Here is a 52165-nt window from a genome sequence, read left to right as displayed (position 1 = left end):
GGCCGGTTTGTCTAGATGCAGACTCTTATGAGAAGTTCATACAGTACCGCGCAAGTGTTTGTGTTTGACTATTAATTCCCAATGACAGATCAGGGTACACGTGTCCAGCAAGGACCTGACCTTTGCTTCTGAAGCTGGAGAATGATATGGCTTGCTTTACCATCAACAATTAATCCCATTACTATCCATTATGAAAATGTGTTCATGGCCATACTATTATTTAACTCCGAAGCAAATGGTGTGTGGAGCTGATAGGTCCGTCAGAGCTCTATATTATTACTTCAGCAACTCAGGAATGTTAATCTTGTGACGATAAGATTGTTCTGACATAATTTTTTGGTTTTCCAAGATTGCCTCTATCCAGTGTATTCGGGGCTTTATTTCTAATTTATCAATTGTTTAGTCAAATCATTGGTATGACTTGCAGCCGGCAGTTGTGAGGCTACGATTGGTCTTCTGTACCGAGGTGTCCGAAATAGAAAACCACTCTCCCTTGCAGCATGGTGCACTGAAGCTTCCTTTAATTAGAGTTAATACATTTAGAAAGTTAATGACTATGAGCCTATGAGGTGATGTACTAAAACATCGTATACGTCAACCAAAATACGTTCGAATTTTATTTAAGCCTCTATGAATTTCAGCCATCTGAACTATGCGCAGAAAATAGAACAATAATTTGCAGAAAACTAACCATGAATAGAAATTTCTTCGCTCAAATGATTAAATTATGTACAACAAAAACCATGTCATTTGTAAAACAAATAGGCAGACTTTCATAAGTAGAAATTGCAAACACCTAGTACAAGTTCAGTCAAAATACTGGATAAGCAATTTTTTTTTTTTTTGCAAATACTTTGGGTTAACCATGTTCCAGCTCATTCAGCAAACTCTGAAGCATGGAGGACCACCGTTTCTATCCAACGGACCACCACATCTTGACACGGTAAACTAACTTCCTGGAAATTTCACTCATGCTATGCACCATTAATTGGTGATAAGTCATGGAGATTAGATACCTTTATCTTGGAGGAACTAAACAATCTACATAATCCTTAGAAACCATAATCAAACATGTGGTAGACTACATGTAATGGGCATGAATGAAACATGCTACCAATAAGACGATAACAACGGGTGTAGAACGATGTGTGTTACATACATTTTTGAGCATATAACTTGCATAATTCAAGGAGCTTTACATATAATTTAGAGAAAATTCTATATTTGACACCGGTAAAGTTGAGTACTACTTAGTTGACACTAAACATTTTCAACAGCATTTCCATCAAACAATCCTTAGTTTGGAGAACTCACCTTGTGTCGTCGGAGAGGAGGTGGCACAACAGCACCGGGTCAGGGTGGAGGCACCGTGGCATTGCCAGGCCAGTGGGGGAGGATGCATCATGGTGGCAGTCAGGGAGGAGGTGGCGCGGGTGCACATGGGAGATAGGGTTAGGAAAGAAATGAAATGGTTCTCATCAATTTCGAAATGGGTGACCAGTTTATAAGATGGGGCAAGCATGTACGTACGTAACTGGCGAAAAATAAGACTGCTGTTACCTTTGTCTAATTAAAGGTAATGGCCATCTACAAAATCTCTTACATATATTTGTATGTAACAAACATCGTCAACACCCATTACTGTAGAGTCCTTAAAGGTAATGGCTCTTCGTCTGTTTGGTGACGGGTACCCTTTTATTATGTAGCAGTCTTTGGTGATGCCCGTTTCATCTTTGTAACGAGTTCTATTAGCCCATTACCTTTCCGATGTCACCTATTACGCGTTTCATATAGTGTCATCTAAACCATCTGGGAAGAAAATAAAACAACAATGTACAGAAAAGTAACTATGAATTGTATTTTTGTGTACTGCAAGTTATTAAAATATGTAGAACAAAAACCATGTCATTTGAAAAATAAATAGGCAGGCCTTCTTAAGAAAACAATTGCAAGCATCAAGAACCAACTCAGTCTAAATACTATAGGTAAATTTGCCATTGGGCACTGGGTAAGCATTTCTCATTACAAGTACCTTGAGCTAACTGTATATTTTTTTTTAGAAAAATTGTGCTAACTATATGTCAGAGCTGATTCAGATCTCAAGGAGAGGGCCAGCATTCTGTCCAATGGGACAACCACACGGTGATAGGGTAAACTAACTTCCTGGAAATTTCACCCGCACAGCACCATTGATGAGAAGTCATCGAGATTAGACACCTTTATCTTGAAGGAACTAAACAATCTACAGGCATGCATGCGCGTTAACTTTGATGCATGGATGATGGCCAGCTGTCCACTCTATCTTGTCCTGATTCACCACTGTAATTCTCTATTAGTGGTGGCGGCCGCCCGTGGCTTCAGCAAGTTCATTGCCATCTCCAAAAGCAATTTCCCAATAGAAAAAGGGTAAGACGATGTACTCTGTCAGGGGGGGGGTGCCCCCTAGCCCACGAACAGACTTCTTACATGTGGGGGTATGATGGTCTCGTGAGATATCATATCTTCCATCACTACTGCAAAAAGGCCCTTAGGCACCGGTTGAATAGGGCCTTAGGTACCGGTTTTTCCAACCGGTACTCCGCAACCGAGACCAAAGGCTCTTGGCTTTAGCACCGGGTAACACAACCGGTACCAATGGCATTCATTTTTGTCAAAAATATGCATGCAGTGGTGGTTGGGATTCAAACTTGTGACTTCTTGCGTCACGTGCACCTTTCTTACCATCTCACCTACACATCACTTGTGATGGGAAGAGAGATATTTTTCTTTTGAAGTAACCCTTGGATGAACCTTAGGTAACACCAACCGGTACCTAAGGCTCATACATAGGTACCGGTTGATGGTATCACCCGGTACTAATGTAAAAGTTACCACCCGGTACCTATGGTGAGCCTTAGGTACCGGTTGGTGTTACCAACCGGTACCTAAGGCTCATCCATAAATTCCATCAACCCCAAAAGTACCGGTATGAAGATGAACCGGTACCTATGCTAGCATAGGTACCGGTTCATCTTCATACCGGTACTTTTAGAGTTGACCTTTGGCTTGTTTTCTACTAGTGCATGTACATTTCCCCATCCCGTCTCCAATCTGCCTCTATATAAAGGCCTCTCTATCTCTCTTCCCTAACACTTAGCTAGGGCTGCTACCAACAATCCACAAAAACATACACCACACACTGTAAGAGCCAAACCATAGTTTGGTCTCCACACGCCACATTCTTTTTTTGGTAGCTATCTAGCAGCTACGATGAAGGTTGCAAGCCAGATGAAGCAGATGGGGAAGCTGAACAAATCTCTCAGGGACAAGAGGGCCAAGCTCTACATCATCCGCCGCTGCGTCGTCATGCTTCTCCGCTGGAGTGATTGATCGATATGCCATGTACAACATGGCAGATCGATCAATCGTCTATCCTTGTTTGTTCTTTCAATCCTTCGGTCCCTCCGTTTTTTGGATCTTTTTTGGCCCTGCCGTTGTGGTAGGGCTTCGGATCCTGCGGCATGGTTGCTGTTTTACATGCATTGAGCATTGCACATGTTCATCTATGTGATGCTTCAATGCTAGCATTTTAGGAGGGGCCGGTGGTTGATTGATCTTTTCCTCCACATTTGTTTTTCCCCAACACCTCTTTCATAGAGGCAAAGGGTGCGAGGGATGTATTCAACTGCACGGTTGGTACATTCCTCTCCAACAAATGGTGAAGGTTGCTCCAACACACCACCGCATGATTCCATTGCCTGAAGCATCAAATTAAAATCCATTTGGCCTGGTTGATCGAGATAAGAAGTGTCGAGACTAGCCCATGGTGTTCTCTTGAATCTTATGATGAGATGTTCTCGTCGTGTTTTCAAGTGTAGCAACAAGGGAGAGTGTATGGTGTGCAAACTGTTTTGTTACAGTTTATAATGGAGGGTCATTGACTGGCCATCCACTACTAGTTTAAATAAGGCTTGAATGTATTTGAAATATATATGAAAAAATTATGCAAGTTCAGTTCGGAGAAACATATTTCTTGGTGCTACATTTGTCATGCACTCTAAGACATCTCGATTTCTAGATCTACCACAGTCGAATGGATTGTGAAGAGACAATCTCTACAGATCGATCAATCTGACTTCAGCGAGAAAATTAACATAGGACTTATCATATTTTTAAAGATAGAATAGTACCGTCAATTCCTCGATCTCATTGTCCTTGGAGAAAGGAACCTAGGCATCCTCAAAGCGAAAGCAACCTAGGCAACGTACGGAGACTAGCAGTACGTGTCATTTAGGCACACAAGAGACGGATTAAAATATGCATGTGACTCAAACTTTGAGGTATGCGGAAACAAAAAGGGAATCCATCATTTTTCATCAACATTTAATCGTACAGACTGGTGAAATTTTGCGTGAATGTGAAGCCATCCAAAAAAATTAAGTGATCTGTTTTAACTGTAATTTTTATAATCTTGGTCAAAGTAGTGATGCATGCATGTGCAACCTCTCTCCGTGCTAGCTTGCACTTTTGAACTAGTGCATCGCTCTCGCTCCACACAAAAAACAGCATGTCGGCTGGCATAATTCTGATATGATGGAGTTAGCGAAACTTAGGATTAATCTGCACAAACTGTACTGATGGTACAGTAGACCAGCAGCGATAATACTCTTTGTTCAATTCCATATGCTAATACACATTATCAGAAGGTTAAGTTCACGATGATACACAATTTATCCGAGCTATACGTCGTGCACAGAAATTTTTAGAATGGCAGTCAAATTCTTAGACCTTCATGCTTAATTATAAAAAAAGAGGGAAGGATTGATAAAAACGCTCAGCTTGGGCCAACATGATATCCTCTATCTCGAAAGCCCCCTTGGCCGGGCCAGACCTTAACTATGGCCTCACATTAAAACATGGCCTGGCCCAGAGTGATTACCGGCAAAGCTATACATCGCGTACGCGATGATTCCGCATCCTATCACTTGGAAGGTTTGTACGGTTTCATTTTTCAATTCGGTCAAATAGCTAATTCAGCCTAATATGTAAAAGAAAGAGAAATGATTGACACTAATGCTTCCGCTCCGCCTACATTCACTACACGTACCAGTAGTAATTTTTTTATTCTTTTATTTTTATTCCTTTATTTATCAATTGTTTAAATTTTCATTTTATATATTCCTTCTTTTCTCCTTCTATTTTTTCTATAATATTTTTTTTATTTTTCTTTCTCCCATCTTTTATTTATTTTTCCTTTTATTTCCTTTCTTCATATTTTTATTTTTTTCTTTATGATATCCTGAATAGGTTTGCAACTTATTTTGTTTTCATCAGTTGCCTTATTCATCTTTCTTATAGCTACATTTTTGCAAATATATAATTTAATGGGTTGTCCTTTTTAATAATACTTTTTTTCAATGTATACCAATTTGTTCGTACATTATTTTTTTTGGCTATGTAGACAATGTTATTCACATGTAAGAATAATTTGTTCATATGTCGAGCTATTTGTTCACTTCGTAGATTAATTTGTCGTGGTATTAAACAGTTTTCTCACCCTGCTTAATTTTTGGTTTATAGAAAATAATTATTTGTTCATTTTATGTAAGTATTTGTTCGGAATAGTGAAAAAAGTTGAGACTTTATAAAAATTGTTTCTAATAAAAATAGATAATAACAACGGTAAAACACAGTACATGTGTCGTGCGTAATGGGGGGGAGTGTAGGGAAACGGGTAGGCTACGCTAGCATCACTACCGCATATACCCAAGATACTTGCGAGTAGGAGATCATAGATCGTTACCACTAGACGCGCAGCGCAGCGGAAGAAAGTCGCGCGTCGATGTAGAGGAAGTAGTCGATCACGTCCCACGAACCGAGCTCCTCGTACTTGATCCCAGCAGCCGATCAGCGCAGCAGCTCCTCCACGGAGTCCACACGTACGGGGATGAAACGCCGGGCGTCGGTGTGCTAGCACCGCACGAACGGCAAGGGCGGCGGCCGAGAGAGGGGGGCGGCGGCTAGGGAGGTGGTGCGGCTCACAGGGTTGTCGCCCCCTAGCCCCTCCCTCGTATATATAGGGCGTACTAATGAGCTTCTATCTCATAGGCCCATTAGTAACCCTAATCCCTCTTGGATCAATATCCTCTTGGGTCTTTAACCGTATTGTTATGACGGGCTCTTGGGCATATCACCAACAATCTCCCACTTGCACTAGAGACAATCATACAGGCAAGCTTTCCAACATTCCAAACCCCTTAAGTGTGTGACCCGTTAGGTTCATGTGTAGGTGGTCGTGATCGGAAATCATTTCCGAATCACAAGTCAATAGCGGCACCTAGCAGGGCACAGTGACTCACAAATACACATAAAGATCATATCGGCCGAACCTTAGATATACTCATACACCGATCCCTTTGCCACACGATATTAGTCAAGCTCAAAGCGAGATGCGTGCCACCTTTGTGATAGCTCGACCGTTCTCTCGATCTAATAGTGGATTCTATTAATAACTAACATTTAGTCATAATGATTAACTCTTTAATCACTTTGGCATGGCCATGCACTTTCAAATCCAACTATCTCGAGGGGCTCAGAGATATCTCTCCCGTTATCTAGGAGGGGCAAATTCCATCTTGATCCGCTCACATCCCATTCCATGTTTCATGATACACCTGTAAGCTACTTTTGTAACTACCCAGTCACGGAGTAGCGTTTAGCAGCCCCAAGATGCACCACTACACACAGTGAGAAATAATGGCGATCTCAGGTCTAAGGATCCAGTAGGTATAACACTCAAGAACAACTGATGGCACATACAAAATAACAATCCCAATATTGTCTTGGAGTGGGTCAATCCAACACCATGTTCACCAACATGTGTCCACATCATTAATCCGATATCTCCATATCCATGATCCGTGAAACATGATCATCAATTAATGCATGTGCTAGTCTCAACGTCGTTGTTGTCCCACATAACGACATAAACTAGGAATAATTTAGAATCATATCATTGTTAACAAAGAGTTTAACGAATAAGTCACATACTTGATAATCAATGTAAAAAATAATAATCCATGGAACAAATAACAATTATTCATCATTACATAAACATACTCATGACACAAAAATCTCCCATGCACACTAGAATTACTGATGTAAGTATCTAATACCCATAGATCTCATGTGCGCCTCATGCTTTGGTTGTGGGAGAGGCTTCGTCAACGGATCAGCAACGTTTGAATCCGTGTGCACCTTGCAAACCTTCACATCACCTCTCTCAACAAAGTTACGGATGAGGTGATACTTCCGCAGTATATGTCTGGACTTCTTAGTTGTTCTAGGCTCCTTTGCTAGTGCAACGGCACCACTATTATCACAATAGAGGTCCACTGGACTGGACGCACTAGAAACAACACCCAAGTCAGAAACAAACTTTCTGATCCAAACAGCTTCTTTTGCAGCTTCGGAAGCTGCAATATACTCGGCCTCTGTCATCGAATCAGCCACCATATCTTGCTTGGAACTCTTCCAGCTCAATGCCCCACCATTGAGGCAGAAAACAAAACCAGATTGCGATTTGGAGTCATCTTTGTCTGTTTGAAAACTAGCATCGGAGTAACCCTTTACAAGGAGCTCATCTTCGCCTACAAATATTAGGAACATATCCTTAGTTCTTCTAAAGTACTAAAGGATACTCTTTACAATTGTCCAGTGAGCTTCACCGAAATCTGACTGATACCTGCTCGTAACACTTAGAGCAAAGGAAACATCTGGGCGCGTGCAAAACATAGCATACATGATTGACCCTATGGCTGAAGCATAAGGAATCGTACTCATCCTCTTTTGCTCATCAGGTGTCGTAGCACACTGACTCTTGCTTAGAGTAATGCCATGTGACATTGGCAAGAAACCTTTCTTGGAATCTTGCATATTGAACCGATTCAATATCTTGTCAATGTACGTGTCTTGGCTTAATCCAATTAGCCTTTTTGATCTATCACTATAGATCCTAATACCCAGAATGTAAGCCGCCTCTCCTAAATCCTTCATCGAAAAACTCTTTTTCAATGAGGTTTTAACGGCTTCAAGCATTGGAATATCATTTCCGATCAGTAATATGCCATCCACATATAGGACCAGAAACACAAGTGCGCTCCCACTAGCCTTTTTTAAACACAAGGCTCATCTTCATTCTTGATGAAGCCAAACCCTTTGACCACTTCATCAAAATGAATATTCCAACTCCGAGATGCTTGCTTCAATCCATAGATGGACCTCTGAAGCTTACATATTTTCCCAGCATTTTTAGGATCGACAAAACCTTCAGGCTGTGTCATATACACATCCTCACTTAGATGTCCATTAAGGAAAGCGTTTTTGACATCCATTTGCCATATCTCATAGTCATAATATGCGGCAATTGCTAGGAGAATCCGAACAGACTTTAGCATTGCGACGGGCGAAAAGGTTTCTTCATAGTCAACACCTTGAATTTGTCGGAAACCTTTCGCCACTAATCGTGCCTTATAGATGTGAACATTTCCATCCATGTCTAATTTTTTTTCTTAAAAATCCACTTACACTCGACAGGTCTTACACTGTCAATTTGATCGACCAAGTTCCAAACTTGATTATCATGCATGGATTTTAACTCGGATTCCATGGCTTCAAGCCATATGTCGGAGTCGGGTCCCATCATTGCTTCTTTGTAGGTCAAGGGCTCATCATTTTCCATCAATAATATGTGGCGCTCCTCCATAATAAGGAGGTTGAGCTTGTTAGTAGCGCGACGTGCCCTTATAGACCTTCGTGGGGCTGGTGCCTCAACTACGGGTTGTGCAACATCTTGCACATCCCGTGGATCTTCAGTAGGTGCTGAAACAGTTTCGGGTGTTTCCTGAATTTCTTCAAGTTGCACCTTGCTCCCACTAAATCCTTTTGAGAGAAACTCATTTTCTAAGAAAACACCATTGCGAGCGACAAACACTTTGCCTTCCGCCTTATTGTAAAAATAATATCCTTTGGTTTCCCTAGGATACCCCACAAAGAAGCATTTGTCTGACTTTGGAGTGAGCTTATCTGACATCAAATGTTTGACATAAGCCTCACATCCCCAAACTTCGAGAAAAGATAATCTGGGACGTTTCCCAGTCCATATCTCATATGGTGTCTTCTCAACAGACTTACTTGGAACCCTATTCAGTGTGAACGCAGCAGTTTCAAGAGCATAACCCCAAAATGACAATGGAAGATTAGCTTGGCTCATCATGGACCTAACCATGTCCAACAAGGTTTGGTTCCTCCGTTCGGATACCCCATTCCATTGAGGCGTTCCAGGTGGAGTTAGCTGCGAAATAATTCCACATTGCTTCAAATGATCACCAAATTCAAGGCTCAAATATTCTCCTCCACGATCAGATCGCAGAAATTTAATTGTCTTGCCTAATTGATTTTGTACTTCATTCTGAAATTCTTTGAACTTTTCAAACGATTCAGACTTGTGTCTCATTAAGTAGATATAGCCATATCTGCTAAAGTCATCGGTGAAATTAATGAAGTACTGAAAACCACCTCTGGCTATTGAGCTCATTGGTCCATATACATCGGTATGTACAAGTCCCAATAAATCACTCGCCCTCTCACTATGACCAGTGAAAGGTGCTTTGGTCATCTTTCCAAGCAAACAAGACTCACATGTGTCAAATGATTTAAAATCAAATGAGCTTAACAATCCATCTTTATGGAGTTGTTCAATGCGCTTCTCATTTATATGACCTAAGCGACAATGCCAAATAAAAGTGGGATTCAAATCATTTGGTCTAAGACTCTTAGTATTAATGTTACAGACAGATTTATCCTCAAGATCAAGAACATATAATCCATTCACCAATGGACAATGAGCATAAAAAATACCATTGCAAAAAATTGAACAACGTTTGTTCTCTATTACAATCTTAAAATCATCAACTTCTTCCAAACATGAAGAAGAAATAATGTTCTTGCTCAAAGCAGGAATGCAATAATAATTATTTAATTCCAAAACTAATCCGGAGGGTAGAGACAAGTGGTAGGTGCCGACCGCCAACACCGCAAACTTTGCGCCATCGCCAACACGAACGTCCTACTCGCCTCTTGCAAATCTTCTAGTCTCACTTAGACCCTGCAACGATTTGCAAGTGTGAATCATCGATCCAGTATCAAATACCCATGATTCATTGGAAGATAATGCAATATTAATTTCTATAACATCTATACCTGAAGTGGAAGTCTTACTTCCCTTCTTCTTCTTCTTTTCTTCCAAGTACTTCTTGCAGTTCCTAGACCAATGTCCCTTTTCATGACAGTGAAAGCATTCATCCTTAGAAGTAGGGCCAGATTTGGCCTTAGGTGCTGGCTTTAACTTAGAGCCCGAGGACTCACCACTGGAACTCTTTTCCTTGCCTTTACCTTTGGGATTAGGAGGCGTCCAACGCTTCCTCTTTTTGTTCCCCTTCTGAATCATCATCACATGATTGGGATTCTTCTTAATGCTCTCCTCTGTTGTCTTTAGCATCCCATGCAACTCACTCAATGTTTTATCCAAGCCATTCATCTGAAAGTTCGTGATAAAAGGCTCATAGCTCGCCGGGAGCGACTGGAGAATAACATCAGTAGCCAAGTCTTGGTGAAGTTCAGAACCAAGTCTGTTCAATGTCTCAATGTAACCAATCATTTTGATCACATGAGGACTGACTGGGCTACCTTCTGGCAGCTTGCACGCAAACAAGGACTTTGAGATATTGAACCTCTCAGTCCTGGCTTGGTTCTGAAACATCCCACGCAGCCCCTCGATCATAGTGTGAGCATCCGTATGCTCATACTGCTTCTGCAGATCAGGGGACATGGTGGCGAGCATTAGACAACTGACATCAAGTGAGTCATTGCAGTGCTTCTCATAAGCTCTGCGATCAGCAGCAGTTGCATTGTCAGGGAGATCATCAGGATATGGATGCTCAAGAACATACTCCTTTTTCTCTTACATGAGAACAATTCTTATGTTGCGGTACCAATCAATAAAGTTTGTTCCATTCAACTTTTCTTTCTCAAGAATAGAACGCAAATTGAAAGCAAAATTGTTACTGGCAGACATGATCTACAACATTAAAGTAAAGCAAGATTTTAGCACTAAGTTTATGTAAAGACTTTCATTAACTGATTTAACGAAAGACAACCTACTATATCAAAGTCATCTTCCCTCTAATGGCATATAGTGGTTCAAGATCCATAATCACTAAAATCCTAGTGAGCTTTAGCATCACGGCTAGAAAAGTAGCGATACAGGTAAGCAACAAATTACTAATCACATCTCTATGCGACTCTTGTTTGTTGGGTGGCATCCAATGCCCCGGCCCCAACCCTATGTCTTAAAGCCCAAAACTGTTTTGATAGCTTTGTTGAGTAAACCAATACTATGCTTGTGAATGTCCGACATCCACCCTATACAAAAGTGATAGCTGAGGGTACTCTACTTTGGTAAACCTACCACACAACGATCAAAATTTATAGGTGCAGCTATTGGTAAAAGGCATAAAAAACTCAACCTTTTCTGAGGGAAGCTATTCTATCATGATTAAAACATCCACCATATGTAAAAGTATGAAAGAATAGTATGACAGGAAAATAAACATCACAGACATATAATCATATTATATTGTGAATAGTATGGCCTCTTGCATCACAATGGGCTCCATCACCATGGCTCCAAGGTGACCTCCATTGCCATCCGTCCTGTCTTGTGGTGATCATCATCGCCATCATGATTGAAGCCTCCATGAAAAGATACTAAGCTACTACATCTAATAGCTAGTGAAATAATTACATGAGGATTCAAACATCACAAGTCGACACGCAGGTCGTTATACAATAATGGTGCAACCTCAACCCGGTTGTGTTAACTTGCGACACGCAGGCCGCACAAATCATCACATACATCATCACATGACATTGAGGCCATACCGTTCACATCACACCCTGCAAAAACAAGTTAGGCGTACGACGTGTTCTACCAAAGTAGCGCTTAGGAAGCCGCTATAGCGAGAAAGCAATGGCGCTTAGGAAGCCGCTATAGCGAGAAACCTCACGGAATTACACAGATCGCATCTATGGAATCCCTATGAAAATCTCATCAGAGTGATCACATCACCTCAAATCCGAGCCATTCATAATGCCTCAATTTTCACTAGGTCAATCACATTGATCGTGCAAACTTTGCACTTGAGAAGACTGCATCTACACATGACCTCGATCTGTTGGTTCAATCTGCTGACTATGCACACAGTTAGTCCCTGATGGTTATTCCAGCCGGTAGGGACATGTCGTATGCATAACAGAGAAAGAACACGAACTAATCTTTTTGTCACATGCCGCGCAATCAACTCGCTCTAGTTTTAACCCCTTATGACCAATTGATCTAATCAAACCGTGCAAAAGTAATAGATCCAATCTACTACAACAACATATCACCTATATGCTAATGATCCAGACCAAAAACTACGCAAGATGGCTCTGGTACCACTGTAGGGAAACGGGTAGGCTACGCTAGCATCACTACTGCATATACCCAAGATACTTGCGAGTAGGAGATCATAGATCGTTACCACTAGACGCGCAGCGCAGCGGAAGAAGTCGCACGTCGATGTAGAGGAAGTAGTCGATCACGTCCCACGAACCGAGCTCCTCGTACTTGATTCCAGCTGCCGATCAGCGCAGTAGTCGCAGCAGCGCCTCCACGGAGTCCACACGTACGGGGATGAAACGCCGGGCGTCGGTGTGCTAGCACCGCACGCATGGCAAGGGTGGCGGCCGAGAGAGGGGGGGCGGCGGCTAGGGAGGTGGTGCAGCTCACAGGGTTGTCGCCCCCTAGCCCCTCCCTCGTATATATAGGGTGTACTAATGCGCTTCTATCTCATAGGCCCATTAGTAACCCTAATTCCTCTTGGATCAATATCCTCTTGGGCTTTTAACCGTATTGTGATGATGGGCTCTTGGGCATATCACCAACATGGAGTTGATTATATATCGCTGAAGGTGATGATTTCACAACTCATTACCTGGAGAGATTGCAAAATAAACAAGCACACTCTCTTCGTAAGGTCACTAACTATTAATTTCCGCGAGGCCAGTCAGTTATACGGAGGAGAGAAGCCTGGGCATGCATCCAAAAAGTGACAAGATTGGTGACCTCAACACACATGCAAATGAGTTCCAAACAAAAAAACCCATGAACAAAAATGAGGCATGATAATTAAATTGTGATGGAAAAAGTATATATCACCCCCTCAACTATGGAGGGTGGAACACATAACCCCCAACCTATGAAATGGTTTATATCACCCCCTGAACTTTCCAAAACCGGTCAAATTAGCCCCTAAAGTAATTTTGAAAATTATAGTAAATCACAAAAAATCATAAAATAGAAAATCTAATTGTGTTAGACTTGAAATGAGTAGATGTACACAGTGAATATATAATATGGTATGCTTTATTATATTTTTTTGCTATAGCTTTAGATCTATGCTTTTCTTCATAACTGTAAAAAAATGTACTAAAGCATATCATATTATATGTTCACTGTGTAGATCTACTCATTTGGAGTCTAACACAATTGAATTTTTCAGTGATTTACTATGATTTTTCAAAACTACTTTAAGGGGGTAATTTGACCGGTTTTGGAAAGTTCAGAGGGTGATATAGACCGTTTCATAGGTTCGGGGATTATATACTCCAACCCAATAGGTGAGGGGGTGATATAGACTATGTTTTTCACATAAAATTTATAATCCAATAGAAAATTGGGAAGGTCTACTTGCGTAATTACAATGTATATATTTATATGCCAATATATGTGGTAATAGTTCTGTCACATTTCTATTAAAAAAATCACATGCATGATTTGGAAACCTGATAGCGTTGCTACACTGTCCAGCTTTTAGGGTTCAGAGATTCGACTTAGGACCATTCTGTACACAGAAGATGTGGCAATTGTTCTACGAAATCTCGAGCACACGATGCTCAAGAGTTCTAGAAGATCCTGTAAAGTTTGAAGCGTCTGGACTACAAGAGCTCGGTGTCTCCGATCGATTCAGTGTTCGAGGAAGATCAGCATTCTATTCCATATGCATGTCCGGTAGTCAGTGTTCTATCAGATCAGTCAAAAAGGTTACAAGGAGGATTTGCAGATGCACGAGGCCCGATTCTTCGGCATGGATAGATTTGAGTAGAGTAGCGCATCACGCTGTGCCCCCTACGTTCCCCGCACCAAGGGAGGCGTGTGGGCGCGGCTCTGCGGCGACGGATCGACCGGGTCCCGGTGATGCCGCAACGAGTCCTCCGGCGATTGGCGTCGACAACTCCACGAGGCAGCTGCCGGTGCCCCCACGTGAGATCGCACAAGCCCCCGGCGCTTGTGCACTGTGCACCCGTGATGCTCTCCTGCTGCGCGCCAGGACGTATCATTGATGGATTATTGTCGCCTGTCGGCAGGCCTAGCCTCTCACTAGTCATGGTCCCGTTTGATTTGCGCTACAATATCTATAGTGCTATAAGAAAATTTTACATGCATGAAGTATTAAATAAAATCTATTTGCAAAATCTCTTCACAAATTGGTGTAACTTTACGTGACGAATCTAATGACTATAAGTAATTCATGATTGGCTACAGTAGTGTTACAGTAATCATCTCTAATCGTACAATCAAAAGCCTCATTAGATTCGTCTCATGAAGTAGCACATGGGTTGTGAAGTTAATTTTATAAACTGATTTTCTTTAATACCTCTAATTAACGATCAAAGTTGTGCTAATGACTAGCGTAACACAAACCAAACAGGATCCATGATACTGCTGCTTGTTATCCTGGGACCTGTAGAGACCACCTGGTGATTCGTTGTCACCATCATGTACTCCCTCCGTTTTAAATTATAGGTTGTTTAACTTTTTAGCCTTAAATTTCACCACTCGTCTTATTCAAAATATTTATGTAAATATAATTAAATTTAAATTATTTCAAAGAACTTGTATTGATAAATTAAGTCATAATAAAAGAAGTGATATTTTGCATAAATTTCTTAATAAGATGAGTTGTAAATTTATAGTTAAAAAAATCAAACGACCTAAAATTAGAAATGAAGTGATAGAGTGGTAGCGATCATAAGTGGGTTCTTCACAATCCAACTTATTTCTTATATATTTTTATGTTGAAATTATGTAGAATTCAACTTTTTTAGGATACTATTTTTAAATTATCTAAATTAAATTTTAAAGTTCTTTACCATGCCTACCCGTAGATACGCGCGTGCTTCGTGCGCGGGCAGGGGCCTCGTCAACCGCTAGAGATGGCGCCGCTCCAGGAAACACGACGCTTGTGTCCGGCGGCAGCCATGCTGGCAGCAAGCTCTTGCGTTCCATGATTCGCGTGTATTTTGATCTGGCTGTGCGTGCGCAGCAGGCTTTGATTGGTCAAGGGATCGCCGAAGTTGATGCTCTTGTCTCGTCGAATGAGGAGACCTCATGTACGCTGCCGGCGGATTGGTGTTGTCATGTACGCTGCTCTTGTCTCGTCGAATGAGGAGACCTCTTACAAGTATTTTTCTCAGCCAATAAACCACTTTGTTCATCTCAGCCAGCCAGCAAACAATATTTTTCTCTCAAATCAACATAGCATCAGCCACCAGTCAGTTGGCATTTCTCTTATAACAAGTCAGCACCAGCTGCTAGCCACAACCAGCCGAACAGAACAGAATCGTCATCGTGTCGTTTTGATTTTTAATGGAATAGCATCCCTTGAAATAGCTTCAATCTTGGAGTTCACGATCAAACATATGCGATGAACATGGGTGGCGGCAGGGGTACGCCCCTATATGCCAAGGCATACCCATGATTTGAGATCAAATGTTAATAGATATATATATTATACATGTTATGTACATTCAGTTTATGAAGGAACAATATCCACTAGCTCAGCAAGGGAGATACACGTTAGAGGGGATGTTTGGTTACTTGAAGCTCATAATAAGCACATCCCAATAAACCCCAAATAAGTATCATCCCATATAAACACCTAGACTTAAAGGTGAGGATTTATTATAAATCTTTGCATAAGTCCATAAGCTCCTCTAAAGGGTGCTTATGGTGATTATTTCCTATGAGCCCCACTAAGAAAACAATACTTTCCGATCCATACCCCTCCACAACTCTATTCATTCAGCCCCTACAAAGCACATTAATGAGGGGCACAAAGGTTATTCGATACTAAAGAGGCTTAAGCACATACAACCTTTTTGGACTTATTGTACGTCTCTCCATGTGAGTGACTTATGGGTTTATAATAATCCTCAAGTAACCAAACAGGCTCAGACTCGCATATTTGCGTCTCGCGAGCGGTGAGTCGCATCATATCGCCCTTTTCCCCACTCACCTCGCGTCCTCATCTCTTCGACCAATGCTCGCGGGCCGCGGTTACATTCGCTAGGTGGTTACATTTATTGAGAGAGAATTCCTCACTCAAGTGAAAGATGAGAATATCCTAACCTCTTCCAACAAAGGATTGTATGGTTATATTGTAGTAGCCATTAATGTTTTATAATATTTTTTAATTATTCATGCCTAGAACTTGTACTTTGGTTATTGTTATAGATTTATGATGGTATTATAACTCATCGTTCATTATATTGCATATTTGCTTTGGAATTTTTTTTACATGTGGCATACCCAGCCGCAAATTCCTGGCTCTGCCACTGGCGATGAATGGAGGGCTCCATTATAGTAACTATTCACACTGCGTGCAATGATGCAGTCTCACCTAGCAGCCAAAATCCAGTACAAGGACAAAGGCACACCCACGATGTGGGGATCCCAAGTTCCACTGTGTTCAGCAAGTACTGTTCAGGAGTCTTGCTATAGAGAGATTTGCCAATTTGACACTAGAAAAAATAAAGCTTGTCTATTTGACATCTAAAAATTAAAACTTAACTATATGTCCCTAACCCAACTTTTGTTTGCCTATTGGACACTCCCGTCAGATCTTGTCTCTAACACCGTTAGTTGGAGAAGGAAGCAGTGGCGAATCCAGAATTTGAACTTAGGGTGGTCAAATGACGAAAACAACTAAATACACACAGTAGCTTAGTAAAATGTGTCTTACAAACCTTCAAACTCAGAATTAAGTATGAAACTTGCATCAAATGAAGCCTACATGCTTAGAATAATTCAAATAAGGTTACAATACTATTTCTTGTCGGGTCTACGATTTCTTATGGCCATAAAATTCTCCAATATATCATCTTCATTCACCTTGAAAAAAAACTTCTCGCTCAATGTAGGTGCATAGGATAGCATCCAAAAGACTATCACTGAGTACATTGCTGAAAATGCTCTTTCAACACTTACCGTTGCTACCGGCAGAATCAATACCAACTTGAGAAGCAAATGCACCAAATCATAAACTTTGTCCATGTGTGTTTCTACAAGCTTAACCAAGAGATCAACAAGATTATTTAGGTCTTTGAAGCTATCATCTTTTCTCAAGTCATCGATATAGTTATCAAGTTGCATTTCAAAGTATTTGAAAGGCTTTGCTTGGAATATCATTAGGGTAAAATTCAGCAAGCCTAATTTATGAGTTGCAATAAATAATTCTTAATTTTATCATGATAAATTGTCTAATTGGAATACCAATCTAGAACTCGCACTCTCACAGGGCAACTGTACAAGTAGCAAGAAGCAAGCTAATTACCTTTCCCAGCGTGGGTCCCGTGCTCTGCAGATCGGGCCTCCGGCGGCCTAGGAGCCAGGCCCTCCGGCCTCCGCGGAGCAGGGGCGGAGCTAGGAATTTTTTTTTATTATTAGGAGGGGCCAACCATGTTAATTTATAAAAAAATTTAATCAAAATTCAAATGTTCAATGGAAATTTGGGGACCATAGGGGGCAGGCCCTGCCTGCCCCCCTGTCTACGCCCCTGCCGCGGAGACACCGCGCTCGGCCGCCCGCGCCCAGTTCTGACACCCCGGCGGCCGCCGAACGCAGTCCCACACCCTGACACCCGCGGTGCTCCCGCCACCCAGTCCTGGGCGCTGTGTGCGAGTGCGCGCGCCTTAGCGGAGCTCTCGCCGGCCGCCAGCCGCCTACCGGCTGCAGCCCGCCCCCCAAGGCACAAGGCCCAAAACCCTAGCTAAGTTGCGAGAACACGAGCTAGTCACGAGGCGGCGACGGGAGGGTCAGGCAAAGTGCTGGGCGTCTGGGCTGCTTGGCGACCGTGAGTGCTACGGCTTCAGATGCAAAAAAAAAAACTTGGGCTTTTTCTTAGGGTGGGCCGCAGCCCACCCAGCCCACCCGCTAGATCTGCCCCTGGAAGAAAGGCAAGAGGAAAAGACTGAAATACCCTCAAAAGTAATGAATTGAAATGGACGAGCACCGGCATCCACTCTCCCGTAACCCTAGATTGGCCTCCGGCAGCCGTCCATGGAGGAGGGCGGTGCTGCCACAGGGGAGGCTGGCACGGCCACGGAGGCACCCGGCGTGGCCTCGGCCACGGGTGGCACGGCCACAGAGGAGGCCCGTGCGGCGTCGGCGACGCGGCCGCAGAGGAGGCCCACACGGGCTTGGGGCATTCATTGACGTCACATGTTCGTCAGGGCCGATGAACCCTTGCAGCTCTCCGTCTGATCCATGAACAAATTTTTGTTGGATGATTGCATCTCCAAGATTGCCATCAAATCCATTTGGAGCTTGCTATGATCAAGTCAATGACATGCAAATGAGTTCGGGTTGAGGGAGATGGGACTGCAGTAGCGATTGTAAGTAGAAATTGATTCGATCCTGCGGCGGTGGGCGACCACGACCTCGGTCGACAGCTGCAAGGCCTCCATCTTGCTTCTCTCTCCATGCCTTGCTGGTCTACTTGGTCATAAAGGTTGAGAGCAACTAGAGCAAGCAAGAGCTGCTTCACATGTTGAGAGGAGGGCATGAAGATCTTTCCGCACTGCCTGTCCCATGCCTCTAAAGGCGGTAGCTAACAGAATGTTAAATAGGCAAACAAAAATTGGGTTGGGGACATTTTTAGATAATGGAAATAGAACCCGGCTTTGACCTCAGAGAGGCTACAGCCAAAACAAAGTTTGCAGCCCGAAAGACTGTGGTCACTCACACTAGACTAAGTAGGAAGTTTGCAACCTGCCAACAGTTTGCTGAAAACACTTATTAAGAGCAAATCCTATTACTAAACTTCCACCCATGGTTGGCAAACATCTGCATGACTAGAACCTCCATGGTTCTACATGCCTCCTGTAGCTCCTCCTTGTCTTCATCACACCTTTGTAGCCGAGTCCATAGCCTGAGCTAGTATGTGCCCCAGTAAAGTACCTGCATATAAGTTTTAGATGGTGATCTGTCAAACACTATGTCATTCCTACTAAGCCAGATAGCCCAACATAAAGCAGATTCTTCTGTTAGCAGTTTTCTTTTTAACTTGGTTCCCACACTTCTAAGACAATTACTAAATAAATGAGTAATACTTTGAGGCGGACTTAAATCAAAGGCATAGTGTACAACTCGCCAAAGGAATTTGGCCACGTGACAGTCAAAAAAGAGGTGTTGAATAGTTTCATCACTAGAGCAAAAGCAACACCGTTTGTTACGATTCCAGTTCCTTCTTATTAACTTATCTTTAGTAAGGATAACACCACTTTTTAGGTGCCACATAAAAATTTTAATCTTCAGGGGCATCTTTAATTTCCACATATGTTTGTCAAACTGTACATTATCATTGCTAATAAGTGCATTATACATTGAGCTAACGGTGAACGTACCAGCTTGAGTCAGATTCCAACGGAAGGCATTAGCATTATTATTTAACTGAACATGACTAATGCGAGCAACCAAATCATGCCATAAATACAGATTATGACCTGTCAACGTTCGTCTAAAGGAAACGTTAAGAGGTACTCGATCAAAGACTGATGCTACCGTTGCATGTTTTTTTCCGCACAATATTAAAAAGAGAAGGGTATTGTTGTCTAAGTGTATGACTGCCTAGCCATTTATCTTCCCAAAAACGTATTTGATTGCCATCATTTAACTAAAATGACCCAAAATTGAGAATCCCCTGGTTTCTTTTCAACTTGAGCAATAGTCTCGTTCTTTAAGTACTTCTTTCTTAATAAGCTCTGCCAAATACCCTCCTCATTAATGAGTTTAAACAACCATTTACTTAACAAGCATCTGTTCTGTAAATTGAGGTTCTTAATGCCTAACCCCCAACTTCGTTTGGTTGACATAAGATATTCCATTTGGCTAATCTATATTTCTTTTTATGTTCTTCCGATTGCCAAAAGAATCTTGACCGGTAATAGTCTAGTCTTTTAAGTACCTGTTTGGGTACTTGGAAAAAGGATAACATAAACATCGCTAGGCTAGTTAAGACTGAATTTATCAGAACCAAACGTCCACCGACCGACATATGTTTTCCTTTCCAACTACTAAGTTTTTTCTCAAACTTTTCCTCCACGATCTGCCAATCTGCATTCATGAGCTTCCTAAAATTCATTGGTATGCCAAGGTATCTAAAAGGATACATCCCAGATTGACAACCAAACAATTGCGAGTAATGGTGTTCCATCTCCTTAGCTTGTCCAAAACAAAAAATTCCGCTCTTGTGAAAGTTAATTTTAAGCCTGGATAATTGCTCAAAAGCACATAATATCATTTTCATATTAGTAGCTTCTTCAATATCATGGTCCATAAACAGAATGGTGTCCTCAGCATACTGCAAAATAAACAAGCCACCATCTACGAGATGAGGAACAATCCGGGTAACCAAACCCTCTTCCTTGGCTCGATTTATTAATATTGCTAACATATCTGCAACAATATTAAACAAAATGGGTGATAGCGGATCTCCTTGTCTCAGACCTTTCAAAGTTTGAAAATTTTGTCCTATCTGATCATTAATTTTTATGCCCACATGGCCCCTTTGAATGAAAGCTTCAATCCATTCACACCATTTTTGTGAGAAACCTTTCATTTGTAATGTTTGTTGAATGAAACTCCACTTTACTTTGTCATACGCTTTCTCAAAATCTATTTTGAAGATGACTGCACTCTTCTTTTTCCTATGTAGTTCATGAATGGTCTCATGTAAAACGACGACCCCCTCCACAATATTCCTACCAGGGAGGAATGCAGTCTGTGTAGGACTAATAACTTTCTGTGCTACCAGTGAGATCCTATTAGTGGCCACTTTGGTGAAAATCTTGAAGCTTACATAAAGGAAACATATGGGTCTGTACTGTTGGATTCTAATGGCGTCTTTACACTTTGGTAATAAAATAATTGTTCCAAAGTTGAGGCTATAAAGAGGTAGCTCCTGTTTATGAAACATTGAGAACATTGCCATAAGGTCATCCTTAATTATTTCCAAAAAAGGCTGATAGAATTCAGCCGGGAAACCATCAGGCCCTGGGGCTTTATGATGTTCCATTTGAAAAATAGCCTCTCGTACCTCCGCTTCAGTAAACTCTGAAGTTAGGATCTCATTTTCTACATCCGTTACTTGGGGAATGTCATATGTTCGAGTCTCATCCAGATTAAAATTATTATCTGATGGACCAAAGAGACCTTTGTAATAGGAAAAAGTCTAAATAACCCCCTCATCTATCGGCAGTTGACTACTTAACACCCCAAACTATAAAACCAGATATTCTACATCCCAACTTTTCCAAAACTGGTCAAATAACCCCCTCAAGCGGTTTTGGATGGTGGTTTTGTCTTTTATCTTTTTTATTTATTTTGAATGAATCATCGAAAAATTATTATAAATCATAGAAAAATCATAAAATGGAAAATCCAATTTTGTTGGACTCCACATTAGCAGAAGTACACAGTGAACATATAATATGGTATTTTTTAATACAATTTTTTGTTTTAGATTTTTTTATCTATTCTTTTCTATAACTAATTGAAATAATTCATAACTACAATTTCTATTGTTCGATTGTGGTGAAATTTTTATGGTGACCTAATTATTATATGCTTGAACTATAGTAAAAATTTTATACTCATTGGATCATGTATTATATAGTTATAAATTTAACAAGCATAAATCCTAAATAAATCTATAACTATGTAATACATGATCCAATGAGTATGGAATTTTTACTACAGTTTAAGCATACAATAATTAGGTTACCATAAAAATTTCATCATAATCGAACTATAGAAATTGCAGTTATAAATTATTCCAATTAATTATAGAAAAGAATAGATAAAAAAATCTAAAACAAAAAATATATTAAAAAATACCATATTATATATTCACTGTGTAGTTTTGCTAATGTGGAGTCCAAGAAAATTTGATTTTCTATTTTATGATTTTACTATGATTTTTCTATGATTCATTCAAAATAAATAAAAAAGAAAAGAGATAAAACCACCATCCAAAACCACTTGAGGGGGTTATTTGTCCGGTTTTGGAATGTTTGGGGTGTAGAATATCTGGTTTTATTGGTTGGGGTGTTAAGTAGTCAACTGCCGATAGGTGAGGGGGTTATATAGACTTTTTCCTTTGTAATATGTGGTGATATATTTCTTTAATTCATCATCGCCACTTACTGTATGGTTCCCATCCTGTAACTTATAGATTTTTATTTTCCTATGTTTACCATTGACAATCAACTGAAAGTATTTGGTGTTTGAGTCACCTTCAAGTAACTCCTTAACCTTTGCCTGTTGATACCATTAAATTTCTTCTTCTCTAAGCATTTTTGCTAGCCTAGTTTTTAAGAATTGTTTTAAATCCACCTCTTGTGGTGATAGAATACAAGTTTCCGCTTTTTTGTCTAAACTGTCCAACTTATCCAATATTTTTTTCTTCACGAGTTATCATTTTTAGGTGTCAAATAGGCAAGCTTCATTTTTTCTGGTGTCAAATAGGTAATTTTCATCCAAGTCTTTCCTTAACGGAAGACCAGAATGCAGGATTCATTTATTTTTAGCCAGACTTGATTGTTAAGACTATTATAAATGAATAAAAATACACTGGACCTTAAAGTTAACTTGGTGTACCATCCAGGTCCCCAAACTTCAAAAATGCACAATCAATTCCTTGAGTTTGTTAACCGTATCACCTAAGGTCCAAATTATAACCTAAACAGAAAGTTGTATAATTTATTCAAATACAAAACTATATACAAAACATTTACACATAAAATGTTATAACAAATTACTTGTACAAATATATTCAAATACAAAAGATCTGTATAAAAAATTGTAGGACAATGAATCTCATATGGAAAAAATTGTAGAAAGAATCAGAAATAAAAAAGATAAATTTTGGAGGAAACAATGGAAATTTTTTTTCGGACATGAAGTTTTGAAATAAATTTTTGCAAAATTTTCGAAAGTATAAGAGTTGAGAGAAAAAATTCAAAAAATTTTTTGGGCCCACATGTAAGGTTTAGATCATTATAAAATTACTTTCGGTTTGTAATTTAAAAATGGTGATTAAGACTTTACTTGACATAATTAGTAAGTTTGAGGTTCTGAAAATGCATTATGAAATTTTGGAGACCTAGATGATACTACGAGCCAAGTTTGAGAACCAGCTTCATTTCCCCATCTGAGTTTTGGCATTTCACTTGATCTAGTTATGTACAAACTTTTATCCTCAGGCGCTGTCTGCATAATGTTTCATGAACATATTGCATGTATTATTTTGGGTGTTTCAATTTTATTCTAGGATTCTTTTCTCAGTTGTGTCGCAAATCACGTGTTTGATCTGTAGGTTTCCGATGTTATTCCGATGCTACCCTCATAAAGCATAATTTGTTCATCTCTATTTTGTAGTTCTGAAAAGAATTATGTGCCCTTTTAATTATCTTCTATTCACTATCCTCATGTGTTGTTATTCAAAAAATTTTCTGTAACTTTTTTGTTTCTGATCTGCAGAAGACTAGGCAACAAAACTGTCCAGATTGAAGACTTAAACCGTCTAAAAACAAATTGAACAGGATCGAACTACGTGTTGCTTCGACGCGCCGAATAGGCCACAAGGCCGGCTCAAACATTTTGAGGGCCCTAGGCAAACTCATCGCTATGGGCACTCTAGAGTATATAGAAAATTTGATGATATATGTACATACTAATTTTACTTGCAAGCAAAAACAAATCCATTTGATATATTTAATAATTGTTCTCTTAGAACTAATATGATTACCTTAACGAAGAATAAAATACCATCATATCCATTGCTTCTCATGAAAAGATACTTCTTGTCTTTTCTTGATGCGAAATCATCAGGAACTATTGAGAACAATAGTGTCCAAGATACCCTTTTCCGAGAGAGCACATAGCTAAGCCATTTATCCTTTCTTGTGACATAGTTGATCTCAACTAGTTCTTCAACAACTTCAATTTTGAGAAACTTCTTTCAGCAACTTCAACAAGACTACATAAGTGTTTAGTACAAAGATTAATTTAGATTATAAATAAACAAGCAAAAAAAAACAAGAAAAGTAGAAAACAGTACGCTACCTGCTGGACACCTGGTCCTGATCACCTAGTCTGCGTTCGTGGCCACAGAATCACAACGGCAGGCCGGCAGCCTGCACGGCCCCTGCTCCGGATGACTGAGGTTGAGGGCGACTGGCTGCTCGGCCGTCGGCGACCGCCACGACGCCGGCAGCTAGCCGCCAGTCGCCAGGGCTCGCGATCCTATCGCTTCCTCTCCTTGCGTGCACGGCGGCGCCGTTTCGGTTTCCTTGGCTCCGTGCGCTCCGTCTCCCTGCTGTGCGTTGCCCAAAAAATTTCTTCTGGGCCTGGGGAGCGGGGAGCTGGGGTACCTGAGCCTGGGCCCCTCCCCGGCGTGGGCCCTAGACAGTCGCACCTCGCCCCCCCCCCCCCCCCCCCCCCCCCCCCCACCATGAGCCGGCCCTGTAGGCCATGGCTATGTTACTTGTGACACTGGCACCTTTCGAACTCCTCCATACGGATGATGAGGTTAGGGAGGCCGAGGTGTGGCCCAACGAGGAGGGTATAGGTGGTGTCGGGGTAGGCATTGTGTGTTAGTGTCTGATGGAGGCGGCAGCCTGCGGTCAACGGGCTGAATGAGGCGGCAGTGTGGTGACACCTTCCTTTGGCGAGCAGAAGACACCTAAGGGTGGAGGAGGAGGAGGAGGAGGAGGAGGCATACGAGCTCAACATGGTCCGCGCATGCTTTTGTTATTTTGCAAAGTGAATTATTATGTTGAATCAAGTGCTTTTTCACGATAATGAAAAGATTTTCCCATGTAATCTATGAATTTTTTTATTTTGAATCCTATAAAAATTATGGCCCTGTTAAGCCATAGTTTGTGATTTTGGTGATTGTGTGACCACATAATAAATAGGACTAACAAGTTTGTGAGCTCAAGTTATAGGATTTCTAGATCCCATGAACGTAATCCAAACCATATCCAAGATGTCCAACTCTCTGTCAAGATATCCACGAATTGGACAAGGTGTAGCAGAAGTCAACAGATCGGTTGAACTGACAATGTCAAAGTTGACTAGGTCGGTGCAACGGAAATCGCAACTATGATCGAGAGTTGGAATTAGCAGCATGCCTGGTTAAACTGACGGGTCATAAAATCAACGGGTGCAATCTTGAGTTGACAGCGATCAAGTGAAGAAACTCCTACAACAACGGTTAAACCGATGCAATGGCACGTCAATGGGTCGGTGCATTGGGCAGTGCAAGTGAAGGCCAAGTGAAGAAGACCCATTATGACCGGTTGCACCGATGCTATGGAGTTTTAGACGTCGGTGCATTGCTGAGCTGACAAGATAATCAAGTGAAGGAATGACAAGAGGCACCAGTTTAACGGACGGTACAAGGAGAAGCGTTGGTGCATTGGTGCTGGCATTGTCCAGAGATCATGTCAAGTAGCAAGGAAGAAGCGCTGGTGCAATGCCTTGATGCAATGACGTAAGCAAAAGCTGGTGTGTCAGGAGGAGGTCAACGACTATATGTGGCATGAGTAGAGTGTCCGGTTGAAATCACATCCCCTTGCAGAAGCATCGGTTCATCCGACACTACTGCATTTTTAGCTAGCTGTTGGAGCAACGACTCGATGAAGTTGCTGGGCTATATAAGGGCCTCACTTCAGGTCATTTGAGATTGCTAGAGTCCAAGAAATTGCATATAGACAAGAGAACACCTCCAAGCCACCATTAAGCTTAGTGATCACATCATTAGGTCTTAGCACAAGCTTTTAGAGTGTTAGTGCTAGGTTAGTTGTAGAGAGAGTGAGGAAGAGCAAGGTGCCGAGCCTTGTGCTAGTTCTTGTGTGAACCTTAAGATTGTATCTTGGTGTGTTGAGCGGTGACAACGGCTTTGTGCATGGAACGTGGAGACCCCTATCCTTCATGGAGAAGCCGGGAACTTGGCTTAGTCCCAACAACATCCTGACTTCCCCATGCCTAGTACATGCTTTACCAGTTTCTTACAACTGAGCATCTCCAATAGTTTCCCTTTTTTTCCCATATCTTGTTGTTTGCCAACTTCTCAAATAGGTATGGGGAGGCAAAAAAGAGATCATCTCCAAGAGTACCCCATTTTAACTTCCTAAATATGAAAAATTGTGGCCCCAAGTGTACCGTCTTGCATAATTCCCACGGGAAGTCGCCATTAGCTAGCCCTGAGAACGAGTTGCTGCAGCTATCCAGGGCCGTGACGGTGGACGATTCGGCCGAGAAATTCCTGAGGCCGCCCTCCTCCTTGGTGCTTGCGGTCTCGCACAGCGGCGCCTCGCCGTCCCGCACAGCGGCGCCTTGCCGTCCCTGGCATCCCCCTCCCCGTCCCCTTCCTCGTCATCTCCGAGTCTCTATGCTCCGCCACATCCCGGCCCTCCGACCGCCACCATCGCCGCGTGCGGCCGCTTTGATGGGGGGCTAGGGTGGCCACCTATTCCTCCAAGTCCACCTCCACCCCTCATAAGCAGCAACACGGCCGCGACCACGCCTTCACAGCATCATGGAGATATAGAAGCGCGTCCACCACTTCCACACCCTCCACTCCCTCCTCCTCTACGCCGTCGGCCCGACGGCAGCCTTTTGTGCCGGCGGAAGCGGCGTTGTATGCGTCTTCTTCACCCACCTCGAAGCCTTCGCGCGCCGCCAACTCCGCCTTGCGCCCCTCGACGCTGGCCGCTTCCTCTTGCGCCACGCGCACGCCTTCCACCTCTTCCTCCACCCCGTCTACCATATGCTCCACACCCGCCTCACCTCGCACGCCGTCGCGGCGCTCCGTGCTGAGGCCGAGGCTGTCGCCGCCACCCTCCCTTCCACGTCCATCATCCGCCTCCGCCGATGGGTGATGACGGCACGAAGGAGGTTGACCGGCAAGAAGTTGCGGTAAAACCGAGATGGGGAACAAGTCACGACACTCATATATGCGCGCAGAGGGGGGAGTTTTGGGAATTGTTAGCAGTTAGGGAATAAATTTGAGGAACTGTTGGAGATGAGTTTTCTTCATTTTTTTAAAAAACCTAGATGGGGGTAGATTTTGGGAACTCTTGGAGATGCTCTAAGAATAAGTAATCTACTCGTACTTAGCTCAGCCCACCAAGACGAGGACACTGAACCATAATCAACCCGTGCGGCCGTGCCCACTGCCCCCTGACTCCCTCCCTCTCGGCCTCTCTTCCTGCTTGACCAAAGCTGCCTCCCTCTCTACACGACTTCTCCGATTTCTGCTAGTCCGCTCTGGCGCTCCCTCTCCTACTGCACAGGCCCCTGGCGGCGGCAGGGTCAACTGCTCGGGTGTGGAAGTGGAGGCCCTGTTTGGTTTGGATCCTAGCACACATAGTGCAAACTTTGATCAATAATTAGGGGTATTAAATAAATACAGTTTACAAACTAACTCTACAATCCCTTCACTACTTTGCGAGATGAATCTAATGAGACATTTGATCGTACGGTTAGAGGTCGGTACTGTAGCATTACTGTAGCAAATCATCGATTAATTACTGTCATTAGATTCGTCGCGAAAAGTTATACCTATTTATAAAAAATTTATAAATAAACTTGGTTTATTACTTCAGCGCGGCCCCGCCCAGGAATTATGAGTGCGTGCTCTCAGGCTGTCCACGGTCGGGCCTGCAGGCTGCACCACTGTAGGCCTGCAGCCTGGCCAGGGCGTGAGGTCTGCAACCGCTCAGGTGCGGCGCGACGGCGTGATGGCCCGGAAGCCCGGGTGGCAGCATGGCAGTGGGTGTCGTGCGGCCGTGCACTCCGGCGCAGTGGTGAAGAATTCATGATGAAGCACTCGATTCGGACCAGAGGTGCAGATGCTTCTGCATCTGCTTCATCGACACACTCGCAGCGCCACCTGTTCCTCGAGCGTCCACCTCCAGCACCAGTGAACGTGACCAGCACCACACTTCCTCCTATTACAACAGCAGGTACTATGTAGATCCTTCATGTTGTGATCAATACATGTATTGTGCCATATGTTTGAATTTTCTTATTATTGTGCCGTATGTTTAATATTTTTTTCATAAAATATTTTGAATACATCTTGATATCTTAAATCTATTCTCTCTCTAGGATCTAAGACGTCAAGGTCAGTCAATGGTAGTCCAAGCCCTAGTGCATAACATGGTTTGTGTTTGTCTGTATCATTTGCAAGTGCATGCATAGTCCAACAACAACAATTGATACAACTTCCTTAGGTGATCATCACTACGACACAAAAGGATATTTAGGGGTTTGTAGCTCATCCGTTGCTAGTTTTCGCAGCTAAAAATATCTTTTTAGGCGCAGCTAACATACCCATCTCTAAAAATTCATTTCCAGGGGTGGGTTACACCCTCACCAGCTCCTGGAAATGCATTTGCAGGGGTGGAAATCGATTTTCAGGGGTAGGTGGGGAGGTGACCCGCCCCCGAAAATGGATTTCTAAGAGCGTGTGAGGGCGTGACCCGCCCTTGGAAATGGATTCCCAGCCTGCCAAAAAATTTACCAATTTGAATTTGAAATTTCCATTTCTTTTTCCCACTATTTTTTAAAATTTGTATTCCCACCAATTTTGATCTATTATTGGTACAATTGAGCGTCGTGAAAGAATCCGCAAGCGCACAGATATCACTGTAGTTTTCACCTCAGAGAATTCCAAGGATTATCGAATTCAAGGGAACGTGAGTACGATATCTATGGTTCAGGCTCATCCAAGGACACAACACCGGTAGGATCAAGGGTAGAGAGGACCATTCAAATTCCAGGTATTAAGACAAGAAAAGCCTAAGTTTAGCTATTTACGTCGGGCTTCATTATCGCCCGGATAAACCAGAAGTTCTGATATAGGTTGCTGTCGTGCAATCGAACATGGAGGATTACAATGACACAAAACAGGGCTATCACCACCTGCATGCCACCTCTACAAACTGTGGGATGCTACAACAATCGAATGGTAAAGTCTAGTCCAGGCACCACGCCTACACTGTCGTTTACTAGCTCTAGTTCTAGCCAAGAACATCCATCTTTATCGGGAGTTTTAGACTACAGCTACCCACTATTACTAGTGAACACTCAATCCAATAAACAACCAGGAACTACTACTTAACTTGAATTTAAATTACTGAATACTGAAAAAGTCACAAACAATTACAATGACCAATAAGTAACCGTCGAGGTACAAGCGGAGAAAAGTGCCGACAGGCCTGGCACTTTTCCGACTCATCCTCACTCTCTCCCTATTTTCTCTACAATCCTAGGCTTCCTATGCACCTAAGGAGAGCTCCCAAGCTCCAAGTGGAGAAGAGAGGTGAAGGGTGTGTGGTGTGTGTGTCTCATTCTCTACCCCCTCTTGTATTTATAGGGAGGAGTATGGGGTCTTCACACGACGTTTACAATAGGGGAGGCACCTCAAACCGATGTAAGGAAGTTGCTGGCCAAAGCTGGTAGTCGGTGGCGCCTGCCACTGTTCGGGTCGGCCGAACCAGTGGGCCCGACCTCTGGCCACCGCCCTTGGCCAGGAAGCTTTCAGGTGGGTTCCATTGGCCTTGTCATGTGCCTAAGTCTCTGTAATGTCGGTTTCCTTCATCTGATGGGCCCTTTGATCCACGTGACAACACGTGTCGCGCTCTGATTCGTCAAAAGTTTGTACCTTGGATCGTGACCTGCCACTTAGTTTCAATTCTAGCTCAAATTTACCTGCATACAATTTCAAACCAACATCTATGAAATTCATTAGTATTTAATCCAATGCTACCATATATTCCATCTTTAATCATGGTTTTCATGTCGGAGTTGGCGGTCAAAATAGGTCAAATAGACCGTCAACATCTATCAAGCTAGTTCGCGATCGAGACGTGGAATATGTTTGATAAAAATATTTACACATACAAAATTAAATTATTTGGAAATAGAACATCAATAGACTACATCATTAAAGTGCACATTGAATACATGTTTCTCCCCTATTCCCTAGGAACGCTACCGGAGGCAGCACAATGCTCTTGGTTGTGCCACTCACAAAATCCAATGTATTTATCATCCGTTGCTAATTCTTGTGCTTCATAAAAGAATTGGCTCCTCACATTGACCACTGCATGCAGAATAAAATGACACAAATCGTTGACTACATCTAGAAGTTGTTTCTCGTGGAGCCGGGTAGCATGCTTTTCCGGGTGAATCTACAATTATTGATGCTATGGAAAAGTTAAGCAAGCGTTAGTTACAATTAAAACAATATACATATATGCATCTTTCCCTAATAAAGAGTAGGCCTTTACATGTTCGGGATTAGTAGTGTATCTCCCTTGCACCCTTATATGCTCGCACATGTAGTAGCCAAAGTACACGGAACCGTAAGGTTGCTTGTGGCATGTGAAGTTTGTGCAAAAGTTGTTGACGACCATTATTTCACATTTTGACCATCAACTTCCCTGGAATAAATGGCGATTTGTACTATATTTCATACATATTATGCTTATTTTTAATGTGTAACAAGTTTTGGGTGAGTTGTGATTGCAGGAACACATGGTAGAAAAATGAACTGTTTTGGAAGAAATCCCAGGTCAACCAGTCTAGCCACTATGGAATTTCGGTCTCAATTTTTACCAGTGTGCTCACAGACACAAGTCCAAGCCATTCCAACTTGCACCCATCAAAGAGTTACATTTTACACTACTACAGAATTCATTATCGCAAACATCTCATCACCGCCGGTTTAATTTGAACCGGCGGTGATAGTCTATCACCGCCGGATCATAATACGAAACGGCGGTGATAAGCACTATCACCGGTGGTTCCAAATATGACCCGTTCACCCGTTGGTGATAAGCCAAGAGAACGAGTAAAATCCCCTGCACCTCTCTCTGCTTGTCCTTATTAATTCACCCGCACTATTCTGTCACCAATCCCTCTCTCCTTCCTACCCCTCTCAGCCTCTCCTCTCTGGCTTTCAATCCCCTCTTCTTCCTCTCTGTGCAGCCCCTCTCCTCTCCCTCAATCTCTCGCAGGACAGCTGCGCCGGCGGGATCCGGTCCCCATCCGCTCAACCCTCGCTCGTGGTGGCGGCGGCGCATCCGCTCCCCCTCCGCTCACCCCTCGCTTATGGCGGCAGCGGGGCAGTGAGCAGCGGTGGTGGGTGACGAGCAGGGCGAATCCCGCGTGCGGCTGAGGTGCGCGGGGCAGCGGCGAACGCAGTGGCGGCAAGCTCGGCGGCAGCAAGCACAGCGGCTTCAAGCGCGGCGGCTGCTGAGGCGTGCGGGGCAGCGGAGAGCATGGAGATTGCGAGCCGAGCAGCCCGAGTGGGGCAGCCACATGTGGGACCGAGTCAGCCGGTGGCAAGCGAGGCGGCAGCTCGTGGGCAGCAGTAGCTGTGGCGTGATTTTTTTTGTTTTTTCAAAGAGCAACACTGTCGGGTGGTGAACTGACGGTATTAGATTTACCCATCACCATCGAGTTAGATCAAAGGATGCTCAAAACCGGCGGTGATGTGTTTTTAGAACCGGCGGTGAAAAAGGTGAATGGAGTAGTGTAAGGTCGAAAGGCTTGAGCAATTGATGGAAAGGCCCACATGCAAGCAAGGCTCCGGCAAAACACCACAGATCCACTTCCCTAGACAAAGCATAGTCGTTGATCAGCAAGTCGATGAAGCGGAGGGCCGAGACATGCCAATCGCAAACTGTCACGCTTCAGACCAATGCAAGCAAATACCGACTCCAGAAGAACATCAGAGCCCTCCACAAGAAGTGGGTGGCAAGTGGCCAAAATCCATAGAATGCCGGCCTAGGAGGGACCGGCCTCACTTTTGTTGGGGTGGGTTACCCCCTCACCCGTCCCAAAAAATAACGCCCATTTGTAGGGGCGGGTCACCCGCCCCCTACAAATTTATTTCCAGTTCTTCAGCTAAAAAAATCAGATTGCCAGCGGCATGAGCATGAAGGAATCCCCAGACGATGCCCTCAACAAGGATATGACGCACCAGATGCCAACGTCACCGATCCGAAGCATCGAACATAGTTTTCACCAGAGATCCAACCACATGTCAAAGTCCGCCGAGAGCAGAACATGAAGCACCGCAGCAGCGCAGCCGAGCAGAACATCGGACATAGCGTTGTCATTGTCATTGGATGGTATGGATCTAGAATATGACAGCACACAAGTCTTGTTTTATTGATGCCCCCACTGTTTTGGATCGGATCTACGACGCGTGGTGCCATGGACACACAAGTCTTGTTTTATTGATGCGCCCACTGTTTTGGATCTACGATGCGTGGTCCCATGTGTTTAGTTTTCAAAATCCCATGTGTTTAGTTTTCAAAAAAATTTCATATCGAATCTTGAGACACATGCACGAAGCATTAAATATATTTGAAAAAATAATTAATTACACAGTTTAATTGATTAGAACGAGATGAATCTTTTAAGCCTAATTAATCCATAATTGGACATCAATTATCAAACAACAACGAAATGTGCTACAGTACCCAAACCCAAATTTTTTTACTAACTAAACACCCTCTTAAGTTAAATGACATTTTCCATATTTTGCTTGAGGACAAAATTGCTGTGTAAAAGCCCACCTAGAACGTGTGAGAATTTTCCATCTTTCACCTCGATTTTGTGAATATGTGTTTAAGTTACTTTAGAAAAGTCTAGGTATTTTTAGCATTGTTCGTCTACACGACAGTTAAATGTTGGTATTTTATTGTATAAATTTAGTCAAATTTGAAATATTTTGATTTGGTAAGAAAGTTGAAATAACTTACAATTTGGAACGATCAGATTAGTGATAAAGGGTTTCCAATAGTTGAATTGTTTCAATCAGCTAAAGTAATAAAAGGTGTGGATACCTCCACGTCTACGTAGGGTGCATCTAAAGAGTACTTGTAGGGATGGCAACGGGTAAAATCCGCGCGGGTACTAATTTCAGAAACCCGCACCCGCAATCCTAAATCCGTGCCCGCGCCCGCAACCCGTGACGGGTATAAACCCAGACCCGTACCCGCTGTCCGCGGATACCCGCGTACCCGTGGGCACGCCCGTGTACCCGCGAAGGACGAGGGAGGGCGCTCGCCCTGGGGTCGGAGGTTGCGCTCGCCTGGGTCGTGGCCTCTGGGCGCGGAGGGATGAGGGAGGGCGTCGGGGGCCGCTGTCCGCTGGGGCCTGGGCGCACCGCGTGGCGCGGAGGGGCGAGGGCGCCGGCCGCCGGGGCCTGGGCGCGCCGCGCGCGGACGGAGGGGCGAGGGCGCCGGCAGGCGGCGCTGAGGCCTGGAGCCCTGGAGGCGCCACCGGACGGCCGGGTGCTTGCGCCAGGGGGTGGGGTGGTGCGCCACGGGGTGGGGTGGGGGGCGGCGGCTGGGAGTGAGGAGTGGGGAGAAAATGAGAGAAACCCTAGAGATGGTATATATATATATATATATAGGGTATTAGGGTCCACATGTCAGCGGGTTTCCGGGTTTTCGGATTTGGATATTAAATTTTCAAACCCGTTATAGAATACCCGTTGAGTTTACAATCATACCCGCACCCGCGCCCGCGGGTACAAACCCAAACCCAAATCCGCACCCAGCGGGTCGGGTATGCGCGGATTCGCGGGTTTTTCGTACCCGTTGCCATCTTTAAGTACTTGAGTGAGGAAGGCGATGATCCCCTGCCTACTTTTTTTTCTTTTGTGCATAAACGCTCGTCCCTTATTTAAAATTTGAACTGTGCACAGTAACTCTAGGCAAAAAGTTTACAAAGAGATTATTCGAGATTAAAATTTCGTTGTCGTCGGTCAAAACAACGAGATCTTGAAAAGGAAAATCCAATGATCAAAGACCTAAATTTGGTGAACTTTTTCAACCCCCATTGAGACACGTGCACAGTAAAAACTATAGCGCAACCTTATCTTTCTAGCACAATATTCTGGCTCGATGATCAACGTACATATATACTGTAACGATATACGTCGTTTTGGAAACATAATTGAACCTTTGAGTTCAAACCTGATAATCAATTTCAGAATATGCATGGCAGAACTAACATGTATCTTACCTTGAAAAAATCTTATTTATTTGATTTCATTTATAAGCCTAGAAATTAAGTGTTTGGATCATCTTCCTCTGTTAAACTCTACTTGGCCACTCTGCTGAACATTACAAAAATCAAGTAGCTATTATTATGTAAAACTTTGATTTAGAAAATTAAAAAGAAATTACAATGGTCCCGCGTACTAGCAGCTAGTAGGGAAGATTCCATTGTGTGGAATTGATTAGTCTTAAAATATAATTTCTAGATGAACAAGAAAAATAAAATATTTGATATCCATGTGAAGAAGTGGACAATGGAATCACACACAATACATCATATTAAGCCTACGAGGAAAATACACTGCACTACCGGATTTCTAGTACAATTCATAAATGATGGCTAAGTGCAGAGTCTCATCAGTACCTGAGAGATGACGCCGAGGACTCCGAGGGATACCTTGGCCGCGTCGAGGTCCGGGTGGCCGGTGCCGAGCTCCCTCACCATGGCGAAGCCCCGGCTCGCCGGTGCCGGCGTCACGATCCTCAGCGCCACCACGGACTCGTGCACGGCGCCCCCCTTGCCCCACAGCGAGCTGCCGTGCGCGCCGGTCGCCAGGAGGCCGCCGACGGTGAGGCCATACCAGTACGGCGTGTAAGGCAGCGAGAGCCCCGCCGCGGCGGCGGCACGGATGAGCTCCCTGAGGAGCATGCCGCTCTCCACCGTGATGAGCCGCTTCTTGGCGTCGATCCGCACGGTCCGGTTGAGCCACCGCGTGCTGATGATGGCGCCGGCGCTGCCGCCGGGGCAGGCCAGTTTGGTGAAGCTGTGAGAGTACCTCGTGACGACCTTCACCTTACGCTTGGCCGCCACTGCGGCCGCCACGGCCGCGACGAGCTCATGCTCGCTGCGAGGGTGATGTGAGAACCGCCCAATTTGCAGTCGGTTTAGGTGAAATTATTGATTAATTCTTTAAGATGAGGGCTAGCACGTGTCCGTCTCTCGACACGCCACGTGCTAATCCACACTTTAGAGGCACTTAATCAACACAATTCATCTAGAACGAGAGCAAACTCGGTAGTCCTGGTACGTGTTTGCCACATGCACAGAATTAAGCACACGTACTGTTATACAAGCATGTACATTGTCGATGATCCACAAAGAGCAATTTTACACACTTAATATTACAAGTTCGATATAGGAGGGTTCAACTAACTTCCATTACAAGACTTGGGCTCATGAAAGTCATATTAAATAGAAACGTAAAGTTTATTGCATTTACATGCTCTCACGAATCTCGATTTCGATAAAGACATACTAAGATAATGATGCCTTGCTCAAGAACATCATCACAGCCACAACGACCTACTCCTCCCCCGCACCAGGAGTACAAAAGGTACTCGCAAGACTTATGCGATTAAATAAACAAGGATCAAGCAATGACTCAAGTAAAAGCTTTAAGGTTAAGTATTTATTGCATAAACATTAGCTCTCTACACTATCAACTATCAGAATTAATTAATCTTACCCAACCCCAAACAATTTTAGTTGATTAAGAGAGTAATATAATCTATAACTGATCATAGCTGTAACATGAACCATTCCCATCATAATCGAAATTCTACAAGGAGTTCATGGGATAAAGAGCTTGCTCATAACCGAGAGCGCGGCAATTCGAATTGATTAAAACCTTGCAAGGGTGTACTACTTTACCCACACGACGCAAGGACCATACGACTCACCCAACCCGCTAAAGTTGGATAAGGGGATACTCGTGTCAACCGTTCCCAACAAGGCTCGATCATTGAAATTTTCACACCTATCTTACGCGTAGAGACTTAATTTCCACCGGGGACAACTCTAAACTTTTCTACACATAGGTCCACCCGGGGACACCTCTAAGCCTCTCTGCGTAGCCCTTAGCCACGTATTTAGGACTGCACATCAATGATCAAATCAAAGAAGGTAATTGGCTCATATGTACCATTATATTGGATATGTGGTAGCACGGAAAGGTGCTCAAAACCGACGTCGTCCACTCGGTTCTTAATCGATCCAAGCGGACTATGCCCATGTGACTTCATTCTGTAGGCCCTAACATTCCGCTCGAATCTAGATACTTCATTCCACTTGCCCCAGATGCTCAAGTGCGATCAAGGATAATCAGGTAAGTGTGATACTCCAAACCATTCCTTTCTAGCAAGCAATATGAGTATTCTAAGCAGGGCTAAGCATCTAATAAGATTAAGTTATTAACGGTCTAACTGGTGCCAATGATATGAATAAACGAATCAAGGAAGGAGAATGCATGAAAATAGGTACAAGAATGTAATACGTACATAGTATATATATAACCCAACAATATCCAAGTGAGATAACTAAACTAATCAAATTAAATAGGTGCAAGGGATTATGCTTAGCTGCTTGCCTTGGTTAACTTCGGGCTCGACCATGAACTGGACTCCGGGTTCAGGCTCGACGGACTCGGCAGGCTCAATGGGTTCGTTCTCCGACGGTTCAGTCACTATAAAGCATGAATGAGATACCAGAATTAGCATGATGCCATGATTGTGCAAGAAATGCTATGCATGAAATGAGATGTATGCATTAGTGTGATACCCTAGATTATGCAAGGGTGATAAGACATGCATAATGAATGGCACATATGCAATGATGCACAAACGTAATACTAATGAACATGCGAGCAACGACTAGAGCAAGAATTAAGAAAAGAACTACCACAGCAAGCATAAATCAGAAATTAAATTGAACATGTAGAGGACATTACAAGGAACACATGAAAATTGGATTTGCAGTAAAATCATTTTTCTATATTTACTTACAAAAATCACAAATTTTCAGCTGTCCTATAAAAGTTAATTCAGAAAAGTCATGAAAACTTAACTGAACAAATCCAAGAAAATTATCTTAGATACTAGGCATGAATACAAAGCTAACAAAATTGGTTTCACCATTTTATCATTTTGCTACAAATTATTGTGTATTTTCAAAATTTACAGCCACTTAAACTAATATTTAAACTAGAGCAAAAACTATTCAGAAAATAAAAATCAACCTGTAAGAAAAGATGTAGATCTTAGAACAAGGAATCCAACAAATTTTATTTTGCATTTTTCTGATTTTTTCTGATTTACTATGATTTTTCAAATTTTCAGCCAAACTATTGCAAAAGAACCCTTCGCAGCACTATTCACCTGAGTCATGGACTTCGCAAAAAGGCCCCTGCACTTCTTTCTATTGTTGCCTGGGGTCCCTAGCTGCGATTTTTGGAACAGAAGAGGCTCAGGGAGCTCGATTCCGGCGAGCTCGCTCACCGGCGGCGAGAGCTAGGTGGGGGAGGAGCAAGAGGTCACGGGCTACCTTTGGGTGATCTTAGCGTGGCGGAGGGCGGCCGGAGGCGTGCTGTCCACGGGAGCAGTGCACGGCGGCGGTCGGCGACAGCGTGTGGCGGCGCTCCGGTGAGTGGCTGGCGACGGGGCGGCCATGGGAGGATTCAGCAAGGCTGGGTGGAGTGGGGGCGCTCGGCGGCGCGGCACAGAGGCGCGTGCACGTGGCTTGCGGCGAGCAGCAGCATGCCGGCAGCGGCATGGCTCGGGAACGAGCGCGGAAACAATGGGAACGTGTAAGAACGAGGAGAGCACAAGCATCAGTGAGTCGAGGGGAGTCGATTTCTATACCTAGGTTGGATGGAGAAGGACCGAAGGTAGGACTTCGACGGTGAGGGGCGGAACTACTGTTCATGGTGGTCTGGAGCTTCGATTCCCGTCAATTGGGCCGAGAAGGAGTTCGGCTGGGGTTTGGGGAAGCTGGAGGAGGTGGTGGGGGAGGATTGGGTGCGAGGGTTTGGACTGGGAGGTCGTGGAGACGTCGAATCGGCCGGAGGCTAGGAGGCCATCCATGGCTCCGTTCGAGCTCTGAGTAGAGGAGGAAGAAGAAGAGCGAAGGGAGGAAGAAGAGGGGCGCGTGTGGGAGAGAGCAGTGGGCGGCTCGGGATAGAGATGAGGACGGTATGGGCGAGCAGCGGAGTGGTGCAGCACGGCACGGCAGCGAGCCGATGCTCGGCATGCGTTGAGCGCGCATAAAGGCCGCTCAACATTGTGGACCCGGTTTGAAAATTCTAAACTTAATTAGCATGTGCTCTAAGCACCTGGGTGTTACATAGGCGACCCGGGCGGCGTGGCAGGTTCTGCGGTCCGGGAAGGAGGCATATGGGTTGTTGATGATGCAGTTGGAAGTGCCGTTGGTGCAGGCTACGGGATCCGGCGGAGGGCTGGAGCCGGTGAGGCTCAGCTGGGCGAGGACGACGAGCAGCAGGAGCTGCATTATTGCCCTCTGTCCGTCACTGTAGCATGACCCTGAGCGCGTGAGGGGAGACGTGTTCACGAAGTTGTACTACTACTGTATATATTGTTATGAGGGGGTGTTTAGTTGGTGAAAAAGTTTGAATTTAGCTACTGTAGCACATTTCGTTGTTATTTGATAATTAATATCCAATCATAAATTAATTAGTGTCATTAGATTCATCTCGTAAGAATCAGTTAGACTATGTAATTAGTTATTTTTTTAACTGTATTTAATGTTATATGCATGTGTCTGAAAATTTAATGTGACGAGTACTGCACAAATTTTTTTGGGAACTAAACGACTTTGGAGCCATTTTGCTCTGCTCGCGCTTATCCGTTTCCAAGACACTGGACCAATAGCAGGCCGCCTTGTCTTACTGATAGGCTGAAAATAGGCGGAGGGTGAGCTAAAAATCAAGAGGGTACTCTCTAATTGCAACATGCACACTCCCAATTTGCCTTCAGAATGGGTACAAAGATGGGGACCAAAGATCCAGATCAAAAGTACCAGTTACTATTACAACTAGTACTGATACGAGATATCAGTACTGCTTGCAACAACAGCCGGTATTCTTGGTCTGTGTTGAGGGCCCGCGCGGCACAAACCGGTGCCAATTTGCTAGCAAAGGCACCGGTTGGTGCCACGAGCCAGTACCGAATGGCCCATGCATCAAAGACATCACGTGGAGGTACGACCTGGTGCTTATGGACCAGACATTACCACCGGGTCATGCCATGACCCGGTGCCAGTGCTGGCCATTGACATAAGTTGGGACCTCTAACCGGTGCTAATGATTTAATTTTTTGCGCCGGGTCATTGGGCACCAACTAGTGCCTTTGTCCCGCCCTATAGATACCCCAGCTCCTCCCCTTCCAAACTGCAGTGAACTCATTGTTCATGGCAACCAAGCGAGGGGAGGGGAGGAGAATTTTTGTAATTTTTTTAAAAGGTTAGTAATTTTTCTCCATGTCTTAGCAAATTAATTTTTAGATGTAGTTAGCACTTAATTTAGTTTATACATATGATAAATATTTGTAGATGTAGTTTGCACCCGATTTAGTTTATAGTTGTTATAAATTATTAGGCATAAGAAAATTATTTATTTAGATGTAGTTAGCAATTGGATTATTTTACTATTATTTTAGTATAATTGTTACCCATGTGAGATAATATATTCTAGTTTAGTTCCAATATTGCTCAATTTTATATTTGCAAATTGTATATAATTTTGAAGATACTCTAATTATGCATATAGGGATCTTTTTGCTGAAACAAATTGCATGGCCTCCCCTGGGCCCTTCTCTGAAAGAAGAGAGACACCAAATCTTAGAACTAATTTGGTGTTCTGCCTTCTTTGGAGCCAGGGCCCAAGGAAACCCAATTTGTTTCGGAATCAATTAACCATGAAAATGAGTTCAAGAGTGTCAAAAGGAGATTTAATTTATTTTTTAGTTCTGATATTGTTTAATAAATGATTTTTGATACTTTAATGATGTACACATGAATTGTAAACCCTGATTGCAATAGATGTTTCTGTTCAAATTTTGTATTCACAAATTGTATATAATTTTGAAGACACTCTAATGATGCATATAGGGATCTTTTTTTGAAGCAAATTGCATGGCCTTCCCTGGTCCCTTCTCCGAAAGAATAGAGACACAAAACTTAGAACTTATTTGGTGTTCTCCCTTGTTTCAAAGCGAGGGACCAAGAAAACCCAATTTGTTTTGGAATCAATCAACCATGAAAATAAGCTGAAGAGTGTCAAAAAGAGATTTAATTTTTTTTAGTTCCAATATTTCTTAATAAATGATTTATTTTGACACTCTAATGATGTATACAGATGAATTGTAAACTCTGATTGCAATATATGTTTCTTTCAAATACAAAGCAAATTGTATATAATTTTGAAGACACTCTAATGATGCATATAGGGATCTTTTTCTGAAACAAATTGCATGGCCTCCCCTGGGCCCTTCTCCAATAGAAAAGAGACACCAAATCTTAGAACTGATTTGGTGTTCTCCCTTCTTTCGGAGCGAGGGCCCAAGAAAATCCAATTTGTTTCGGAATCAATCAACCATGTAAGAAAATGAGCTGAAGAGTATCAAAAAGTGATTCAATTAATTATGTTTTACTTCAAATATTGTTTAAAGAATGATATATTTTGACACTAACGATGTATATAAATGAACTGTGCACCTAGAAGAGTCGGCAATGGATGTAAATGACCGCCCAACGTTCAATGGAGTTCATTGATGGCGTGCATGAATTCGTAAAAGTGGCTGAGAAACACAAGTACGGCGGTTTTGTTTGTTGTCCATGCGAATTCTATAAGAATGGGAAGGATTACTCATCATCAAGAACCATCCACAATCACATGTTTAGTTGTGGTTTCATGCCCAACTACTATGTTCGGACCATGCATGGAAAAAGAGGGATTATGCTGGATAATAATGAAGAAGAAGATAACATAATTCCTAACTTTTGTGGCCAATTACGGTGCCTTTTTTGAAGATACTGCAATGGGTGAGCCTGAAGAAGATACTGAAGGACACGTTGTAGAAGATGATCTTGGTCAGATGCTGCGCGAAGTTGAGGAAGTTTGCGAAACAGAAAAGGAATCGAGAGATCTGAAGCATATGTTGGTGGACTACAGAACATTGATCTACCCAAATTGCAAACAAGGCCACAAAAAGTTGGGTACAATATTGGAATTGTTGCAATGGAAGACATCAAATGGTTTGTCTGACTAAGGATTCGAGGAGTTGCTGAAACTTATAAAAAAAACCTACTCCCTGAGGGTAACACCTTGCCTGAAACAACATATGAGGCAAGAAAGATTGTTTTTCCTTTAAGTTAGAAGCACAGAAGATACATGTGTCCTAATGACTACATCCTATATCGTGGTGAGGAGTATGAAAATTTAAATGCGTGTCCGGTATGTAACGCATGTCGGTATAAGATCCCTCAAGATGATCCAGGCGACGTTGAGGGGATGCGTATCAAGAAGAGGGTGCCTGCCAAGGTGATGTGGTATTTTCCTCTTATACCATGTCTGAAATATTTGTTCATCGACAAAACGAATGCTAAATTGATGCGATGGCACAAAAAATATCGTAAGCAAGACAATATGTTGAGACACCTCGCTGATGGGACCCAGTGGAGAAAGGTGGACAGAACATTCCCAACATTTGCAAATGATGCGAGGAATATAATGTTTGGCTCAGGTACGGATGGCATGAATCCTTTCGGTGAGCAGAACAGTGGACATAGTACCTGGCCTGTGACATTTTATATATACAACCTTCTTCCTTGGTTGTGTATGAAGCGGAAGTTCATTATGATGTCGCTTTGAAAAGTCGGAGTCAATCTCCTCTTTCTTTTAGGTTGTTTAGCAGTCACTAGGCTCACAAACCAACCTGGACTTTGATTCTTTCTTATTATTCTAATTGGCTATTCTAATATATAAATTCAATGTGGATGAAATTGGTGGCTTTTGCGCTGAATCCCTTGCTTGTTCGGAAGCTAATTCATGTGTAGGCAGCGGGCCCTACTCACTTGGTACCCAACAGCCCGTTAGAGGAAGAGCTTGTCTGTCATTGAGGTCTTCATCCTTATGGCGTATGGTTGACACGGTAGGTGCTAGTCGTGGGGGAAAGCCCAGTCACGTGGTCGTGGTACTCTGACTGAAAAGAGGGGAGGTGGTAGGACTGGGACTCAGCAGAAGGCTACAGTAAAGGCTGTGAAGGTGCATGAAATAAGAAATGCGAGCAAGTATTGTGAATATAAAGAAAGTCCACACTACTAGAAAAACAGTCGTAGGCACCGGTTGAAAAGAGGCATAGGTACCGGTTTTTGAACCGGTACCCCGAAACCGCGACCAATGGCCTCCCTCTTCGTCACCGGGTAAATCAACCGATGCCCAAAGTATTCTTTGTCACCGGTTGAAAATAACAACCGGTACCAAAGACGGTCACCCCATTCCATCGCATCATCTCCCGTTCCCTCGTATCCTCTTCCGTTCTCTTCTCACCTTCCACCAATCATTCAAGAATCGATCAACCACAAAATATTGGATCGACATATACAAAATCCATATATAGATTTATCATTCAAAGAATCGATCACAGGATAATACAATCAACACCCATCTCTATTTCATAAAAATAAGAAAAAAAATCACCAACGGCTGGGTGGAGCCGCTCGCCGCCGCGGAGACCCTCGCTGGCTGGCAGTTGCTCGCCTGCAAATTTCCGGTGCAGATGCCGCTGCGCAGACGGAGGAGGCCGGCAAGGGAGGGAGAAGGGGAAGGGCGACGCGGCCGCCGGAATCCGACCCGCCGGCGGCCCCTGCTCGCCTCGCCGCCCAACGTCGCCGTGCCGAGGGAGCTGAAGGCCGCCGTCGGGCAGGACCACCGCCGAGCTTGAGGTCTGCCATGGAGGAGGAGGGCGAGCACCCGGCCGGAGGGAGGAGGGAGGGAGGTGGGAGGGGCTGCCGCCGTGGACTCCTCCGCGGAGCTCGAGGCCGCCCGTGCGAGCTCCGCTGGCTGGCGTTGGAGGCCCCTCTCGCCGCGTGTGCCCACCGCCGCCGCCGCAGGCCCTGCGCAGATCCGGCGGCCGCCATTGTGGCCCCGCGCGGAGGAGGCCGGCCGGAGATCCGCTGCAGCGGCAGAGCTCGAGCCGGGCCGCTGCGCCCCGCAAGGGAGAAGCCGGGCCGCCCGTCGCTCGAGCAGGGGAGGACCTCGGGCCGGAGAGCCGAGGCGGCGGCGCGGAGCATGGGGAGAGCCGAGGTGGCGGCGCACGCCCGCACGCGCGGCGCTCGCCCGCCCGCACGCGGCGGCGTGGCGCACGAGGAGAGCCGAGGCGGCGGCGCGGTGCTCGCCTGCCCGCACGCGGCGGCGCAGCGCATGCGCGGCGCTCGCCCAGGGTGAGGGAGAGACGGAGTGAGGGAGAGACGTGTGTAGAGTAGATGAGAGCTAGAGAAATGAGACGAAACGAGAGAGAGAGGACGCGCGCCCAGCACTTACAAATATCCAGAGACGCGAGAGGCATTGGTACCGGGTGTTTTCTTCCACCATTTCTAATGTCTGCTCCATAGGCACCGGTTCATGCCACCACCCGGTGCCGTTGATGCATGGCCAATTTGGTACCGGCGGATGGATTTAACCGGTGTCTTTGTCAGTGCATTGGCACCGGTTTGTGCCGTGGCGCGCCTTGCCAGCACTTGGCGCAGGCCAAGAGTACCGGTTATTGATGCAGCCGGTGCTGATGTCTCACATTAGTACCGGTTCAAGCAATAAGTGGTTCCTTTGGCCTAGATCTTTGACCTGTTTTCTAGGTCTCCCGTGATCGGCTAGAACAGCCATCCATCCAGGGCTTGATGAGTCAAGAGGGAAGGGTTTCGTTTGTGATACCAGCTTTCTTAGTTACGAGTTCACTTTCGCTGAGCAGTAATAGCTCAATGGCTTCTAGTTATTTTTTTACCCTTCCGAGCAAAACAGTTCCGTTGACATCCTTTGCCGAAGAACTTCTCTTCTTGGAGGACGATATGGGTGCTTATCCCCAACCCAAAGCAATCTAGTAAAGATATTGACTAGTTGATTGCGTGTACGTTTCACGTGCACAATCTCTTTGTAATCTTGAAGATAATTGTCATGGTAGGAGAAGATGTTTTCATTTTTTTCTATACTTCTATTTGGCTAAGCACAATTATTTACAAATATTAAAACATCATGTAAGGAGGCTATTTATTTTTTACATGTATGAAGAACAAGTAAAAAAAGATAGTGTCGGTAGTGCATAGGGGATTAGAGGAGCTGAGGAGAGGAAGAGAAGCACCACATAAACCAAAAAAGACAAGGGGAGATTAGACTACCTGAGTGAGGGCACAGAGGACGGTGTCAAGGACAAGGCCTCTTAGGAGCTGCTGTCAAGTGGACCAGGCTGTGGAAACGGAAAAAGGCTACAAAGGGCAAAGGACTCGAACCGGTAAGGGGTATCGAACAGAACGACAACACAATCGTCTTCCTCCTCCGGACTCTATCCCCTTGTATCTCTGGCTGTTCTTGCTTCCCTAACCCTAGTTCTTGCTATTCCCTACCTATTTCCTCTCCAAGATTGTATCCATAAACTCAAATATTCTTGCTACTGTGATTTGGAGGTCTAGGACCATAACAATTGGTATCAAGAGCCTTCAATTTGGGAACCCTAAAATTTTTCCCCAAATCGAGTTCGCCATGGCCGCGTCGCTGTCGGAGATGTCGGCGTCGATATCAAGGTGGATGGACATGTTGCAGCAGATGAATGCCATCTTGGACCGCATGGATAGCGTTTCCTCGGCGTCAGCTTCAGCGACCTCCGCCCCGACCACGATGGCCACGACACCAGCTGCGTCGCCCACGCCTGCGGCACCCTCGACCACGTCCACAGCTGCGCCGCCCACGCCAGCAGCGTCCTCGGCCGCGCCCATGACTACTTCACCGAAGTCCCTCGGCCCGACGCCGGCCACGACCCCTTCATCGGCGCGCGCTATCGCCATGGTGCCCGCGCTATACGCGCCGGCGACCGCGTCGACTCCACCCTCCACCGCTGTCACCATCTCTTTTCGGCTTCCGATGCCGCCGTTCCTCGCCACGAAGAAGAAGATCGCCAAGACGACCAGGCGCCCTCAAGCGCGCGCGCGCTGTAGTTCGACTCCCTGCAGAGCGTGTGGCGGTCGCCGCCGCCCATGGACGTCCTCCTCCACAGCAAGCTGGACGAGGCCCGCGTCTGCGATATCATCGCCGACGTCATCGACATCGAGCGCGAGTTCATCTGCGACGCGTTCCTCTTCGCGCTCGGCAGCATGAACGGCGCCCTCATGGGCCAGTACATCGAGTTCGTCACCGACCTCTTGCTCATGGCGTTCTGTGTGCAGAAGGTGAGGTCTCTAATGTCTCGCCCGCAACGTGTTCGACGAAATGTCACAACCGCAGCGTCTGCCCACTTGGCGTTCACAAGGCTCGCAGACTCGAGAGCAAGCTACTCAGGTACAATACCAGCTGTTATCCTCACTCGATTGGTGTTGTTCCGGTTGCAATTACCACTTATGTTCGTGATGACTGCATGTTGCTTGAAATAATGACTGAGCCAAGTTCAGCAATGCCTTGGCCGCCCATCAGCAATGACTATTGGCTTTCTAAAAGAATTCAAGGATGCTTCAATTTGTGGACGCCATTAAGATGTGGTTGGGCTTTGGTACAGCAAAGGCCACCATGGCCACCACCTGTACACTTTGATCTTGCAGCTCGTGGGCTTGATGTGTTACCATGTTCATGGCTTCTTGATGATTTAGCTATTGCAGTTCACGAAAACATGCTCAAGATGGCAAGGGATGAGCAGCAGAAGCTTTTGTTACTGGATCTTCTCGTGTTAGTCATGGCAGCCCCTGTGATGACTTTGTGGACCATGGGGATTCAGCAATACATATATCAGGACAACACAATAAGGAATCCACATATGATTGAGTTAGAAGAGGATCAAAATACTCACTGCAATGACAGCAAAGGCAAGTTTGCTGTAACAAATGAATTCAGTGATGGGCATCAGAGGGTTGAGCCACTGTCTCAATGGGGAACAAACGGTTTTAGTTCTGGAAAATTTAGAGTGCAAGGAAATTGTTTGATGCTCGACACGTGGCCATCAGGGAAGCGAGGTGATTCTAATGCTTGGCTATTTGCAATTAAAGGTGCTCGATCTTTGTCTGAGAAAATGCTACCAGATTGTGGTTTCAGTTATAGAAATCAAACTGATATGGTTGAGAAGATAATATACTTTTTGACTAGTTTGTCCATCACTCGACCATGGGATCCTGGAGTCTTAACTTCATTTTGTGCAAGCCAGCACAAAGACAATTATTTCCAGCAATGTTTTCAGATTGTTGTCCGGCTGCCATCTATTTGGACATGGATTTCAGATATGCATCAATTCAACATTTCCTTTGTTTCCCTGCATGCCTTGGAAGAATTATTGCTGACTGGTGTGCATTGTTCACATTTGAAGCTAATGGAAAGCCTTTTGATTGTGAAGATCGTTGGCTGGGTGTCTGACAGGGTGATAACATGCTTATGGAGAGTAGGCATCCATGATTATGATTGGCTCTTTATATTGTGCTTCAGAATTGTTTACAAATCAAGTGCACTTCAGCTCCTACTAGTATTGATGCCACAGAAAAGAAATGAATCAACCATTTCATTGATCAATGTGAAATACAAGAAGCGATTGGTGATCTTCAGTTGGGTGCAACCTATGGCTGGTGTTGATCATTTGCGTGCCTACAGGTGGCAGCATGAGCCCCTTATCAACCTGATTACTAGTGTGAAGCTAAAGTGCAAGGTGGCAAAGGATTTGAGCAGCAGCAGCTCTGTTCATTGGCGATGGTGTGATCACTCACTGATAGAAATGTGTCAAGACCGATCAGCGGAAGGTGAAGAACTACTCCAAATTTCCATAGGATCCTTGTGGTTGCGGCTTGAGGGCAAGCCGCATTTCAAGCGGCGGGGAATGTCAAGGACAAGGCCTCTTAGGAGCTGCTGTCAAGTGGACCAGGCTGTGGAAACGGAGAAGGCTACAAAGGGCAAAGGACTCGGACCGGTAAGGGGTATCGAACAGAATGACAACACAATCGTCTTCCTCCTCCGGACTCTATCCCCTTGTATCTCTGGCTGTTCTTGCTTCCCTAACCCTAGTTCTTGCTATTCCCTACCTATTTCCTCTCCAAGATTGTATCCATAAACTCAAATATTCTTGCTATTGTGATTTGGAGGTCTAGGACCATAACAGACGCTGCTGCTGCAGGTACAATGCAGGGCTTGATGCCGTGGAGTGCGGTGCGAAGGTCGGGCCACGCACCGCGAAAGTCGCTAAGCACGGGTAGAGCGTGAGGATGAGTTACGGATCCAGGTCATGGTTTGGGTCGGAGCAGGCACCGGGGCACGAAACCGGATGTCTGGGCAGAGCCGCACTAGCGTAGGAAGATGTGGGTGCGCGGCAACAGGCGACGAGGTGAAGGATGTTGCCGCAAGCCCCAGGAACCGCATGTACGGCACCGCTGCCGCGTCTTCGCCCCTGCCTCCCCAGGATTCATGGGAGCATGGTAAAGAATCGAGAAGGTTCCAACCACTCCAACGATGCCACATAGCCATCCTCCCTCGAGCAGCGCCGGGATGCTCCTAGCCTACGCGCTCGTGCTCATGGAGCCCCGCTTCTCCATCTCCCCGCCCGATCGCGCCTGGTTGTGGGCGAGGAGCCGGTGCGCAGCCACTACGTGTAGAACGCGAGCAGGTAGTGGCGGCGCCGCTAGCCGAACCCAGCTGCGGGCGAGGACCAACGACGCCGATCTGGCCGCGGGTGGATTGTGACGGCCGCCGCTGGCCGGCCGCGAGCGGGGAGCCGGAGCGCAGTGCAGGCAGCGGCGACGACGCGAGGCAGCCGAGGCAGGTCAGCGTGTGGAGGCGTCTGTGCGCGACACCCTTGGTGAGGAGAGGCGAGTGCGGGCCGAGCAGCATGGCGATTGACGACATGTAGCTACAGTCAACGGCGTGGTCCTCGGCTATGAGATCGAGGCGGTTGAAGGCTGGGTCAGCGGAGAAGACTGTGCGCTCGCCGAAGATGTGGGTGGTGAAGACACCACTCCCGTGGCGCGCCACGCGGTCCTTGATGAAGGGCTCCAGGTTGGGGGAAGTAATCAGAGATGAGGCGCAGCGTCTCCCCAACCGACGATCGGCAGCCTCATGCTGCCCGTGTGACAGCCGCGGTGAACCGTGTTTCGACAACCGTAAGGAGAAGAGACATCCTAGTGCGGTGGCGAGCATCGCAGCCGTGGCTGGAGGAGCGGCGGAGGCAGCGGCCTGCTCGCGACCATGGGCGTGGCCGTGTGTGGTTTCACCGTGGTTGGGTGGGGACTGGGCAGTGGATGGAACCAGTTCAGCACACGAGGAGTTTTTGGCACGGAGGCAATTAATAGGAGGGGGACGAAAAGAAATTTCATGGAAGGAGGAAGGGCAACGTAGTTTGCTAACTTTTGGTGTGGACGAGGGCCGAAGCTGCAGCACAGCAGCAGTTGCGCCAGCTACTTTTTTACCTGTGGGAGACGAAGAAACGGCAGTCGCGCCTTCCTTTGCTGACCTGCGATGGCAAGGAGCGGAGCAGACAAGGCACAGAATGTGAACATGAGACTGCACGGTAGGAAAGGAGCTGCGCACAAACAAGATCACCACCGTAGGCAAGAAATCATAGGAACTACAAATTTCGGGATGGCGTGGATATGTTGAGAGGCCACGGAACCCAGCCGGATTTACATATAGAAATGTGTATCTGAAACCACTGGTTGACAATCTTCTATTGTTGTGAAAAGAGGAGGGTGTTTGTGTGTGGGATGCGCACGCAGAGGCACATTTTAACCTACGTGCTTTGCTTTTCGTAACCACCAACGATTAGCTTGCACTAAGCAACCTGTTCGGACAGTCCAATAAGGGTTATAGGACATGTATCCATTGTTTAGATGAAACCGGCAACATGTATCTCAAGCACTGTAGCAAGATCGTGTATATTGGTCATCATCGATTTCTTCCTATCAAGCACCAATTAAGAAGGAGGCATACTCATTATGGTGAAAAGGCAGATCATCGTACAAAACCTAGGAACCGTTGTGGGAAAATAATATTTGAAATGGTCAAAGATATAAAAGTAGTAGTCGTAAAAGGACCTGGAGGCAAATCAGTCCAGAGTGATAACGGACATGCACCTATGTCGAAGAAGAAGAGTATATTTTGGGATTTAGCTTATTGGGAAATCTTAGAGGTCCACCACGCAATTGATGTGATGCACCTAACAAAGAATTTTTGTGTCAACAATCTAGGCTTTCTTGGTGTATACGGTAAGCCAAAGGATACACTGGAAGCGCGGCAAGATGTTCAACCTATGAAATAATAGGCCACCCTATATCCAAAAAAAAGGGATGAAGGACATCATTACCTAGGTCCTGCCTACTACACTCTAAGCAAGGAAGAGAAGCAAAGTATGTTCGAATGTTTGAACAGTATTAAGGTCCTATCAGGCTACTCTTCGAACATAAAGAGGCTACAAAACCTGAAAGAAAAGAAATTCGCACACGTAAAGTCCCATGACTATCACGTGTTGATGACACAATTACTTCCAGTTATACTTATAGGTATTCTACCAGCTAATGTTCGAGCAACAACTATAAAACTATGCACATTTCTCATTGCAATTTCTCAGAAGACAATCAATCCAATGAGTCTAATCAGGCTACAAGAGGATGTTGTCCAAAGTATAGTTAGTCTTGATGTTATTTCCTCCATCATTCTTCAATATTATGACACATCTTCTAGTTCACCTGGTCAAAGAGATTGATATTCTCGGTCCTGTTTTCCTTCATAATATGTTCCCTTTTGAACGATACTTTGTAGTCCTAAAAAAATACGTTTGTAATCGGGCTCATCTAGAAGGAAGCATCGTGAAGGGTTATGTGACAAAGGAGGTCATTGAGTTTTTTGTTGACTATGTGGATGAACTTTGTCCGATTGGGGTTCTAGTATCACGTCATGAGGGGCGGCTAATTGGAAAGGGAACACTTGGAAGGAAATCAATAAATGCCATTGATCATGCTACATTGAGTAAAACACATCTCACAGTTTTGCAATAATCAGCCTTGGTGGCTCCGTACATGGAGAAGCACAAGCAAATGGTGCGAAGTAGGCACCCTTTGAAGTCTGAAACATGGATTACAAACCATCATAACAATATGTTCGCCACCTGGTTGCAGAAGGAAGTTAAGGGCAACGAGGAAATTCATGAGCAGCTAGCCTGGCTGGCCAGGGGTCCAGCTAATTCAATCTTGACATACCAAGGATATGAAATTAATGGACATACATTTTACACAAGAGCCCAAGATAACAAGAGCACCAATCAAAGTAGTGGTGTCTGTATAGATGCCACAAACTCCAGTGGCCAAATGAACTCATATTTTTGTTACATTGAGGAGATCTGAGAAATCGACTATGGGCCGCTGAAGATCCCTCTATTTCATTAGCAATGGCTGAAAGCTATCTGGAAAAGGTGTCGATATCGACGAGTACAGAATGACAACAGTAGACCTCGAAGAGCTTGGCTATCGAGATGAACCATTTTTCCTAGCTAAGGATGTCACTCAAGTTTTCTATGCGCATGACATGTCTAGCAAATCCAAAAAGGACAAGTATAGAAATAAATCAAGCTTTCTATGTGCAAGAGATGAGCCAAAGCGCCACGTAGTTCTGGCAGGCAAAAGAAAAAATGTGGGAGTCGATAATGTCACAGATGAAGAAGAATACAACAAGGTTGAAGACATGACTCCATTCGCAGTGGAGGTTGACACAAGTATTATTTTAGCCCAAGAGGAGGCTCCCTACGCACGCTATGATCACAATGAAGGGACGATTGTAAAGTGAACCATCGTTAATATTCCATTAGTTGAATGATTATCTCTTGTTATATTTTTCGTCAACATTAACTATTTGTACTCATCAAGGCAATTATCTGATTATTATGGCATCAACATTTACTATTAGTAATATTCTGAAACCATATTTGATTTTTTATGCAATAAACATTTTCTAGAATGGAAAAAAAACAAAATAATAACATATTTACAAATATAGATTTCCCTACTTAGATATAAAGAACATAAAATATACCCACACTCTTAGCACTCGCACAAACACACAGTCTCTTACTCTCACTCACTTACACGCACATACCAATTAAAGATAAATTGATTTATTAGGCACAACAATTTTTCCGATTATTTTCAAGCAATAGTTGGTTTATCGGGCCGTAGGAGTTAGGGCACCGACAGAGAGGGGCGGCGGCATGGAGGACTGGAGGAGGACAGGACGACGGCAGTGTAGATCCGCGCGGAGGATCAGAGGATGAGCGGTCGGCGGCAGTGTCGTGGGTCTTGGCAGCTCGGGCCGCAAGTGATCGAGCTCCGGCATCGCGGACGGCGGCGGTGCTGATGCAGGGGGTGGAGGACGTGGCCATCATGGGGAGGAGAGGACAGCAGTGGCGCTGGCACACAGGGAGGAGAGGAAGGTGGCAGTGCTGGCTTAAGGGGAGGAGAGGATGACGGCGGCGCTGGCTCGGGGGGAGGAGAGGACGGCGATGGTGAGATCCAAACTTCGGAAGCCTGCTGGCGTCCATTGAGAGCCGCGAAAAAATATGCTATGTCCTGGCTTCCCTGATATTTATA

The 52165-nt window shown here is 44.5% G+C and overlaps 2 protein-coding genes and 1 long non-coding RNA gene across 8 annotated transcripts; 1 reads left to right on the top strand and 2 right to left on the bottom strand.

Annotated features, from left to right (window-relative positions):
- Positions 1-29587: 29587 nt before the first annotated feature.
- LOC120678574 (probable L-gulonolactone oxidase 6) lies at positions 29588-38893 on the bottom strand. 3 transcript variants are annotated; one of them, XM_039959823.1, is made up of 3 exons: positions 38692-38893; positions 34937-35427; positions 29588-30202 (listed from the first exon to the last, which is right to left on the bottom strand). In XM_039959823.1, the coding sequence occupies exons 1-3, from the start codon at positions 38852-38854 to the stop codon at positions 30188-30190; spliced, it is 669 nt and encodes a 222-aa protein (XP_039815757.1). In that variant the 5' UTR covers positions 38855-38893; the 3' UTR covers positions 29588-30187. The 3 variants fall into 3 exon arrangements, with proteins under 3 accessions (XP_039815757.1, XP_039815756.1, XP_039815758.1); XM_039959822.1 differs by lacking the exon at positions 29588-30202 and adding an exon at positions 30299-30684; XM_039959824.1 differs by lacking the exon at positions 29588-30202 and adding an exon at positions 30549-30699.
- LOC120678575 lies at positions 36826-38627 on the bottom strand. Of its 2 annotated transcripts, XR_005676636.1 has the most exons (4): positions 38209-38627; positions 37892-38121; positions 37726-37788; positions 36826-37034 (listed from the first exon to the last, which is right to left on the bottom strand). It is a non-coding gene; the product is annotated as an uncharacterized LOC120678575 (long non-coding RNA). The 2 variants fall into 2 exon arrangements; XR_005676635.1 differs by lacking the exon at positions 37726-37788 and having other exon boundaries at positions 37892-38604.
- Positions 38894-44867: 5974 nt separating the features above from the next.
- Positions 44868-47698, top strand: LOC120678573 (ribonucleoside-diphosphate reductase small chain-like). Of its 3 annotated transcripts, XM_039959818.1 has the most exons (3): positions 45425-45905; positions 46038-46831; positions 46910-47698. In XM_039959818.1, exons 2-3 carry the CDS (start codon positions 46231-46233, stop codon positions 47647-47649), a joined length of 1341 nt encoding a protein of 446 aa, XP_039815752.1. In that variant the 5' UTR covers positions 45425-45905; positions 46038-46230; the 3' UTR covers positions 47650-47698. The 3 variants fall into 3 exon arrangements, with proteins under 3 accessions (XP_039815754.1, XP_039815753.1, XP_039815752.1); XM_039959820.1 differs by having other exon boundaries at positions 44868-45905; positions 46038-47696; XM_039959819.1 differs by having other exon boundaries at positions 45420-45905; positions 46038-47698.
- The last annotated feature ends 4467 nt before the right edge of the window (positions 47699-52165 follow it).

The sequence above is a fragment of the Panicum virgatum genome, chromosome 6N (genome assembly GCF_016808335.1).
Source record: "Panicum virgatum strain AP13 chromosome 6N, P.virgatum_v5, whole genome shotgun sequence".
In the NCBI taxonomy this organism is placed as follows: domain Eukaryota; kingdom Viridiplantae; phylum Streptophyta; class Magnoliopsida; order Poales; family Poaceae; genus Panicum; species Panicum virgatum.
This window is presented reverse-complemented; position numbering and strand designations above follow the sequence as displayed.

Coding starts and splice junctions, on each gene's coding strand:
- LOC120678574 (XM_039959822.1), bottom strand. CDS start 38,854: ATGCAGCTCCTGCTGCTCGTCGTCCTCGCCCAGCTGAGCCTCACCGGC. Junction 35,428..38,691: donor CCACGCCGCCCGGGTCGCCT/ATGTAACACCCA, acceptor GGTTCTCACATC/ACCCTCGCAGCGAGCATGAG. Junction 30,685..34,936: donor TCCTCGGCGTCATCTCTCAG/GTACTGATGAGA, acceptor CAATAATTGTAG/ATTCACCCGGAAAAGCATGC.
- LOC120678573 (XM_039959819.1), top strand. CDS start 46,231: ATGCTCAAGATGGCAAGGGATGAGCAGCAGAAGCTTTTGTTACTGGAT.